Source organism: Triticum urartu, chromosome 3A (genome assembly GCF_056163025.1).
Source record: "Triticum urartu cultivar PI428250 chromosome 3A, HENAU_Tu73, whole genome shotgun sequence".
Lineage (NCBI taxonomy): Eukaryota > Viridiplantae > Streptophyta > Magnoliopsida > Poales > Poaceae > Triticum > Triticum urartu.
Window position 1 is genome coordinate 738,621,006 of NC_141875.1, and position 59,618 is coordinate 738,680,623.

A 59,618-nucleotide genomic window follows, 5' to 3' on the forward strand; every position below is an offset into this window, starting at 1 on the left:
ATGATGAGCTAAGCATGCAGTTGATGGTAGCAAATTTCAACAACTACCAGGAGTTGGTAGATCGTGCCATCATGATTGAAGGGAAGCAACAGCAGATTGAGAACCGCAAGAGGAAGTATGGACAGGGGAAGTATAACTCTGGAGCCCAGCAGAAGCCCCGCTTTACCCCTAAACCGGGATTTGAGTTTCAGCACACCCATGGAGGAGGTAGCTCGCACAACCATAATGGCCACAAGAATGGTAATGGGAATGGAGGAAGCAACGGCCAGAACAGTACCATCCCATCAACCCCAGCCAAGAGAGACCTGAGTCAAGTCACCTGTTTCAAGTGTTCCAAGACCGGACATTATGCCAATGAATGTCCCGAAGGCCAATGGAAATGGCAATGGAAGCCCTGGGAAGAAGCCGAACCCTTTCAATAGGGGACAGGTGAACCACGTTAATGTGGAGGAGGTTGAAGATCAACCCGATGCAGTAATCGGTAAGTTTTTGGTTAAGTCATTTACCGCACTTGTTCTTTTTGACACTGGTGCATCGCATTCATACATATCAAGGGGATTTGTGGATAAGTATAACCTGCCAACCCAAGCCCTTAGGTCACCCATGTTAGTAAGCTCACCAGGAGCGGAGTTTATGGCTAGACGATGGTGTGATCGGTTACCATTAAGGATTGGTAACTATGTGTTTCCCTCAGACCTAATAGTATTGGAATCTCAAGGATTGGATGTGATATTAGGCATGGATTGGTTATCAAAGTATGAAGGGAATAATGAGTGTGCTAGTAAGTCAATTTTGCTTACCACACCCGAAGGGAGAAGGATCAAGTATGTATCCCGGCATGTACCAAACTGGACACAAGTAAACTGCCTAACAGGAGTTGTGCAAGAAGAAGTACCAGTGGTAAAGGATTTTCCTGATGTATTTCCTGAGGAATTACCAGGCATGCCACCGGATAGAGACATTGAGTTTTTGATTGAGTTATTACCAGGTACAGGCCCAATATCGAAGCGACCGTACCGGATGCCAGCAAAGGATTTGGTGGAAATTAAGAATCAGATTAAGGAATTATTGGATAAAGGTTACATTCGCCCAAGTTCTTCGCCTTGGGGATCACCCGTACTTCTAGTGGAAAAGAAGGATGGATCATTAAGGATGGTTGTAGATTATCGGGGATTGAATGAAGTAACCATCAAGAATAAGTACCCACTGCCAATGATCAATGATCTGTTTGATCGTTTGCAAGGAGCTAAAGTGTTTTCCAAGATCGATTTGCGATCAGGGTACCACCAATTGAAGATTCGGGAGCAGGACATACCTAAGACAGCATTCACCACAAGATATGGACTGTATGAGTATACCGTTATTTCATTTGGATTGACTAACGCACCTGCCTATTTTATGAACCTGATGAACAAAGTGTTTATGGAGTTTTTGGATAAGTTCGTCGTAGTGTTCATTGATGACATTCTGGTTTATTCAAAGAATGAAGAGGAGCCTAAGGAACATTTGCGTTTGGTTTTGGAGAAACTAAGGGAACATCAGTTATACGCCAAATTCAGCAAATGTGAGTTTTGGTTGAAGGAAGTTGGATTCCTCGGACACGTTATATCCGGAGAAGGTATAGCAGTTGACCCCACAAAGGTTGAGACCGTAACCGAATGGGAAGCACCAACAACAGTTGGAGAGATCCGGAGTTTTCTTGGACTCGCAGGATACTACCGGAGATTCATTGAGAACTTTTCAAAGATTGCAAAGCCTATGAAGGAGTTGTTGAAGAAGGATACTAAGTTCAAATGGACTGAGGAGTGTGAGGCTAGTTTCCAGGAGTTGAAGAAACGTTTGGTTACCTCACCAGTATTGATTTTGCCAGATCAGACCAAGGATTATGAGGTGTATTGCGACGCTTCACGTCGAGGACCTAGAGCAGTGCTTATGCAGGAAGGAAGAGTTGTTTCGTATGCTTCACGGCAACTGAAGCCTCATGAGTTGAATTATGGCACGCATGATTTGGAGTTAGCAGCCGTAGTGCACGCATTGAAGACGTGGAGACATTTCCTCATTGGAAATCATTGTGAGGTGTACACGGATCACAAGAGTTTGAAGTACATTTTCACGCAGAAGGAGTTGAACCTCAGACAAAGGAGATGGTTGGAGCTCATCAAGGATTATGACATGAGATTGCATTACCATCCCGGAAAAGTTAATGTAGTAGCTGACGCATTGAGCCGTAAGAGCCTTGTCAATACCCTAATGACGGGGAAAATACCCAAGGAGTTAGCAGAAAACCTTCGTGAGCTATGTTTGGAAATAGTTCCGAGAGGCTATGTAGCAGCATTGGAGATTCAGTCAACATTGATGGATAAGATCAGAAATCTGACAAAGAGATTGCTGCTATAAAGGAGAAACTTAGCAAAGGAAAAGCTAAGGGATTTCGTGAGGATGAGCACGATACCCTATGGTTTGAGGACCGTGTTTATGTGCCCAATGACCCGGGGATCAGGAAGTTGATTTTGCAAGAGGCACATGATTCACCGTATTCGATTCACCCAGGGAATACCAAGATGTATTTGGAATTGAAGGAAACATTCTGGTGGACCGGAATGAAGAAGGATATTGCAGCATATGTAGCAGTTTGTGACGTATGTCAGAGAGTAAAGGCAGAGCATCAGAAGCCAGCAGGATTGTTACAACCATTGCCGATACCCGAATGGAAGTGGGATAAGATAGGCATGGATTTTATCACAGGACTACCCAGGACAAAATCAGGCTATGACTCGATATGGGTAGTAGTTGATCGTTTGACAAAGGTAGCAAATTTTATTCCAGTTAAGACCACTTACACCAGTGCTAAGTTGGCAAAGATATACATGACTAGGATCATTTGTTTGCATGGAGTTCCGAAGAGTATCGTATCAGATAGAGGAACCCAATTTACCTCAAAGTTTTGGAATCAGTTGCATGAAACTTTAGGAACTAGACTAGAGTTCAGCATAGCTTTTCATCCGCAGACAGATGGACAGACCGAGAGAGTCAATCAAATTTTGGAAGATATGCTGAGAGCTTGTGCACTAGATTATGGATCTAGTTGGGACGATAACTTGCCGTATGCGGAGTTTTCTTATAACAACAGTTACCAAACCAGTTTAAAGATGGCACCTTTCGAAGCTTTATACGGAAGGAGGTGCAGGACACCGTTGTCATGGGACGAAGTTGGACACCGTCAATTCTTTGGACCAGATTTGATTAAGGAGTCTGAACGGAAAGTTAAGTTGATTCGCGACAGGCTCAAGGTAGCCCAATCCAGGCAGAAGAGCTACGCAGATTCTAAACGCAAGGAGACAGTTTACGAAACCAGAGGCAGAGTTTATCTCCGAGTATCCCCACTTCGAGGAGTTAAGCGCTTTGGAGTTAAGGGAAAGTTAGCACCGCGTTTCGTTGGACCGTACAAGATTTTGCAACGTATGGGAGAAGTCGCTTATAAGTTGGAATTACCAGAGGGACTGTCAGGAGTTCATGATGTATTCCATGTTTCTCAGCTGAAGAAATGTCATGCCGAAATGGCGGAGGTACCGCTAAGAGATACCGTGCCACTCGAAGCGATTCAGTTGAAGGACGACTTAACATATGAGGAGGAACCAGTCAAGATTCTCGATTATGCCAGTAGAGTTACTCGCAGCAAGGTTATCAAGTTTTGCAAAGTTCAGTGGAACCACCACTCAGAGGATGAAGCCACCTGGGAGAGAGAAGAAGATTTGCTCAAGGACCACCCTCACCTATTTTCTAGCCAACCCGAATCTCGAGGGCGAGATTCATCTTAAGAGGGGTAGGTTTGTGACATCCCAAATTTTGCAATTTGGAATGTTATACACTAGATCATCATGCATATCATATTTTCTTGCATTTTGGTCGATCCTAGAAATTTCACACAACTCAAGGACCTTCGGAGAGAGTTGGAGATTTCGTTATTTTCATATTTGAGAGTTTTCTCGAATTAGAAAAAAGAGGATCATTTGATTTATTTATTTCAGCTTCAATAATTTTTCCGATATCAAAAATATAAGAGAGGGAATAATATGACTTTCCCAAAATTGAGGGAAAATGAAGATTTAATAAATAGATCAAATTTTTGTTTGCCGGAGTTCTATTTGCATTTTATTTGGATAGGGAAAAATGCGCGTTTTTGAAAATTGCATTTTAGGTCCGTAGAAAAGTTCATTTTGTTCGGCTCATTTTTAGGAGTCGGGGAAAATTTACTTTAGTTTTTTTGGAGTTCGTTTAGTTTCTTTTTCTTTTGTTTTCTGCGCGCGTAACCGTTTAAAAAAAAGGAACTCCCGCAGGCCAGCCGGGCCAAAGGCCCAGCAAGCCGCCGCCCCCAACAGCGCTGCGCGCCAGGCGCCGCCTGGCTTCGTCCTAGCCGAGTCCGGTTGGACTCTAGGCTAGTCCCTTTTCTTTGTTTCGTTTCCCTTTTTCCTTTCTTTTTCTTGTCCCCTACCCCAAGTCTCCTCTCCCCTCCCCAATATAAATACCCCAACACCCCCCCCTCTAAACCCATCAAATCAAACCCCAAGCCCCAAGCCGCGCCCCAGCCCGCGCCCCAGCCCGCGCCCTACGCCGCCGCCGTACCTTGCCCACGCCGCCGCCGCACTTTGCCTAGGCCGCCGGAGCCTCTCGCCGGAGCCACTTTTCCTCGGATCGTTTTCTTCTAATCGTTCCGATTCTTTTCTTCTCCTCTGATTCATTTTCTAGATCGGTTTTTCGTTTCGGTTTTCTTCTCCGAAACCCTAGATCGGATTCGTTTTCTTTTCCGATTTAGTTGCCTTTGGACCATTCGCCGGACCGTTCGTCCTAACGAACGTGATCACCGGATTCTTCTAGGTTAACGAACGTCCGTTCGTATAACCGTTCTTCTTTTTCTTCTCGTCGGATTTATTCCGCGATCGTGATCTCAGATTCGATCTTCGTTCTAGTTTATCTTCTCGCTCGTTTATCGGAATCTGGTGATTCAAGCGCCTGGAGTTTTGTTTCGAAACCGCCGTTCCGTCTAATCAACTTAAACAAGTTTTTGCCCCGGTAAAATTTAACCTAGTTTCAACTTGCTAGAACCGAGTTGTTTTCTTCCACCGTTTGTTTTCCGTTTCTTTGTTCGGTTCGTTCTTTCTTTGCAACCGGAGTTCTTAAGTTGAACTTTCTGGTTCGATCTCTTGTTCGAGTTTTACCTGTGCATTAGATGAGTACTTATTGTGTGCTTGTTGTTTGTCTGCGATAGATCACCCGGATTGCGCCGCCTGTTACTTCGAAACCCTAGGCCTCGCGGATCATCAGCAAGGCAAGTAACACTTTGATCATACCTTTTCTACAACCCATGTTCTATTGCATTAGATCAATCCTCTCACATTGCATGATTAGGATCTAATTAAATTGTGGGATGGGAAGTAGATGAGGTAGTACCTATCACCTGTATTATTATTATGAAACCTTTGGGAGTTACTTCTACGTTTGCTTATTATGCCATGCTATGCTAGTAGACGTGGATTGGGTGAGTGATATCCATGACAGATGTGAGTTGATAATTTTAATGGTTTATCTAAGGTGGCAACTTAAACACACATCTGGGTGGATTGAGGCACCTGATGTCTATCAGGACTTGCCTGTTTTTTTGGACCGCCACCCAGGCTCAAAGGGATCATAAGATCTTTCATGCTAGAAACTTCCGTGTGCAGCCACAAGCCATTATGAGCTCTGGCATAGTTTACTAAGTTGTGCGAACTCTTACGGGGTGGACTAGCAGATGTAGGGGATGTAGGTGGTACGGTCTACCCCACATGTAAGGTGCTAGCGCTTCTGAAAGACTGTGTCTCGGTCATCCGTCTTCTCAAACACCATGTAGTGCGAGAAACCAAACGAAGGCGATCGAGTCTTGTGGGGAAAAGTGCGCAAACCTCTGCAGAGTGTATAAACTAATCATGATTAGCCGTGTCCCCGGTTATGGACAACTTGAGTATCTAGTACTTGAATATCATGTGAATCTCAACATGTTACTTCTAATTAATATTGTTGGGTTTTAATTGTTCACTTAATTGGGATCGGAATGCTGTCAACCATTCTCGATGTTTCACAACCACCATGATAGTTAAATAAATTTATTCCTTTGCAGTAGGGAAAAACTGGCTTTACGCAAAACTGTAACCATAGAGCTTTCCACCAGCCATATATGCATATAGTATAGCTGTTTCATTCCATTACTCTCTATGTGTTACTTTGCCAGCATATTCCATGTGCTGACCCGTTTTCGGGCTGCAACTTCTCATGTTGCAGACTTTTCAGACGACGAGTAAGGTGTTTTTAGGTCGTGGTTCTATACTCAGTGATGCCGTTGGAGTTGATGGACCCATTTATCTTCCACGTCTTCCGCTGTTATCGACACTAGATGGCCTTAAGCCATGTTTATTGTAATAAGTTCTCTTTTGAGACAACGATGTAATAAGTGTGTGATTGCCACTCTGCTATAAATCCTTCGATGTACAGTGTGGTGTCAGCATTACTGATCCAGGGATGACACCTGAGCACAGAGCGCTTGATCCATTCGGGTCGGGTCGCGACAAAGAGACTCTCTATCATGAGGATTATGGTGCTACTTTGAAGCACACGTGTGGCAAAGGATAGTAGCATTGTCCCTTCTCTCTTTTTCTCTCATTTTTTTGGGCCTTCTCTTTTTTTATGGCCTTTATCTTATTTTTTTGGGGCCTTCTCTTTTTTATGGCCTTTCTCTTTTTTTTATTCCTCACTTGGGACAATTCTCTAGAAAATGATGATCATCACACTTCTATTTATTTACAACTCAATGATTACAACTCGATACTAGAACAAAGTATGACTCTATATGAATGCCTCCAGCGGTGTGCCGGGATATGCAATGAACCAAGAGTGAGATGTATGAAATAATTATGAACGGTGGCTTTTCCACAAATACTATGTCAACTACATGATCATGGTAAGCAATATGACAATGATAAACGTGTCATACTAAACAGAACGGTGGAAAGTTGCACGACAATATATCTCGGAATGACTATGGAAATGCCATAATAGGTAGGTATGGTGGCTGTTTTGGGGAAGATATAAGGAGGTTTATGTGTGACAGAGCGTATCATATCACGGGATTTGGATGCACCGGCGAAGTATGCACCAACTCTCAAGGTGAGAAAGGGCAATGCATGGTACCAAAGAGGCTAGCAATGATGGAAGGGTGAGAGTGCGTATAATCCATAGACTCAACATTAGTCATAAAGAACTCACATAATTATTGCAAAAATCTACAAGTCATCGAAAACCAAGCACTACGTGCATGCTCCTAGGGGGATAGATTTGTAGGAAAAGACCATCGCTCGTCCCCGACCGCCACTCATAAGCAAGACAATCAAATAACACCTCATGTTTCAAATTTGTTACACAACGTTTACCATACGTGCATGCTACGAGACTTGCAAACTTCAACACAAGTATTCCTCAAATTTCACAATTACCCAACTAGCACAACTTTGATATCACTATCTCCATATCTCAAAACAATCATCAAGTATCAAACTTCTCTTAGTATTCAATGCACTTATATGACAGTTTTTATTATATCCCTCTTGGATGCCCATCATATTAGGACTAGTTTCGTAACCAAAGAAAACTACCATGTTGTTCTAAAGACTCTCAAAATAATATAAGTGAAGCATGAGAGTTCAACTATTTCTTAAAAATAAAACCACCACCGTGCTCTAAAAAGGTATAAGTGAAGTACTAGAGCAAATGACAAACTACTCCCAAAGATATAAGTGAAGATCAATGAGTAGTCGAATAATTATGCAACTATGTGAAGACTCTCTAACAATTAATAATTTCAGATCTTGGTATTTTATTCAAACAGCAAGCAAATCAAAATGAAATAAAATGACGCTCCAAGCAAAACACATATCATGTGGTGAATAAAAATATAGCTCCAAGTAAAGTTACCGATGAACGAAGACAAAAGAGGGGATGCCTTCCGCGGCATCCCCAAGCTTAGGCTCTTGGTTGTCCTTGAATATTACCTTGGGGTGCCTTGGGAATCCCCAAGCTTAGGCTCTTGCCACTCCTTATTCCATAGTCCATCCAATCTTTACCCAAAACTTGAAAACTTCACAACACAAAACTTAACAGAAAACTCATATGCTCCGTTAGTATAAGAAAATAAATCACCACTTAGGTACTGTTTTGAACTCATTATCAATTAATATTGGTGTAATATATATTGTATTCTAACTTATCTATGATTCATACCCTCCGATACTACTCATAGATTCATCAAAATAAGCAAACAACACATCGAAAACAGAATCTGTCAAAAACAGAACAATCTGTAGTAATCTGGATCAAACGTATACTTCTGGAACTCATAAAATTCTCAAATAAATTGCTGGACGTGAGGAATTTATCTATTAATCATCTTAAAAAATAATTAACTAAATATCACTCTCCAATAAAAATGGCAGCAATTCTCGTGAGCGCTAAAGTTTCTGTTTTTTACAGCATGATCAACAAGACTTTCCCCAAGTCTTCCCAAAGGTTCAACTTGGCACAAACACTAATTAAAAGCATAAAACCACATCTAAACAGAGGCTAGATGAATTATTTATTACTAAACAGTAGCAAAAAGCAAGGAACAAAAGTAAAGTTGGGTTGCCTCCCAACAAGCGCTATCGTTTAACGCCCCTAGCTAGGCATGATGATTTCAACGATGCTCACATAAAAGATAAGAATTGTAACATAAAGAGAGCATCTTGAAGAATATGACTAGAACAATTAAGTCTAACCCTCTTCCTATGCATAGGTTTTTTTTGAGCAAACATCTTATGGTAACAATAATCAACTTGCATAGGAAGCTAAAACAAGCATAAGTTCAAAATTTTAAGCACATAGAGAGGAAACTTGGTATTATTGCAATTCCTACAAGCATATATTCCTCCCTCATAATAATTTTCAGTAGCATCATGAATGAATTAAACAATATAACCAGCACCTAAAGTATTCTTTTCATGATCTACCAGCATAGAAATTTTATTACTCTCCACATAAGCAAAATTCTTCTCATTCGAAATAGTGGGAGTATCATAAGAGACTCGGATACTATAAATTGTTTCCACATTAAAAGAGTAATGTTCATAAAAGGGGTAATCATAATCATGATAAGTTTTATAAATATAATCCTCACTACTTTTTATAGCATATGTATCATCACAATAATTATCATAAGTAGGAGGCATGCTATCGTCATTATAAATTTGCATATCAAAACTTGGGAGACTAAAAATATCATCTTCATTAAACGTAGCATCCCCAAGCTTGGGATAAACATTAATTGCATCAAATATATTCCCAAAAACATCATCTTCATCAAACATAGCATCCCCAAGCTTGGGCCTTTTCATATCATAAGCATAATCACTCTCATCATTAATAGTATAGATAGCACCAATAGTATAGCAGTTATCATATTCTTCCAAGCAAGTGCCAAAAAGATTTTCAAGATCATAAATAAGTATCATTATCTTCCCAATCATAATCATCACAACAATCAATAGGCATAATGAGATCATCATCAAGTGCATCATCTTCCACAATTATATTTGATTCATTTTCATGAGGCACAACAATAATAGGAGCAACATTATTCGGGGGAGATATCTTTTTACCTCTCTTTTTTTTGTTCTTCTTCACCACATCATGTGTGGGTTCAATCCTCTTTTTGGAGCTCTTATTGATGAGATTGCTTGAATAGAAGGCTCCTCCTCGTTACCTGATTCATCATAAGAAATAATAGGAGGGTATTGGGAAGTCTCTTCCCTTTCATTTGTATTCTCTTCATCTTCTATTTCTTTTATTTTCTTTATGTAGTTGGCAATATAAGGATTTTCAATACAATTCACCGCACAATACATATAAATTTCCTCTAGATCAAAGCCAAGAAGTTTATCACGGGCAAATACTGGAAGATAGTTAGTTATATGTTTCATTTCTTTGTAACCCATAAGCAAACTGAGTTCATTATAATGTGCAAGTGAAATCAAGTCATCACAATTTGTGGACACGATTGGATCATGAAACAATTTGCACCGGATAGCTAAATGACCCTATTCATTGCAAAGTCCACAAGTACGTCCAAGAAAATTTAAATTTTCAGCACAATCATCTAGCCTTTCTTGCAAAAATTTAGTTTCTAACTTATGCCTCTTGTAATATCTATCTTCCCTGTTTGGTGTGTACTTACAAACCCAATGCACTCCACAAAAATTGACATGTTTATAGGAGACATTTTCATCATAACTAGTGCAATCATCATTAGTACTATGGATACTCAAGGAGTTCATACTAACAACATTGCAATCATGCTCATCATTCAAAGATTTAGTGTCAAACATTTTAATGCATTCTTCTTCTAACACTTTGGCACAATTATCGAAATCCTTATTTTCATGATAGATATTAAAAAGATGAAGCATATGAGGAATCCTTAATTCCATTTTTTAGTTTTCTTTTATAAACTAAACTAGTGATAAAACAAGAAACAAAAAGATTCGATTGCAAGATCTAAAGATATACCTTCAAGCGCTAACCTGCCCGGCAACGGCGCCAGAAAAGAGCTTGATGTCTACTACACAACCTTCTTCTTGTAGACGTTGTTGGGCCTCCAAGTCCAGAGGTTTGTATGACAGTATCAAATTTCCCTCAAGTGGATGACCTAAGGTTTATCAATCCGTAGGAGGCGAAGGATGAAGATGGTCTCTCTCAAGCAACCCTGCAACCAAATAACAAAGAGTCTCTTGTGTCCCCAACACACCCAATACAATGGTAAATTGTATAGGTGCACTACTTCGGCGAAGAGATGGTGATACAAGTAGTATATGGATAGTAGATAATAGTTTTTGTAATCTGAAATTATAAAAACAGCAAGGTAACTAATGATAAAAGTGAGCGTAAACGGTATTGCAATGCGTTGAAACAAGGCCTAGGGTTCATACTTTCACTAGTGCAAGTTCTCTCAACAATAATAACATAATTGGATCACATAACTATCCCTCAACATGCAACAAAGAGTTACTCCAAAGTCACTAATAGCGGAGAACAAACGAAGAGATTATGGTAGGGTACGAAACCACCTCAAAGTTATTCTTTCCAATCAATCTGTTGCGCTATTCCTATATGTGTCACAAACAGCCCTAGAGTTCGTACTAGAATAACACCTTAAGACACAAATCAACCAAAACCCTAATGTCACCTAGATACTCCAATGTCACCTCTAGTATCCGTGGGTATGATCATACTATATGGATCACACAATCTCAGATTCATCTATTCAACCAACACATATGACCTCAAAGAGTGCCCCAAAGTTTCTACCGGAGAATCATGATGAAAACGTGTGCCAACCCCTATGCATAAGTTCATGGGAGGAACCCGCAAGTTGGTCACCAAAACATACATCAAGTGAATCACGTGATATCCCATTGTCACCACAGATACGCACGGCAAGACATACATCAAGTGTTCTCAAATCTTTAAAGACTCAATCCGATAAGATAACTTCAAAGGGGAAACTCAATCCATTACAAGAGAGTACAGGGGGAGGAGAAACATAAGATCCAACTATAATAGCAAAGCTCGCGATACATCAAGATCGTGCCAAATCAAGAACACGAGAGAGAGAGAGAGAGAGATCAAACACATAGCTACTGGTACATACCCTCAGCCCCGAGGGAGAACTACTGCCTCCTCGTCATGGAGAGCACCGGGATGATGAAGATGGCCACCGGAGAGGGATTGCCCCCTCCGGCAGGGTGCCAGAACGGGTCTAGATTGGCTTTCGGTGGCTACGGAGGCTTCTGGCGGCGGATCTCCCGATCTATTGTGCTCCCCGATCGTTTTAGGGTATATGGATATATATAGGCGGAAGAGATATGTCAGGGGAGCCACGAGGGGCCCACGAGGGTGGACGGCACGCCCCCTGCCTCGTGGCTCCCTTGTTGCTTTCCTGATGTGCACTCCAAGTCTCCCGGGTTTCTTTCCTTCCAAAAATAAGTTCCGTGAAGTTTCAGGTCAATTGGACGCCATTTGATTTTCCTTTTCTGCGATACTCTAAAACAAGGAAAAAACAGAAACTAGCACTTGGCTCTAGGTTAATAGGTTAGTCCCAAAAATCATATAAAATAGCATATAAATGCATATAAAACATCCAAGGTTGATAATATAATAGCATGGAACAATCAAAAATTATAGATACGTTGGAGACGTACCATCTGGTCCAGCAAATTCGTTTCCGCCCGGATATCTAGCGTCTGAATTAACTGGAGAAGCCTCTCCTTCTCTTTTTTATAGATCCCACTCTCATTCCTGGCCTAACCCCTCAAGAATTGTCGCAGGTGTCTGATTTTGTTCTGCCAGCGTTCCATACTAGATGTGCCTATCACTAGTTTCACCCACTCTCTAGCCACCATCTCAATGAAATTTTCTTTTTCAAACCAACTGAGTTCGAACAAGGAAATATTTTTATTACCAATATGCGTGGCATCACCCGAATCAACTAACAGCGGTGTGTGGTCCGAGATCGCCCTTTGCATCAAGTGCACCGATACTAAGGGGTATTTCTGTTCCCATTCCACACTCGCAAGTACCCTATCAAGCTTCTCATACGTAGGAGTAGGAAGAGAATTTGCCCAGCTAAATTGTCTTCCTGAAAGCTCTATATCCCTAAGATCAAGACTCTCAATGATCATACTGAACATAAAAGACCACCGTCCATCAAAACAATCATTGTTCTTTTCTTCCTTCCTCCTAATGATATTAAAATCGCCTCCTACCAAAATTGGCATCTTTCATCTCCACAAATCCGTACCAGATCTTCTAAGAACTCCGGCTTAAATTCTGGTTGGGAAACACCATACACTGCCACTAAGGCCCAATGGAACCCATCCAATTTGGACCTAACCCTGAACTTCACCGTATAATCTCCTCTTACTACATTTATAACCTCAAGAGTCTCACACTTCACTCCCAAGAGAATCCCACCGGATCTCCCTCTTGGCGGAAGGCAGTGCCAATCAAAGGCTACTCCCGCTGTAAGTGAGCCTAGAAATTGTGGCGTAAAGTTATCTATACCAGTCTCAAGTAGAGCTATAAACTCTAATTTATCCTCTATAGTTGTTTTAGCAAGGAACCGTTGCTTAGCCAAGTCTGCCAGACCTCTGCTATTCCAAAAGATCCCTTTCATATTTCATCATGGAATTTTTTCTTGAGTTTCACTCTCGCACTCCTACGGACCGCCGACACTGGATAGATCTTCCTCTTCCAGGGTCGTTTAGGTTTGGTCAACACCAGCATGCCCGCTTCAGGAACAATATTTTCCGGTGAATGCTCCAAACTAGATATATCCTCACATGACAGCATATTCTCTACCCCTCCTACCTCCTCATCGACCTCCGATGAGGGCATCATATCGTCGCAAAAAGTCTCAAATGAGGGGACACTCAAATTATGAATATCGGCATCTAACATAGGTTTAACCGCCGCTAACTGTCAGATCAACTCAGAGGCTCTCTCAGCCTCTAGGTCCAAAATGTCATTAACTGATTTAACAATTTCTACCCCATTTGTCCCCAGTGAGACTCCTATGTCATTGACTCTACTCATAATCTCATGTTCAGAAAAAATGTATAATAGAACATTGCTTATTAACCGACATACCTGTCTGGGCCTCGACGTCCCTAAGCTTGGCGCCTCTCATCGCGCACCCAAGCTGAAAGTTATCGGCATCTGGCTGGTCCTGAACTCGATTACTGACGCACCTGCCAGAGAGTACCGGGTCCGGGTAGCCGCCAAACGCAATCACCTCCTCAGTAGACCGCGGGATCTGCACCACCTCCGGTGGGCCGTTCGTCGTGACGTGACGAAGCAAAGGAGGGGTCGGCGGCCTGGCGCCTCCAGGTCCACCCCCACAGGCCCCATGGCCGGCCGGCGCCCTCTTGACGAGGCCGGTGAAGATCGCGCCTGAGGTGATCTCGCGGCCGAGTCCAAAGCCGCCTGCCCTGGAACCGCCAGCTGCGAAGACCCCTCTGGCACACCCCTGTGGTTTGTGGGCGCTGACTGGGGCTCAGGACACGCCGAGGCTACAAGCCCAGTTGCGCGTGGCGACCCCACGGCAGCCCGCGTCGGACTCGTGCAGCAAGCATGGTCTGCCGGCCTGCAGCGACCCCCGGCTGATCTGGCACCGGTAGTGGCGCCGCCATGGTCTCTTGCTCAGCTGCTGTCGTACGCGTCGGAGTTGTGGCGCGCGCCACTCCTGACGAGGCCGACCTATGCTTCGGCGACGGGACATGTGGCGCCTCATTAATAGGACACATCGGATTGGGTGGCAAATCATGCTCTGCAGCATCCTCACTGTCGACACGGTCACTCCATAGTCGAGGAGGTGCGGAAGTCGGCGTTCCAAAGGACCCAAACCTCAGAGTGTGAACAGGTGGGGGCGAAGTCGGCTCTGAACCCCTTGCCAGCGTCTGTGGATTGGGTCGACTTGCAGCCACATCAGGACCCTCACGTGCTCCATCACCACTATTGTTCTCCCTATTGCCCATATCATCATCTTTGTCTGACATGTCCACATCACCTCCACCCAGTACCGCTTCCTGAAACATCTCAGTGTCCTCTAATTCAATCTCTAGTTTGAAAACCATTCCGTCGTGCGTCCACCTAACCACATCCGGAATATGCTCAATAGATAAAACACTGACAAGTAACCTGGCCACCCCATGAGCCCGAGTAAACTGCATATCTACTCGCTCGGTCTTTCCGATCAAAGAACCAAGACTGCAAACCACCCTAGCATCATTGAGAGGCTTGGAGGGTGCCCCTGATTAACGAACCCAGACTTGAGACAAAGGTGTGCCTTTGGGCTCTGTTTGCTTCCAAGTATCAAACTGAAGAATACATTTGGTACCCGGCACTCGAGGTATACCAAACTTAAGGAGTTTCCTCAGCTCTTCCACTGACGGAAAATCAACCTTGTATAAATTATCATCCAGTCGGATAAGCTCCCAATGAGAGTTCCCTGGAGCGAGCTCATTCAGACGTTGCATAACTCGTGCCTCAGATAAGTAGCCCTTCGTGACCTTGACCAATCCTGTAGTCAAGTTGTGTGGTGAATCGTGAATTACAGACGACGCGGGCGACTCAAAGAACATCAAGTCCTCACAGCACACCCCATACATGGTCACCGTCGGTAATGGGTGCATCATCACTGGGCACACACCCGATTCATGAACGGGCTTTAGACACGTGTCACACAACTCCGTATTACATTCTGCAATAAAATGTCCTTGCTCACCGCAACCGTAACAAATTATCTTCTCTTTTTTGCGTGCCCACTTAGCAGCTCGCTCACCATCCGGCTTGTCCGAAAGTCTGTCTTAACTAACATATGTCATTCAAAAGATATGAATATATAGCATCTTTTATTTTTATTTTTATTTTTCCTTCAATATGGACGGAAGGCCACGATTCATTTTGTAGATTGCAAGTCAAAGCTTTGATCCAGAAGTCACCATGGCGGGCCGTGCCGGTTCGGTCCCCCTTTTCTCAGAAGAGATGGGCCTGAGCCCATGCGCCCTCTCCCGCAGCACGAGCTTTTGCACCTTCCCGATGGCGTTCTTGGGCAGCTCATCGACGAACACCACCTTCCTTGGCACCATGAAGTGCGCCATCTTGCTCCGGCAGAAGGACACAATCTCCTCATCGCTGACCTCGCCGGCGCCAAAGTCGGACTCTTTCTTCAGGACGACGAAAGCGCACGGCGTCTCGCCCCAGTACGGGTGCGGCATGGCGACCACCGCCGCCTCCCGCACAGCAGGGTGGCGGTACAGCGCCGCCTCAACGTCCACGCTGCTGATGTTCTCGCCGCCGGATATGATCACGTCCTTCGACCGGTCCTTGATCTCCACGTTCCTGTCCGAGTGCACCACGCCCACGTCGCCCGTGAGAAACCACTCGCCGTGGAACGCTGCTGCCGTGGCCTCCGGGTTCTTGTAGTATCCCTTCATCAGGCTGCTACCGCGCAGCACGATCTCGCCGAGAGTGCCGCCGTCGCGGGGCACGCTCTCCATGGTCTTGAGGTCCTTTACCTCGGCGCCGGCGAGGGAGAGTGCGCCCACGCCCTGCCGCGCCTTGAGCAGCGCGCGCTCTGTCGGTGGTAGCGCGTCCCACCGCTTCCGCCACTCGCACACCATGGCCGGGCCTGTGGCTTCCGTCATGCCGTAGGCGTGTGTGACGTGGAACCCCAGCCGCTCCACGCGCTCCAGCAGCGCTGCGGGCGGCGGCGCGCCACCCGTGAGCACCTCGACAGTGCGGCGAAGCGGTCCGCGGTCAGCTTCCAGGAGGACGTTGAAGAGCACGGGACATGTGGGTGACGCCGTGGTTGGCGATAGCTGAGTACATGGCGTCGGCTGTCGGCGCGCGGACGCAGACGTTGACGCCGCCGCGCGCCGCCACGCCCCACGTGAAGGTCCAGCCATTGCAGTGGAACATGGGGAGCGACCAGAGGTACACCGGCTCGTGGCCCACGCCCCACTGGAGGAGGAGCCCCATGGTGCTGAGGTAGGGGCCGCGGTGGCTGTACACGACGCCTTTCGGTACTGACGTCGTGCCAGAGGTGTAGTTGAGCGCGACGGCGTCCCACTCATCCTCGACCTTCCTCGGCGGGTACCTCGCCGGGTCGCCGCGTGCCACAAGCTGTTCGTACTCCAGCTCGCCGACGCACGCGCCCGTCGGTGTGTCGATGTCATCTATGACGACGAGCAGCGGCAGGTTCGTGTCCGCGATGGCGTTAAGGGCCTCCGTGACGATGCCTGTGTACTGGTAGTCGACGAAGAGGAGCTTTGGTCCAGCATGCCTCAAGATGGCGGCCACGGCGGCCGCATCCAGGCGGAACGAGATCCTCTAACGTACTTCAAAGTACTGCCGAGGGACGTCCTTCCCCTATCACCGTTCGCTGGTCATCCGACGGCAGCAGTCAGAAACCACGAAAACACAGAGCACAGTCGGCCCACAAACACGATCCAGCCCAGCCCAATGGAACGGGAGAGGGGCGGATGAAAAAGGGCGCGAGATCAGGGAAAACGTCGCCAGACTGACAGAAAAAGGGCGTGCTCCAGTGAAGGGATCAATCACGGAGGGACGAGGTGCTCTGCTCGCCATTCTTCTGAGTACGTCATTATCCTGTCTCTATCTTGAAATTGATTAATCTTCCATATCAAATTGCTTTGAAATTGATCAAACTTCCATCATCAGATTGCTCTGAAGCTGATTCATCTTAACTTCCATCATCAGATTGCTTTGAAACGGATCCATCTTCCATTACCAGATTGCTTTGAATTTGATCAAGCTTTCCCTATTGTTAGGAAAGAATTATCTAGTTGAAATTCTATTCTATACCACAGATATGGAAGAAGAGGCAAGCACAGCACGCTCTGATTCGAATACGTAACTGACACAACACCCAATTTGTTAACTCTCATGAGAGATCAACTAGATCTAAGTTCTCCAAGTACTATTGCCTCCTTGCTTATTCTCTTTGGCACGAGTCTCACAATCTTTAGGGAAGGATACCATGAATTATTTCATGTCCCAGAGAAACATATTAATTGTTTGTTCCCTTTCACATTGGTTTTAATATTTGCTCTGCACTTTACATGTCCATTGCTCTTTTTTTTTGCATTGTTGGGGAAGAGGCATGTGGTGATGGTGCACATGCTCAAGCATCACATACTTCAGTGGTATGTTGCTAAATAACAATCCCAGCTATAAATAAATCCATTATTTCTGAGAACTCACCAGATTTTTTTACCCCAAGATGCAAGTGGTTGGTGAAGGGGTGTGTAGTGGTGGTGCACAAGCACAAGCACATATCATAGATGATATTGTTCCTAGGGGAAAAGGGATGTTGTCTGAAGATTATAATTTCAGAACACTGCTCTTTCTGTTAGTAGAAAAGAGAGATAAAAAATAAGTTCAGAACAGGGCCAGCCACTAGCACCTCGGTACGCAACCCAGATCATAAATAAGTATTGTGCTCACAATTTGACAAGAATCATTGATAAGCTCTTAAATTGATAACATTCATATACAATCTCAGTTCAATCCGAGTTCTAGATTCCTAACAAAATAGAAATACAGTTTCTACATCTGAAACTTCAGTTCAGGCTCTTGTTGGCTCCTGCTGCTCAACTACTGCCTGCCTCCTCCAGCATCGCAAATTCGCAATGCAGGCCGCGTGACATTATAGGCTATGTGTTTGTCGCCCTTCATCCACGGCTGCTTGCACTCAGTAACGCGGCACTCACTTGGCACCTCCCGCAGCGCGGCCGCGAGCTCGACGGCGTGCTGCAGTAATGCGGTGGTGGCGGCCATGGCGTTGCTAGCCACTCTCCCTCTTGCTGTGACACGGGCGGCAGCAGCGGTCACACTCCCGCGCTGGTGCGGCGATGGCAGCGGTGCTCGCCCTATCAATCGCGGCGGCGCTAGGGTTAAGCTAGGTTATGGCGATGGCGAGCGAACGGCGATGGGGAGTAAATGGATCGGTGTTTTTTTTTCCTTCCTCTGAACTTGGCCGCATCTCTTCTGGGCTCATGGCTGCACGCTGCTTCGCAGCTGTGTTTTCATGGTTTTTGGCTGCTGCCGTGAGATGACCAGCGAACGGTGATACGGGAAGGACGTCCCTCGGCAGTACTTTGAAGTACGTCAGAGGATCTCGTTCCCATCCAGGCAGGTCTTGATGGCGTTGATGACCGCGCCAGCCATCGGGACAGCGAAGTGCATCTCGTACAGCGCCGGTGTGTTGGGAGCAAGAACAGACACCTGGATGGACACGTCAGAACATGTTGGATAGTACTCCAAAGTCCAAACACAGGGGCTTTGTGAAGCTATAGCGATCTAGGTACGTACGACATAATTCTTGGAGACGGAGAGGGCCCGGAGCGCAGCGACGAGGCGCACTACCAGAAAAACTGGGGTTGCCGACGGCCAAATCTATGCCGATGGCCCCCGTCGGCATCGCCGGACATATGCCGACAGCCAAGGATAGGCCGTAGGCGTAGAAAAGCCGTCGGCATACATCCATCTATGCCGATGGGGCCGTCGGCATAGACGAGGCCGTCGGGACCGCCCGAGATACGCCTACGGGGCCCGTCGGCATAGGTCAGGCAGTCGGCATAGCACGGGCCCACCTGCCCGGTCAGCGCTGACCATTTGACGGCGTTGAACCTACGCCGACGGGTGGTAACGGCGGCCGCCGGCATATCTGTGGCAGAGGTATGCCTACGGCATAGCCGTCGGCATAGGCCCCTCTGCCACGTCAACGATCCGTGTGCCATGCCACGTCATCGATCCGTGTGTGCGCAGGTATGCCGACGGCCTTGCCGTCGGCATATGTTTACTTTACTTAATTTTTAAATTTATCTATGGCAGAGGTATGCCTACGGCACAGCCGTCGGCATAGGCCCCTTCGCCACGTCATCGATCCTTGTGCCACGCCACGTCACCTCCGTGTGTGCACATATATGCCGACGGCCTTGCCGTCGGCATACGTGGGCATTACTTTATTTTTTTTATTTTTACTTTGTTTTGTTCTTTTTACTTTATTTTAGTTTTTGCTTTTGCATAAGATAATTATGCCTTATCTAAAAAAACATACCCGATGGTATATCGATTGCCCCCCGTTACGAACGTCGCTATCGCCGTGTCACGGAGGGGGGAAACGGTCGACACGGAAGGAATTCTGGTTGGGGGGGGGGGGGGTTCGGGGTGTAGCTATGTCACCGAAACATCGCACGGGTCCCGATGCATATGTGAAAGTGTTCATGCATGCGTAGACGCCCGTTTTGGGGCTCCGGGGTGTGCCCCCCCTCACGGACGGCGCCGCCGCCGACACCTGGAGGGGGGAAACAGACGCGTGGGGTCTACACGGAGGGGATCTTGCTGTGGGTCTGGCCCGGATGTTGCTCCAAAGTGTTCCTATTGGCTGACCTAACACAACCGGGTGGGGAGGTCCACTGGTCAAAGCCCGTCCGTGTAAAGTCAAAGGGCTAGATCACGTGGTCAAACGCTACAGGGTTAGGCGGGACGGGGGCACTGGGGGGTAGCAATGCCACCGGAGCATCGCACCGGGCCCTCATACATGCGGGGTGCTGTGGTGGCATGTCCGAAGAGGCGGGACTCGTCTCCGGGGCGTGGCCCCCCCTCACGGACGGCGATGACACGGTAGTAGACGTTCTGTGGTAACGATGCGGCGTCAATATTACTAAATACTCGGAGCGCGATAAAATCATGAGTTTTTTTGCACGACGCAGGCACATGTGCTATAGGAACGATTGTATTTTTTCATAATTTTTGGTGATGGAGAAGTATCCGAAAAATTCCCTCTACGCGGATTGCCCTTCGCGCGTCTACGGCTGTGGCCGCCGGCCTCCGGGGGCTAGCATGCCGCCAAATCTTGCGTAGGCGGCCTCTCACAAGTCTGGAAGTGTTGTGGCGGTTGCAAACGCCCGGCACGCGTGTCCGGGGTGTGCCCCCCCTCACGGACGGCGTCGCCGCCGGCACCTAGAGGGGGGAAACGGACGCGTGGGGTCTACACGGAGGGGATCTTGCTATGGGTCTGGCCCGGATGTTGCTCCAAAGTGTTCCTATGGGCTGACCTAACACAACCGGGTGGGGAGGTCCACTGGTCAAAGCCCGTCCGTGCAAAGTCAAAGGGCTAGATCCCGTGGTCAAACGCTACAGGGTTAGGCGGGACGGGGGCACTGGGGGTAACAATGCCACCGGAGCGTCGCACCGGGCCCTCATACATGCGGGGTGGTGTGGTGGCATGTCCGAAGAGGCGGGACGCGTCTCCGGTGCGTGGGCCACCCTCACGGACGGCGATGACACGGTAGTAGACGTTCTGCGGTAACGATGCGGCGTCAATATTACTAAATACTCGGAGTGCGATAAAATCATGAGTTTTTTTGCATGACGCGGGCACATGTGCTATAGGAACGATGGTATTTTATCATAATTTTTGGTGATGGAGAAGTATCCGAAAAATTGCCTCTAAGCGGATTGCCCTTCGCGCGTCTACGGCTGTGGCCGGCGGCCTCCGGAGGCTAGCATGCCGCCAAATCTTGCGTAGGCGGCCTCTCACAAGTCTGGAAGTGTTGTGGCGGTTGCAAACGCCCGGCACACGTGTCCGGGGTGTGCCCCCCCTCACGGACGGCGCCGCCGCCGACACCTGGAGGGGGGAAACGGACGCGTGGGGTCTACACGGAGGGGATCTTGCTGTGGGTCTGGCCCGGATGTTGCTCCAAAGTGTTCCTATGGGCTGACCTAACACAACCGGGTGGGGAGGTCCACTGGTCAAAGCCCGTCCGTGCAAAGTCAAAGGGCTAGATCCCGTGGTCAAACGCTACAGGGTTAGGCGGGACGGGGGCACTGGGGGTACCAATGCCACCGGAGCGTCGCATCGGGCCCTCATACATGCGGGGTGGTGTGGTGGCATGTCCGAAGAGGCGGGACGCGTCTCCGGTGCGTGGGCCCCCCTCACGGACGGCGATGACACGGTAGTAGACGTTCTGCGGTAACGATGCGGCGTCAATATTACTAAATACTCGGAGCGCGATAAAATCATGAGTTTTTTTGCACGACGCGGGCCCATGTGCTATAGGAACGATGGTATTTTTTCATAATTTTTGGTGATGGAGAAGTATCCGAAAAATTCCCTCTACGCGCATTGCCCTTCGCGCGTCTACGGCTGTGGTCGGCGGCCTCCGGAGGCTAGCATGCCGCCAAATCTTGCGTAGGCGGCCGCTCACAAGTCTGGAAGTGTTGTGGCGGTTGCAAACGCCCGGCACACGTGTGCGGGGTGTGCCCCCCCTTACGGACGGCGCCGCCGCCGGCACCTGGAGGGGGGAAACGGACGCGTGGGGTCTACACGGAGGGGATCTTGCTGTGGGTCTGGCCCGGATGTTGCTCCAAAGTGTTCCTATGGGCTGACCTAACACAACCGGGTGGGGAGGTCCACTGGTCAAAGCAGGTCCGTGCAAAGTCAAAGGGTTAGATCCTGTGGTCAAACGCTACAGGGTTAGGCGGGACGGGGGCACTGGGGGGTAGCAATGCCACCGGAGCGTCGCACCGGGCCCTCATACATGCGGGGTGGTGTGGTGGCATGTCCGAAGAGGCGGGACGCGTCTCCGGGGCGTGGGCCCCCCTCACGGACGGCGATGACACGGTAGTAGACGTTCTGCGGTAACGATGTGGCGTCAATATTACTAAATACTCGGAGCGCGATAAAATCATGAGTTTTTTTGCACGACGCGGGCACATGTGCTATAGGAACGATGGTATTTTTTCATAATTTTTGGTGATGGAGAAGTATCCGAAAAATTCCCTCTACGCGGATTGCCCTTCGCGCGTCTACGGCTATGGCCGGCGGCCTCCGGAGGCTAGCATGCCGCCAAATCTTGCGTAGGTGGCCTCTCACAAGTCTGAAAGTGTTGTGGCGGTTGCAAACGCCCGGCACACGTGTCCGGGGTGTGCCCCCCCTCACGGAAGGAGCTGCCGCCGGCACCTGGAGGGGGGAAACGGACGCGTGGGGTCTACACGGAGGGGATCTTGCTATGGGTCTGGCCCGGATGTTGCTCCAAAGTGTTCCTATGGGCTGACCTAACACAACCGGGTGGGGAGGTCCACTGGTCAAAGCACGTCCGTGCAAAGTCAAATGGTTAGATCCTGTGGTCAAACGCTACAGGGTTAGGCGGGACGGGGGCACTGGGGGGTAGCAATGCCACCGGAGCGTCGCACCGGGCCCTCATACATGCGGGGTGGTGTGGTGGCATGTCCGAAGAGGCGGGACGCATCTCCGGGGCGTGGGCCCCCCTCACGGACGGCGATGACACGGTAGTAGACGTTCTGCGGTAACGATGCGGCGTCAATATTACTAAATACTCGGAGCGCGATAAAATCATGAGTTTTTTTGCACGACGCGGGCACATGTGCTATAGGAACGATGGTATTTTTTCATAATTTTTGGTGATGGAGAAGTATCCGAAAAATTCCCTCTACGCGGATTGCCCTTCGCGCGTCTACGGCTATGGCCGGCGGCCTCCGGAGGCTAGCATGCCGCCAAATCTTGCGTAGGCGGCCTCTCACAAGTCTGGAAGTGTTGTGGCGGTTGCAAACGCCCGGCACACGTGTCCGGGGTGTGCCCCCCCTCACGGAAGGCGCTGCCGCCGGCACCTGGAGGGGGGAAACGGACGCGTGGGGTCTACACGGAGGGGATCTTGCGGTGGGTCTGGCCTGGATGTTGCTCCAAAGTGTTCCTATGGGCTGACCTAACACAACCGGGTGGGGAGGTCCACTGGTCAAAGCACGTCCGTCCAAAGTCAAAGGGCTAGATCCCGTGGTCAAACGCTACAGGGTTAGGCGGGACTGGGGCACTGGGGGTAGCAATGCCACCGGAGCGTCGCACTGGGCCCTCATACATGCGGGGTGGTGTGGTGGCATGTCCGAAGAGGCGGGACGCGTCTCCGGGGCGTGGGCCCCCCTCACGAACCGCGATGACACGGTAGTAGACGTTCTGCGGTAACGATGCGGCGTCAATATTACTAAATACTCGGAGCGCGACAAAATCATGAGTTTTTTTTGCACGACGCGGGCACATGTGCTATAGGAACGATGGTATTTTTTTATAATTTTTGGTGATGGAGAAGTATCCGAAAAATTCCCTCTACGCGGATTGCCCTTCGAGTGTCTACGGTTGTGGCCTGCGGCCTCCGGAGGCTAGCATGCCGCCAAATCTTGCGTAGGCGGCCTCTCACAAGTCTGGAAGTGTTGTGGCGGTTGCAAACGCCCGGCACACGTGTCCGGGGTGTGCCCCCCCTCACGGACGGCGCCGCCGCCGGCACCTGGAGGGGGGAAACGGACGCGTGGGGTCTACACGGAGGGGATCTTGCGGTGGGTCTGGCCCGGATGTTGCTCCAAAGTGTTCCTATGGGCTGACCTAACACAACCGGGTGGGGAGGTCCACTGGTCAAAGCACGTCCGTCCAAAGTCAAAGGGCTAGATCCCGTGGTCAAACGCTACAGGGTTAGGCGGGACTGGGGCACTGGGGGTAGCAATGCCACCGGAGCGTCGCACTGGGCCCTCATACATGCGGGGTGGTGTGGTGGCATGTCCGAAGAGGCGGGACGCGTCTCCGGGGCGTGGGCCCCCCTCACGAACCGCGATGACACGGTAGTAGACGTTCTGCGGTAACGATGCGGCGTCAATATTACTAAATACTCGGAGCGCGACAAAATCATGAGTTTTTTTTGCACGACGCGGGCACATGTGCTATAGGAACGATGGTATTTTTTTATAATTTTTGGTGATGGAGAAGTATCCGAAAAATTCCCTCTACGCGGATTGCCCTTCGAGTGTCTACGGCTGTGGCCTGCGGCCTCCGGAGGCTAGCATGCCGCCAAATCTTGCGTAGGCGGCCTCTCACAAGTCTGGAAGTGTTGTGGCGGTTGCAAACGCCCGGCACACGTATCCGAGGTGTGCCCCCCCTCACGGACGGCGCCGCCGCCGGCACTTGGAGCGGGGAAACGGATGCGTGGGGTCTACACGGAGGGGATCTTGCTGTGGGTCTGGCCCGGATGTTGCTCCAAAGTGTTCCTATGGGCTGACCTAACACAACCGGGTGGGGAGGTCCACTGGTCAAAGCACGTCCATGCAAAGTCAAAGGGCTAGATCACGTGGTCAAACGCTACAGGGTTAGGCGGGACAAGGGCACTGGGGGGTACCAATGCCACCGGAGCGTCGCACCGGGCCCTCATACATGCGGGGTGGTGTGGTGGCATGTCCGAAGAGGCGGGACGCGTCTCCGGTGCGTGGGCCCCCCTCATGGACGGCGATGACACGGTAGTAGACGTTCTGCGGTAACGATGCGGCGTCAATATTACTAAATACTCGGAGCGCGATAAAATCATGAGTTTTTTTGCACGACGCGGGCCCATGTGCTATAGGAACGATGGTCTTTTTTCATAATTTTTGGTGATGGAGAAGTATCCGAAAAATTCCCTCTATGCGGATTGCCCTTCGCGCATCTACGGCTGTGGCCGGCGGCCTCCGGGGGCTAGCATGCCGCCAAATCTTGCGTAGGCGGCCTCGCACAAGTCTGGAAGTGTTGTGGCGGTTGCAAACGCCTGGCACGCGTGTCCGGGGTGTGCCCCCCTCATGGACGGCGCCGCCGCCGGCACCTGGAGGGGGGAAACGGACGCGTGGGGTCTACACGGAGGGGATCTTGCTGTGGGTCTGGCCCGGATGTTGCTCCAAAGTGTTCCTATGGGCTAACCTAACACAACCGGGTGGGGAGGTCCACTTGTCAAAGCCCGTCCGTGCAAAGTCAAAGGGCTAGATCCCGTGGTCAAACACTACAGGGTTAGGCGGGACGGGGGCACTGGGGGTACCAATGCCACCGGAGCGTCGCACCGGGCCCTCATACATGCGAGATGGTGTGGTGGCATGTCCGAAGAGGCGGGACGCGTCTCCGGGGCGTGGGCCCCCCTCATGGACGGCGATCACACGGTAGTAGACGTTCTGAGGTAACGATGCGGCGTCAATATTACTAAATACTCGAAGCGCGATAAAATCATGAGTTTTTTTGCACGACGCGGGCACATGTGCTGTAGGAACGATGGTATTTTTTTCATAATTTTTGGTGATGGAGAAGTATCCGAAAAATTCCCTCTACGCGGATTGCACTTCGCGCGTCTACGGCTGTGGCCGGCGGCCTCCGGGGGCTAGCATGCCACCAAATCCTGCGTAGGCGGCCTCTCACAAGTCTGGAAGTGTTGTGGCAGTTGCAAATGCCCGGCACGCGTGTCCGGGGTGTGCCCCCCCTCACGGACGGCGCCGCCGCCGGCACCTGGAGGGGGGAAACGGACGCGTGGGGTCTACACGGAGGGGATCTTGCTGTGGGTCTGGCCCGGATGTTGCTCCAAAGTGTTCCTATGGGCTGACCTAACACAACCGGGTGGGGAGGTCCACTGGTCAAAGCACGTCCGTGCAAAGTCAAAGGGCTAGATCCTGTGGTCAAACGCTACAGGGTTAGGCGGGACGGGGGCACTGGGGGGGGTACCAATGCCACCGGAGCGTCGCACCGGGCCCTAATACATGCGGGGTGGTGTGGTGGCATGGCCGAAGAGGCGGGACGCGTCTCCGGTGCGTGGGCCCCCCTCACGGACGGCGATGACACGGTAGTAGACGTTCTGCGGTAACGATGCGGCGTCAATATTACTAAATACTCAGAGCGCGATAAAATCATGAGTTTTTTTGCATGACGCGGGCACATGTGCTATAGGAATGATGGTATTTTTTCATAATTTTTGGTGATGGAGAAGTATCCGAAAAATTCCCTCTATGCGGATTGCCCTTCGCGCGTCTACGGCTGTGGCCGGCGGCCTCCGGGGGCTAGCATGCCGCCAAATCTTGCGTAGGCGGCCTCTCACAAGTCTGGAAGTGTTGTGGCGGTTGCAAACGCCCGGCACACGTGTCCGGGGTGTGCCCCCCTCATGGACGGCGGCGCCGCCGGCACCTGGAGGGGGGAAACGGACGCGTGGGGTCTACACAGAGGGGATCTTCTATGGGTCTGGCCCGGATGTTGCTCCAAAGTGTTCCTATGGGCTAACCTAACACAACCGGGTGGGGAGGTCCACTGGTCAAAGCCCGTCCGTGCAAAGTCAAAGGGCTAGATCCCGTGGTCAAACGCTACAGGGTTAGGCGGGACGGGGGCACTGGGGGGTACCAATGCCACCGGAGCGTCGCACCGGGCCCTCATACATGCGGGATGGTGTGATGGCATGTCCGAAGAGGCGGGACGCGTCTCCGGGGCGTGGGCCCCCCTCATGGACGGCGATGACACGGTAGTAGACGTTCTGCGGTAACGATGCGGCGTCAATATTACTAAATACTCGAAGCGCGATAAAATCATGAGTTTTTTTTGCACGACGCGGGCACATGTGCTATAGGAACGATGGTATTTTTTCATAATTTTTGGTGATGGAGAAGTATCCGAAAAATTCCCTCTACGCGGATTGCCCTTCGCGCGTCTACGGCTGTGGCCGGCGGCCTCCGGAGGCTAGCATGCCGCCAAATCTTGCGTAGGCAGCCTCTCACAAGTCTGGAAGTGTTGTGGCGGTTGCAAACGCACGGCACACGTGTCCGGGGTGTGCCCCCCCTCACGGACGGCGCCGCCGCCGGCACCTGGAGGGGGGAAACGGACGCGTGGGGTTTACACGGAGGGGATCTTGCTGTGGGTCTGGCCCGGATATTGCTCCAAAGTGTTCCTATGGGCTGACCTAACACAACCGGGTGGGGAGGTCCACTGGTCAAAGCCCGTCCGTGCAAAGTCAAAGGGCTAGATCCCGTGGTCAAACGCTACAGGGTTAGGCGGGACGGGGGCACTGGGGGTACCAATGCCACCGGAGCGTCGCACCGGGCCCTCATACATGCGGGGTGGTGTGGTGGCATGTCCGAAGAGGCGGGACGCGTCTCCGGGGCGTGGGCCCCGCTCACGGACGGCGATGACACGGTAGTAGACGTTCTGCGGTAACGATGCGGCGTCAATATTACTAAATACTCGGAGCGCGATAAAATCATGAGTTTTTTTGCACGACGCGAGCACATGTGCTATAGGAACGATGGTATTTTTTCATAATTTTTGGTGATGGAGAAGTATCCGAAAAATTCCCTCTACGCGGATTGCCCTTCGCGCGTCTACGGCTGTGGCCGGCGGCCTCCGGAGGCTAGCCTGCCGCCAAATCTTGCGTAGGCGGCCTCTCACAAGTCTGGAAGTGTTGTGGCGGTTGCAAACACCCGGCACACGTGTCCGGGGTGTGCCCCCCCTCACGGAAGGCGCTACCGCCGGCACCTGGAGGGGGGAAACGGACGCGTGGGGTCTACACGGAGGGGATCTTGCTGTGGGTCTGGCCCGGATGTTGCTCCAAAGTATTCCTATGGGCTGACCTAACACAACCGGGTGGGGAGGTCCACTGGTCAAAGCACGTCCATGCAAAGTTAAAGGGCTAGATCCTGTGGTCAAACGCTACAGGGTTAGGCGGGACGGGGGCACTGGGGGGGGTACCAATGCCACCGGAGCGTCGCACCGGGCCCTAATACATGCGGGGTGGTGTGGTGGCATGGCCGAAGAGGCGGGACGCGTCTCCGGTGCGTGGGCCCCCCTCACGGACGGCGATGACACGGTAGTAGACGTTCTGCGATAACGATGCGGCGTCAATATTACTAAATACTCGGAGCGCGATAAAATCATGAGTTTTTTTGCATGACGCGGGCACATGTGCTATAGGAACGATGGTATTTTTTCATAATTTTTGGTGATGGAGAAGTATCCGAAAAATTCCCTCTAGGCGGATTGCCCTTCACGCGTCTACGGCTGTGGCCGGCGGCCTCCGGGGGCTAGCATGCCGCCAAATCTTGCGTAGGCGGCCTCTCACAAGTCTGGAAGTGTTGTGGCGGTTGCAAACGCCCGGCACACGTGTCCGGGGTGTGCCCCCCTCACGGACGGCGCCGCCGCCGGCACCTGGAGGGGGGAAACGGACGCGTGGGGTCTACACGGAGGGGATCTTGCTGTGGGTCTAGCCCGGATGTTGCTCCAAAGTGTTCCTATGGGCTCACCTAACACAACCGGGTGGGGAGGTCCACTGGTCAAAGCACGTCCGTGCAAAGTCAAAGGGCTAGATCCTGTGGTCAAACGCTACAGGGTTAGGCGGGACGGGGGCACTGGGGGGGGGGGTACCAATGCCACCGGAGCGTCGCACCGGGCCCTAATACATGCGGGGTGGTGTGGTGGCATGGCCGAAGAGGCGGGACGCGTCTCCGGTGCGTGGGCCCCCCTCACGGACGGCGATGACACGGTAGTAGACGTTCTGCGGTAACGATGCGGCGTCAATATTACTAAATAATCGGAGCGCGATAAAATCATGAGTTTTTTTGCATGACGCGGGCACATGTGCCATAGGAACGATGGTATTTTTTCATAATTTTTGGTGATGGAGAAGTATCCGAAAAATTCCCTCTATGCGGATTGCCCTTCGCGCGTCTACGGCTGTGGCCGGCGGCCTCCGGGGCTAGCATGCCGCCAAATCTTGCGTAGGCGGCCTCTCACAAGTCTGGAAGTGTTGTGGCGGTTGCAAACGCCCGGCACACGTGTCCGGGGTGTGCCCCCCTCATGGACGGCGCCGCCGCCGGCACCTGGAGGTGGGAAACGGACGCGTGGGGTCTACACAGAGGGGATCTTGCTATGGGTCTGGCCCGGATGTTGCTCCAAAGTGTTCCTATGGGCTAACCTAACACAACCGGGTGGGGAGGTCCACTGGTCAAAGCCCGTCCGTGCATAGTCAAAGGTCTAGATCCCGTGGTCAAACGCTACAGGGTTAGGCGGGACGGAGGCACTGGGGGGTACCAATGCCACCGGAGCGTCGCACCGGGCCCTCATACATGCGGGATGGTGTGATGGCATGTCCGAAGAGGCGGGACGCGTCTTCGGTGCGTGGGCCCCCCTCACGGACGGCGATGACACGGTAGTAGACGTTCTGCGGTAACGATGCGGCGTCAATATTACTAAATACTCGGAGCGCGATAAAATCATGAGTTTTTTTGCATGACTCGAGCACATGTGCTATAGGAACGATGGTATTTTTTCATAATTTTTGGTGATGGAGAAGTATCCGAAAAATTCCCTCTACGCGGATTGCCCTTCGCGCGTCTACGGCTGTGGCCGGCGGCCTCCGGAGGCTAGCATGCCGCCAAATCTTGCGTAGGCGGCCTCTCACAAGTCTGGAAGTGTTGTGGCGGTTGCAAACGCCCGGCACACGTGTCCGGGGTGTGCCCCCCCTCACGGAAGGCGCTACCGCCGGCACCTGGAGGGGGGAAACGGACGCGTGGGGTCTACACGGAGGGGATCTTGCTGTGGGTCTGGCCCGGATGTTGCTCCAAAGTGTTCCTATGGGCTGACCTAACACAACCGGGTGGGGAGGTCCACTGGTCAAAGCACGTCCGTGCAAAGTCAAAGGGCTAGATCCCGTGGTCAAACGCTACAGGGTTAGGCGGGACGGGGGCACTGGGGGTAGCAATGCCACCGGAGCGTCACACTGGGACCTCATACGTGCGGGGTGGTGTGGTGGCATGTCCGAAGAGGCGGGACGCGTCTCCGGGGCGTGGGCCCCCCTCACGAACGGCGATGACACGGTAGTAGACGTTCTGCGGTAACGATGCAGCGTCAATATTACTAAATACTAGGAGCGCGATAAAATCATGAGTTTTTTTGCATGACGCGGGCACATGTGCTATAGGAACAATGGTATTTTTTCATAATTTTTGGTGATGGAGAAGTATCCGAAAAATTCCCTCTACGCGGATTGCCCTTCGCGCGTCTACGGCTGTGGCCGGCGGCCTCCGGGAGCTAGCATGCCGCCAAATCTTGCGTAGGCGGCCTCTCACAAGTCTGGAAGTGTTGTGGCGGTTGCAAACTCCCGGCACACGTGGCCGGGGTGTGCCCCCCCTCACGGACGGCGCCGCCGCCGGCACTTGGAGGGGGGAAACGGACGCGTGGGGTCTACACGCAGGGGATCTTGCTGTGGGTCTGGCCCGGATGTTGCTCCAAAGTGTTCCTATGGGCTGACCTAACACAACCGGGTGGGGAGGTCCACTGGTCAAAGCACGTCCGTCCAAAGTCAAAGGGCTAGATCCCGTGGTCAAACGCTACAGGGTTAGGCGGGACAGGGGCACTAGGGGGGGTACCAATGCCACCGGAGCGTCGCACCGGGCCCTCATACATGCGGGGTGGTGTGGTGGCATGTCCGAGGGAGGCGGGACGCATCTCTGGTGCGTGGGCCCCCCTCACGGACGGCGATGACACGGTAGTAGACGTTCTGCGGTAACGATGCGGCGTTAATATTACTAAATACTCGCAGCGCGATAAAATCATCAGTTTTTTTGCACGACGCGGGCACATGTGCTATAGGAACGATGGTCTTTTTTCATAATTTTTGGTGATGGAGAAGTATCCGAAAAATTCCCTCTATGCGGATTGCCCTTCGCGCGTCTACGGCTGTGCCCGGCGGCCTCCGGGGGCTAGCATGCCGCCAAATCTTGCGTAGGCAGCCTCTCACAAGTCTGGAAGTGTTGTGGCGGTTGCAAACGCCTGGCACGCGTGTCCGGGGTGTGCCCTCCTCATGGACGGCGCCGCCGCCGGCACCTGGAGGGGGGAAACGGACGCGTGGGTTCTACACGGAGGGGATCTTGCTGTGGGTCTGGCCCGGATGTTGCTCCAAAGTGTTCCTATGGGCTAACCTAACACAACCGGGTGGGGAGGGCCACTTGTCAAAGCCCGTCCGTGCAAAGTCAAAGGGCTAGATCCCGTGGTCAAACGCTACAGGGTTAGGCGGGACGGGGGCACTGGGGTACCAATGCCACCGGAGCGTCGCACCGGGCCCTCATACATGCGAGATGGTGTGGTGGCATGTCCGAAGAGGCGGGACGCCTCTCCGGGGCGTGTGCCCCCCTCATGGACGACGATGACACGGTAGTAGACGTTCTGCGGTAACGATGCGGCGTCAATATTACTAAATACTCGAAGCGCGATAAAATCATGAGTTTTTTTGCACGACGCGGGCACATGTGCTGTAGGAACGATGGTATTTTTTCATAATTTTTGTTGATGGAGAAGTATCCGAAAAATTCCCTCTACGCGGATTGCACTTCGCGCGTCTACGGCTGTGGCCGGCGGCCTCCGGGGGCTAGCATGCCGCCAAATCTTGCGTAGGCGGCCTCTCACAAGTCTGGAAGTGTTGTGGCGGTTGCAAACGCCCGGCACGCGTGTCCGGGGTATGCCCCCCCTGACGGACGGCGCCGCCGCCGGCACCTGGAGGGGGGAAACGGACGCGTGGGGTCTACACGGAGGGGATCTTGCTGTGGGTCTGGCCCGGATGTTGCTCCAAAGAGTTCCTATGGGCTGACCTAACACAACCGGGTGGGGAGGTCCACTGGTCAAAGCACGTCCGTGCAAAGTCAAAGGGCTAGATCCTGTGGTCAAACGCTACAGGGTTAGGCGGGACGGGGGCACTGGGGGGGGGGGTACCAATGCCACCGGAGCGTCGCACCGGGCCCTAATACATGCGGGGTGGTGTGGTGGCATGGCCGAAGAGGCGGGACGCGTCTCCGGTGCGTGGGCCCCCCTCACGGACGGCGATGACACGGTAGTAGACGTTCTGCGGTAACGATGCGGCGTCAATATTACTAAATAATCGGAGCGCGATAAAATCATGAGTTTTTTTGCATGACGCGGGCACATGTGCTATAGGAATGATGGTATTTTTTCATAATTTTTGGTGATGGAGAAGTATCCGAAAAATTCCCTCTATGCGGATTGCCCTTCGCGCGTCTACGGCTGTGGCCGGCGGCCTCCGGGGGCTAGCATGCCGCCAAATCTTGCGTAGGCGGCCTCTCACAAGTCTGGAAGTGTTGTGGCGGTTGCAAACGCCCGGCACACGTGTCCGGGGTGTGCCCCCATCATGGACGGCGCCGCCGCCGGCGCCTGGAGGGGGGAAACGGACGCGTGGGGTCTACACGGAGGGGATCTTGCTGTGGGTCTGGCCCGGATGTTGCTCCAAAGTGTTCCTATGGGCTGACCTAACACAACCGGGTGGGGAGGGCCACTGGTCAAAGCACGTCCGTGCAAAGTCAAAGGGCTAGATCCCGTGGTCAAACGCTACAGGGTTAGGCGGGACAGGGGCACTAGGGGGGGTACCAATGCCACCGGAGCGTCGCACCGGGCCCTCATACATGCGGGGTGGTGTGGTGGCATGTCCGAGGGAGGCGGGACGCATCTCTGGTGCGTGGGCCCCCCTCACGGACGGCGATGACACGGTAGTAGACGTTCTGCGGTAACGATGCGGCGTTAATATTACTAAATACTCGCAGCGCGATAAAATCATCAGTTTTTTTGCACGACGCGGGCACATGTGCTATAGGAACGATGGTCTTTTTTCATAATTTTTGGTGATGGAGAAGTATCCGAAAAATTCCCTCTATGCGGATTGCCCTTCGCGCGTCTACGGCTGTGCCCGGCGGCCTCCGGGGGCTAGCATGCCGCCAAATCTTGCGTAGGCAGCCTCTCACAAGTCTGGAAGTGTTGTGGCGGTTGCAAACGCCTGGCACGCGTGTCCGGGGTGTGCCCTCCTCATGGACGGCGCCGCCGCCGGCACCTGGAAGGGGGAAACGGACGCGTGGGTTCTACACGGAGGGGATCTTGCTGTGGGTCTGGCCCGGATGTTGCTCCAAAGTGTTCCTATGGGCTAACCTAACACAACCGGGTGGGGAGGGCCACTTGTCAAAGCCCGTCCGTGCAAAGTCAAAGGGCTAGATCCCGTGGTCAAACGCTACAGGGTTAGGCGGGACGGGGGCACTGGGGTACCAATGCCACCGGAGCGTCGCACCGGGCCCTCATACATGCGAGATGGTGTGGTGGCATGTCCGAAGAGGCGGGACGCCTCTCCGGGGCGTGTGCCCCCCTCATGGACGACGATGACACGGTAGTAGACGTTCTGCGGTAACGATGCGGCGTCAATATTACTAAATACTCGAAGCGCGATAAAATCATGAGTTTTTTTGCACGACGCGGGCACATGTGCTGTAGGAACGATGGTATTTTTTCATAATTTTTGTTGATGGAGAAGTATCCGAAAAATTCCCTCTACGCGGATTGCACTTCGCGCGTCTACGGCTGTGGCCGGCGGCCTCCGGGGGCTAGCATGCCGCCAAATCTTGCGTAGGCGGCCTCTCACAAGTCTGGAAGTGTTGTGGCGGTTGCAAACGCCCGGCACGCGTGTCCGGGGTATGCCCCCCCTGACGGACGGCGCCGCCGCCGGCACCTGGAGGGGGGAAACGGACGCGTGGGGTCTACACGGAGGGGATCTTGCTGTGGGTCTGGCCCGGATGTTGCTCCAAAGAGTTCCTATGGGCTGACCTAACACAACCGGGTGGGGAGGTCCACTGGTCAAAGCACGTCCGTGCAAAGTCAAAGGGCTAGATCCTGTGGTCAAACGCTACAGGGTTAGGCGGGACGGGGGCACTGGGGGGGGGGGGGTACCAATGCCACCGGAGCGTCGCACCGGGCCCTAATACATGCGGGGTGGTGTGGTGGCATGGCCGAAGAGGCGGGACGCGTCTCCGGTGCGTGGGCCCCCCTCACGGACGGCGATGACACGGTAGTAGACGTTCTGCGGTAACGATGCGGCGTCAATATTACTAAATAATCGGAGCGCGATAAAATCATGAGTTTTTTTGCATGACGCGGGCACATGTGCTATAGGAATGATGGTATTTTTTCATAATTTTTGGTGATGGAGAAGTATCCGAAAAATTCCCTCTATGCGGATTGCCCTTCGCGCGTCTACGGCTGTGGCCGGCGGCCTCCGGGGGCTAGCATGCCGCCAAATCTTGCGTAGGCGGCCTCTCACAAGTCTGGAAGTGTTGTGGCGGTTGCAAACGCCCGGCACACGTGTCCGGGGTGTGCCCCCATCATGGACGGCGCCGCCGCCGGCGCCTGGAGGGGGGAAACGGACGCGTGGGGTCTACACGGAGGGGATCTTGCTGTGGGTCTGGCCCGGATGTTGCTCCAAAGTGTTCCTATGGGCTGACCTAACACAACCGGGTGGGGAGGGCCACTGGTCAAAGCACGTCCGTGCAAAGTCAAAGGGCTAGATCCCGTGGTCAAACGCTACAGGGTTAGGCGGGACAGGGGCACTAGGGGGGGTACCAATGCCACCGGAGCGTCGCACCGGGCCCTCATACATGCGGGGTGGTGTGGTGGCATGTCCGAGGGAGGCGGGACGCATCTCTGGTGCGTGGGCCCCCCTCACGGACGGCGATGACACGGTAGTAGACGTTCTGCGGTAACGATGCGGCGTTAATATTACTAAATACTCGCAGCGCGATAAAATCATCAGTTTTTTTGCACGACGCGGGCACATGTGCTATAGGAACGATGGTCTTTTTTCATAATTTTTGGTGATGGAGAAGTATCCGAAAAATTCCCTCTATGCGGATTGCCCTTCGCGCGTCTACGGCTGTGCCCGGCGGCCTCCGGGGGCTAGCATGCCGCCAAATCTTGCGTAGGCAGCCTCTCACAAGTCTGGAAGTGTTGTGGCGGTTGCAAACGCCTGGCACGCGTGTCCGGGGTGTGCCCTCCTCATGGACGGCGCCGCCGCCGGCACCTGGAGGGGGGAAACGGACGCGTGGGTTCTACACGGAGGGGATCTTGCTGTGGGTCTGGCCCGGATGTTGCTCCAAAGTGTTCCTATGGGCTAACCTAACACAACCGGGTGGGGAGGGCCACTTGTCAAAGCCCGTCCGTGCAAAGTCAAAGGGCTAGATCCCGTGGTCAAACGCTACAGGGTTAGGCGGGACGGGGGCACTGGGGTACCAATGCCACCGGAGCGTCGCACCGGGCCCTCATACATGCGAGATGGTGTGGTGGCATGTCCGAAGAGGCGGGACGCCTCTCCGGGGCGTGTGCCCCCCTCATGGACGACGATGACACGGTAGTAGACGTTCTGCGGTAACGATGCGGCGTCAATATTACTAAATACTCGAAGCGCGATAAAATCATGAGTTTTTTTGCACGACGCGGGCACATGTGCTGTAGGAACGATGGTATTTTTTCATAATTTTTGTTGATGGAGAAGTATCCGAAAAATTCCCTCTACGCGGATTGCACTTCGCGCGTCTACGGCTGTGGCCGGCGGCCTCCGGGGGCTAGCATGCCGCCAAATCTTGCGTAGGCGGCCTCTCACAAGTCTGGAAGTGTTGTGGCGGTTGCAAACGCCCGGCACGCGTGTCCGGGGTATGCCCCCCCTGACGGACGGCGCCGCCGCCGGCACCTGGAGGGGGGAAACGGACGCGTGGGGTCTACACGGAGGGGATCTTGCTGTGGGTCTGGCCCGGATGTTGCTCCAAAGAGTTCCTATGGGCTGACCTAACACAACCGGGTGGGGAGGTCCACTGGTCAAAGCACGTCCGTGCAAAGTCAAAGGGCTAGATCCTGTGGTCAAACGCTACAGGGTTAGGCGGGACGGGGGCACTGGGGGGGGGGGGGGGTACCAATGCCACCGGAGCGTCGCACCGGGCCCTCATACATGCGGGGTGGTGTGGTGGCATGTCCGAAGAGGCGGGACGCGTCTCCGGTGCGTGGGCCCCCCCTCACGGACGGCGATGACACGGTAGTAGACGTTCTGTGGTAACGATGCGGCGTTAATATTACTAAATACTCGGAGCGCGATAAAATCATGAGTTTTTTTGCACGACGCGGGCATATGTGCTATAGGAACGATGGTCTTTTTTCATAATTTTTGGTGATGGAGAAGTATCCGAAAAATTCCCTCTATGCGGATTGCCCTTCGCGCATCTACGGCTGTGGCCGGCGGCCTCCGGGGGCTAGCATGCCACCAAATCTTGCGTAGGCGGCCTCTCACAAGTCTGGAAGTGTTGTGACGGTTGCAAACGCCTGGCACGCGTGTCCGGGGTGTGCCCCCCTCATGGAAGGCGCCGCCGCCGGCACCTGGAGGGGGGAAACGGACGCGTGCGGTCTACACGGAGGGGATCTTGCTGTGGGTCTGGCCCGGATGTTGCTCCAAAGTGTTCCTGTGGGCTAACCTAACACAACCGGGTGGGGAGGGCCACTTGTCAAAGCCCGTCCGTGCAAAGTCAAAGGGCTAGATCCCGTGGTCAAACGCTACAGGGTTAGGCGGGACGGGGGCACTAGGGGGTACCAATGCCACCGGAGCGTCGCACCGGGCCCTCATACATGCGGGATGGTGTGGTGGCATGTCCGAAGAGGCGGGACGCGTCTCCGGGGCGTGGGCCCCCCTCATGGACGGCGATGACACGGTAGTAGACGTTCTGCGGTAACGATGCGGCGTCAATATTACTAAATACTCGAAGCGCGATAAAATCATGAGTTTTTTTGCACGACGCGGGCACATGTGCTGTAGGAGCGATGGTATTTTTTCATAATTTTTGGTGATGGAGAAGTATCCGAAAAATTCCCTCTACGCGGATTGCACTTCGCGCGTCTACGGCTGTGGCCGGCGGCCTCCGGGGGCTAGCATGCCGCCAAATCTTGCGTAGGCGGCCTCTCACAAGTCTGGAAGTGTTGTGACGGTTGCAAACGCCCGGCACGCGTGTCCGGGGTGTGCCCCCCTCACGGACGGCGCCGCCGCCGGCACCTGGAGGGGGGAAACGGACGCGTGGGGTCTACACGGAGGGGATCTTGCTGTGGGTCTGGCCCGGATGTTGCTCCAAAGTGTTCCTATGGGCTGACCTAACACAACCGGGTGGGGAGGTCCACTGGTCAAAGCACGTCCGTGCAAAGTCAAAGGGCTAGATCCTGTGGTCAAACGCTACAGGGTTAGGCGGGACGGGGGCACTGGGGGGGGGGGGTACCAATGCCACCGGAGCGTCGCACCGGGCCCTCATACATGCGGGGTGGTGTGGTGGCATGTCCGAAGAGGCGGGACGCGTCTCCGGTGCGTGGGCCCCCCTCACGGACGGCGATGACACGGTAGTAGACGTTCTGCGGTAACGATGCGGTGTCAATATTACTAAATACTCGGAGCGCGATAAAATCATGAGTTTTTTTGCATGACGCGGGCATATGTGCTATAGGAACGATGGTATTTTTTCATAATTTTTGGTGATGGAGAAGTATCCGAAAAATTCCCTCTATGCGGATTGCCCTTCGCGCGTCTACGGCTGTGGCCGGCGGCCTCCGGGGGCTAGCATGCCGCCAAATCTTGCGTAGGCGGCCTCTCACAAGTCTGGAAGTGTTGTGGCGGTTGCAAACGCCCGGCACACGTGTCCGGGGTGTGCCCCCATCATGGACGGCGCCGCCGCCGGCGCCTGGAGGGGGGAAACGGACGCGTGGGGTCTACACGGAGGGGATCTTGCTGTGGGTCTGGCCCGGATGTTGCTCCAAAGTGTTCCTATGGGCTGACCTAACACAACCGGGTGGGGAGGGCCACTTGTCAAAGCCCGTCCGTGCAAAGTCAAAGGGCTAGATCCTGTGGTCAAACGCTACAGGGTTAGGCGGGACGGGGGCACTGGGGGGGTACCAATGCCACCGGAGCATCGCACCGGGCCCTCATACATGCGGGATGGTGTGGTGGCATGTCCGAAGAGGCGGGACGCGTCTCCGGAGCGTGCGCCCCCCTCACGGACGGCGATGACACGTTCCACCTCTGCCGCATCGTTACCGCAGAAGTACCGTGTCATCGCCGTCCGTGAGGGGGGGCCACGCCCCGGAGAAGCGTCCCGCCTCTTCGGACATGCCACCACACCATCCCGCATGTATGAGGGCCCGGTGCGACGCTCCGGTGGCATTGCTACCCTCCAGTGCCCCCGTTCCGCCTAACCCTATAGCGTTTGACCACGGGATCTAGCCCTTGGACTTTGCACGGACGGGCTTTGACCAGTGGACCTCCCCACCCGGTTGTGTTAGGTCAGCCCATAGGAACACTTTGGAGCAACATCCGGGCCAGACCCATAGCAAGATCCCCTCCGTGTAGACCCCACGCGTCTGTTTCCCCCCTCCAGGTGCCGGGTACCGGGTCCCATACAGACGGTACACTAAGAATCTAAAAATGTAATAATTGAATTGATTAAAAACTCCGGTATTCATCATTGAAAATGTACAATTGCTGTGAACCTTTTAGTGCTCGGGCACCGGGCCGGCTGCCCGGGCACACCCGGTGCCCGAGCACTGAAAAGTTCACAGCAACTGTCCACTTTCTTCATATAAGTCTAATGAATACCGGAGCTTATAACGTATGGATTAGTGAACTATTTAAACAGGTCTAATTGCTTTTCCCTCGGCGAGGTGGGACTATTTTAAAAAAAAAGGTAGTTGCCATCTATGCCTATGGCATAGCCGTCGGCATAGGCCTCCTCCCTATGCCGACGGCCTGGCCGTCGGCATAGAGCCACCCTTATCCACTCGATGGCCCTCTCGCTGTCAGGTGGGACCACTCCTATGCCGACGGCCTGGCCGTCGGCATAGGGCCACCTTATCCTCGTCACCTCGGCCCTCCTCCTCCACTCGTTTCTCTCCTCGCACCTCGATCCAACTCCCTCTCCTCGACACCCAACCGCCGACGCCACCCTCTCCGCGCCGTCGACGCCCCCTAGTCGCTCGCCCCGCCACCGGCCGCTGCCATCTCCACCCACCCGCACCGCGCCGCCGCTCCGCCCTACCCACCCCGTCCCCACCCACCCACCCGCGCCGCGCCGCCACTCCACCCACCCGCCCCGACCTCGTCCCCGCCCCGGCCGACGCCCCGCCCCGCCCCGACCTCGTCTCTGCCCCGGCCGACGCCCCGCCCCGCCCTTGTCTTCGCCCTGGCCGACGCCCCGCACCGCGCCGCCGCTCTGCCCTACCCACCCCGTCCCCACCCACCCACCCGCGCCGCGCCGCCGCTCCACCCACCCGCCCCGACCTCGTCCCCGCCCTGGCCGACGCCCCGCCCCGCCCCGACCTCGTCTCTGCCCCGGCCGACGCCCCGCCCCGCCCTTGTCTCCGCCCTGGCCGACGCCCCTCCCCGCCCTGAGCTCGTCCCCGCCCCGATCTCGTCTTTGCCCCGGCCGACGCCCCCGCCCCGGCTCGACCTCGTCCCCGCCCTGACCGCCACCCTGCCCCGACCTTGTCCCCGCCCAACGCAGCCACCCCGCCGCCGCCTCGACCTCCTCTCCGTTAGGTCCGGCTCCCTCCCCAGAATTTTTTTTGTTTTTTCATGATTTTGCAGAGGATAAGAGGGCTAAATGTGATAGTTAGACACATAGATGGTTTTTCGATAGATAACTTGTTCATACGGATTTGTTTTGAGATGATGATGATTATTGTTAGATGAGAAGTGATAATGATGATTTTTATGCTTCGATGATTTTGAGATGATGATGATGATGATAGATGATTGGTAGATGATGATGATGATAGATGATAGATGATTGGTAGATGATGATGTTGATGATAGATGATGGTGTTTTTTTATGATTCAATGATTGTTAGACGATGATGATGATATTGTGATGTTCTATGAGTTGTGATGTTCTAATTTTTTGTCGCGATGGAATTTGCAGGCTTTGTGGTGTCGCATTTCATCGGAGTGACCGTTGTACGACGCGTTGGTCCCCCTGAGCATCCCTCTGCTGTTCGACTACTTCCTCTACAGCCGAGGGTGAGCTACAAGTCCATCTCTTCCATTTTTTCATATCACTAGATTTCATTCTCAAGTCAACTGACGTAACCTAGGCGTCTCCCGTCCGAAAGGGTTGCATGGATAAATATGCATTCAATTGCATATTTATCACCGCAGCTCTTTCCGATTGTCCAGCGTTTTCCATGGACAGCCCGAGGATGTGTAGATTGGGTATGATCTCCACGTTCTACCCCGTTCCGAGACAGGATTTCGGCGGCACCTCCCCATTGTTCTCCGGAGCACATTCTCTTGGCTATTTGCCGAGACGTGTATCTGGAGAACAGCGGGGAGGTGCTGCCGAAATTTTGTCTCGGAACGGGGTAGAATGGAGAACGTACTCAATCTACACATCCTCGGGTGGGATTAGGACCCATCTTTACCTATTAGAGATGTAGGTGGATTAAACGCGGTAGAAACTGAAAATTTGATGCCATTAATTTAAGTGAATCCTTAATTATGTTGTGTGGGTTTCAAAAAAGCAAAGGATGGCAGATAATCAGTGGATGTACAGTGGTTTTATCCGTCGGAATCAAGTAACATCAGAGTGGATCGCGAAAACCGATGTGTATTTGAAGGAGATATTCCGTCGTCCAATGAGAATTATACCACCATGCCCCTGTGCGAGATGTGCCAGACGTCACCATAGAAATCAGACGGACATGAGTGAGCACCTTCGCACGCACGGATATATGCCAAACTTTGACATGCCGCTGATAAACATAGCCGAGCAGGACCGTGGTAGAGAGGAGGTGATGCGACAACGCATCGATGGATATGAGGACGACGGTGTCAGGGACATGCTAGATGATGTCATTGTTACAGAAACGGCAAATGCGACACCTTCAGAGAATGAACCGGAGGAGCCGGAGGCAACCGCAAAGGCCTTCTTGGAGGTCTTGGCCTCGTCGAAGAAACCTCTTTATGCGGGTGCGAAAATATCTCAGCTGGATGCCATCTCGCAACTGATTGCAGTCAAGGCTGAGTACAGCTATAGCCAGAAATGCTTCGAAGCATTCCTGGGAGTATGGGCTAACAGCCTCCCTGAGGGTTATGAACTGTCGAAAAGCATGTATGATACAAAGAAAATCATGAAGGCACTCTCTATGGATTATGAGAAAATAGATGTTTGCCCGAAGAATTGCCTTTTGTTTAGGCACGAGTATGCGGATGACAAGTACTGTAGGAAGTGCGGTTCGTCTCGGTACATTGAGGTGGTCGGTGAGGATGGTGAGAAAAAGCAGCTAACCATCCCCGTTAAGGTTCTTCGGTATCTTGATTTTATAAAAAGACTGCAGCGCCTTTTCATCACGAAGGAGTCTGCCAAAATGATGAAGTGGCACAAGGAAGGTATAAGGTACAATCCAAAAAAAATCATACATCCATCGGGAGGGGAAGCATGGAAGTCATTCAATGAAGAATACCCCGAGGAAGCAGCCGAGGCTGGGAATGTCAGAATAGCCATAGCAGGTGATGGGTTGAATCCATATGGTATGTCGTCCAATCCATACAGCTCCTGGCCTGTGTTTGTAATTCCGCTCAATCTTCCTCTCGGTGCCCTAATGCAACGGAAGACCATGTTCTTGTCGCTCATCATTCCGGGGCCTGACTACCCGGGGAAGCAATTGGGTGTGTTTATGCAGCCGCTTGTGGATGCTTTGCACCATTCTTGGTACTTTCCCAGGATGACATACGACCGGGATCTGCAGAGAAATTTCTTGATGAAAGTTTGGTTGCACTATTGCATGCATGACTTTCCCGGCTATGCTCTATTCTGCGGATGGTGTACAAGTGGTAAGATGCCATGCCCAGTGTGCATGCAGGCTCTGCGAATGATTTGGCTGAGTAAGGGTGGCAAGTATGTAGCCTTTGACCTGCATCGACAGTTCCTCCCTCCAGACCATCCAGACAGGGTAGACAAGAAGAACTTCACGAAAGGCCGGGTTGTTCATGAAGTAACCGAGATTCCAACATTTTCGGGGGCAGATTTTCTTGCTCAGCTAAAAGCTCTCAAGCCTAAAGTCAAAGGCAAAGGCAAAGCCAAAGCCAAAGGCTTCGAGGGATATGGTGAGACGCACAACTGGACGCACATTACCCCCTTCTCGCAGCTTCCCTATTTCAAGGACCTCAAACTTCCTTACAATATTGATGTGATGCACACTGAAAAGAATGTGGCAGAGTCCCTTTTCCACACGATCCTCAACATTCCTGATAAGACGAAGGATAACATAAAAGCTAGAGCCGATCAACAGAGAATTTGTGATAGACCACGCCTGAACAAGAAGCCTCCCACAGGCGGTCGAAAAAACTGGTTCAAGCCAGATGCTGACTTTGTCCTTAAACCGCCAGAAAAAAAAGAAGTACTTATCTGGCTGAAACAAATTTTGAAGTTCACCGATGGTTATGCATCGAATATAAGTAAGGGAGTCAATCTTTCAACGGGCAAAGTGACCGGCCTGAAGAGTCATGACTACCATGTATGGATTGAGCGGATAATGCCGGTGATGGTTCGAGGCTATGTCCCCGAGCATGTCTGGCGAGTGCTTGCCGAGCTTAGCCATTTCTTCCGCACGCTCTGTGCTAAAGAAGTAAGTAAAGAGGTGATTGAAAAATTGCATAAGAAGGCACCGGAGTTGATAGTCAAGCTAGAGAAGATCTTTCCGCCAGGCTTCTTTACTCCGATGACACATCTCATTCTGCACCTCGCGAACGAGGTATTGTTGGGGGGCACTGTGCAAAATCGCTGGCAGTACGGCCCTGAGAGGCAGAACAAGCATCTCCGACGGAAATGTGGAAACAAAGCTAAGATTGAAGCTTCCATAGCTGAGGCAGTTATCCTAGAGGAGGTGTCAGACCTCAGGACATCATACGATCCAGACCACGTTCCCCATCTGCATAACAAGGTGCCTCAATACAATATAGAAGAGCCCAAGTATCAACCCAGGCTCGATCTATTCAACGCGCAAGGTGGGAGGGCTGGGGCCTCGAAATCTTATAGCATGCCACGAGAAGAGTGGGAGGACCTCATGTTCTATATCTTGCACAACATCAAGGAAGTTGAGGTAGTGTGGATGAGGTAATACCACTACACCATTCCTTTATGTCTTCCACATCATCATGTTTCATGTTCACTTAGTCCCAGTCTAACACCGCTTATCTTTTTTTAGTGATTTCGTTCAAGAGGAATGGACGGGAGTGAATCCTCCTACTGAGGCGGAGGCACTTACTCTTCTCCGTCATGGAAACCCTGGACGTAAAAATTTTGTTGCTTGGTTCATGGAGAAAGTAATTTTCCACACTCCCCTATTAAATACCTACTTCAACATTTATTAGTTAACCGAACTAATGCACGCAACAATTTCCATTATACTTGTAGGGAAAAGATCCGAACATATCTATGGATGATGAATTGAGATGGGTTTCCATGGGTTTTGACCCTGCCGTCACGACATGTAAAAAGTATGATGTGAATGGGTATCGCTTCCATACAGAGGAGCACCAAAACAGCTGCCCCGATCCCAAAACTATAAATACTGGAGTGTACACCCCCGGTCAAAATTCAGTAGACTACTACGGAAGGGTACAAAATATATACGAGGTTAAATTCCGCCATGGGCGTGAGACCCTAAGTCTGCCTGTGTTCAAATGCCGATGGTTCGATCCGTGGGAGGGGGTAAAACATACGCCTTCCATTGGTTTGGTCGAAGTTAAACCATCAACCGTCTATGCCGGAGCCGATCTCTTCATTGCGGCTACCCAAGCTACACAAGTATATTATCTGCCTTACCCATGCCAGAAAGTGTATCTAAAGGGTTGGGAAGTTGTGTTCAAGGTGTCGCCACATGGTAAGCTACCAGACCCGAATGAAGACGATTACTACAACATTAACCCCATGACATACGAGGGAGTGTTCTATCAAGAGCAACCTGATGATGATGATGATGATGATGATGATGATGTGGTTAGAAACGATGACGCTAGACCATTGGGTGATGATGATGTGGACCCAAACGTCGACGATGCAAGGAATGATGGTGAGACCATTGTCAATGAAAATGACATACTTATGCTAGAAAAGTTAAACGAAGACGCTGACGACGAGGAAGAGCCTCCACCTCCGTCGGACAACGAAGATGATATGATTGATAGTTATGATGAGACGGACCGAGAAAGAGGTTACAACAGTGATGATTCATATGGGTTCTAGCAGATGTATGTTTCAAGTATTTTTTTCTATAGTTTAGGAATATGCCCTTTTATGCATTTTTATTAATGTGTTTATTATCATGCCTTTTCCTTCATTTCATTAATTTACTAATTGCTTTTTCTCTTTTCAATGCAGGTTCGTGGAACATGGGCAAGGGGAAGGCCGACGGCGTGGGTTTCCTACGCAAGGTCGTCGGCCTGCCTAGTCGGAGTGGTCGAGCACGTAATCCTCCCCCTCGGCTACTTGACGATGACTCCTCACAGGGAGGTCGAGGGAGAGGTGCCCCTAGAGGAGGAGGGGGCGGGGGGAGAGCCTCTAGAGGACGAGGTGCTGGAGGGAGAGCCACTACAGGGGGTCGCGGCCAGAAAGAGCGCACCCTCACCGACTTAGGGGTGTTGTCTTCGAGGCCCTCCTCTAGTGAGGTACACTCTAGGGAGGAGGAGGAGGAGGAGGTGGTGGTGGTGGAGGAGGAGGAGGTGGAGGAGGAGGTTGGGGAGGAGGTTGGGGAGGGGGAGGCAGGCGAGGAGGAGGGTGGTGGCGGGGATGATGGTGGTGACGGGAAGGGGGTTGACAAGAAGGGGTGGCTGCGTGGCAACGCAAAGCTACCAAAGCAGGTTCCTGCTACTGAGGAGCAGAAGTGGCTCATTGAGCCCACGGGAAAAGAGTAAGTGGTTCATTATTTTGCTTGTCACATGCTAATAGTTCATTCTTTTGCAGCAACTGGATATATTCTAAAGGGGTCCGTATTCCCAACGGCCTCATCACCATCTTGCTGAAGTTATATTGGCAGGGGTTGTACTGTCCTGATCCAGTCAGGCAGCCGGACCGTCGGGTTTTGGCCACGAGCTGGGACCACTGGGAAGCGGCCCGCCACGCGGAGCATGAGACCCATGCCAAGGCCGTGATCACTACTTTCTGGGTGAGTTCTCTTCAGAAGCACAAGTCCATTCTAGTTTCATGAATGATTTAACTCATGGCTTCTTCCATTCTTGTTTCATGCATGATTGTAGAAATTCTATCGAGTTTTTCCGGAGCACAGGGCTAGAGCGGACCAGATCGTGCTGCGCCAATGCAAGAAGAAGGCCCGCCAGATGCAGTACGAGGTGCGCTATGTGGCCATCTCCACATACTACCACGACTATCTTGGTGTGAAGATGACCAAGGAAGAAGCGCGGAGGATGGGCATTACCTTGGAGAGGCCCGAGTTCTTGGCGGTAAGTATAAAAGATTTTTCATTATGCTTTCATATATTATGCTTTCATTACCTTGTGGTACATTATGCTTTATGCTTTATGCTTCCATAACACCAATTTGGACACACCTACATGCCATTATGCTTTTATTATGTAGGTGTGTCCAAATTGGTGTTATGGAAAAGACGAGTCCTGGGCGGCATTGGTGGATCTTTGGTGTGATGAGGCTGGAGCCTGGGCGGCTATGAGAACCAAAAATAAGGCTAACCGAGGGACAGAGGGAGTACATGCTCAGGGAAACCGAAACCACTATCTCCACAAGGCAGTTAATGTATGACTAACCCCATTAAACATTCTTCTTCTTCTATTTACCATCACTTTCTTATGTATGACTAACCTCTGTTTGGTGGTGCAGGAGGAGAAACTGAAGCGGCCGCTCTCACACATGCAGGCATGGGAGATCGCCCATACGCGGAAGGACCCCAAGCCTGGCGAGCCCAAGTACTACGGCAAGAAGACCGCAGGGAGGAAGAAGGCCTACTCCGAAGCGTATCTGAAGTTACATCCTGACACACCTGACCCCATTGCGGCGCCTCTGGACGACATGGCGGTGGTGAGGATGGGGCCCAAGGAGCACGGTCGGGAGGCGGTTCTCGATGCTGTGGTCACTCCTAGTATCTCCTACACACAGCTTCGTCGGATCGACCCGAGCCTAAGCCAGCGCACGAGCCAGCCAGTGACTAGTACACAGTCCCTCTTTCAGGAGCAACAATCTGTAAGTATTTTCCCTCTTATCTTCATTGCTCACTTCATTTTCCGCATTTAGTAGTTTTATGAGTTCCATCATGTCATACCGTAGGCCTACATGGAGTACACACGCCAGGAGACCATGGCGTGGCATCAGAGGCTTTATGAACACCAAGTGCAGAGGGATAGCCAGATGCAGCAGGCTTTTCAGGATATGGCGGCCGGCAGGTGTCCTCAGTTCCCTCCAGCACAATGCCCTCCAGCACAACCAGTGCTGATGAGCTTTGAGGAGTTTGTGGCACAGAACGCTGGCCCCTCGCCGGTTAGTTCATCCCCAATCTATTCACCCAAAGCATGTCATGCCTTTCAACACAGTCATATATCCCGTGCATATGTCTTTTCAACATCCAGGGAACAGGTGGATCTACCGTTGGCGGTGGTCTTCGCAGCACTCCGGAGACATGGAGCCCGACCACTCCGATCCACGGAGGCGGAGGCGGAGATGGAGGCGGAGGCGGTCTGGCGGTAGCGCTGCGCTAGTAGTGACGACCTGGGCTTTGGCCGTCTTGGCGGTGACGACCTCCACGGTGCTCGATGATCCTTGTGTGGTGATGATGCTTGAGATGACTTCTGTGTGGTGATGGTCATTTAGATGACTTGTGTGCTTCTCTATATGCTTATGTTGGTTGTGATGATGTTCATTTAGAGACTTGTGTGTGATGATGCTTATGCATATATTGTTGTGATGGTGCCGGATGATATCCCGTTGTGTTTTATATGTCTATCCCATCATATATATCTGATGATATGTGCTGCTATTTGAATTGAATTGATCTAAAAACAAACAGAAAAAAGAAAAAAAAAGCAAAAGCAAACTATGCCGACGGCTAGGCCGTCGGCATAGGGCTAGCGTGAGCTCCCAGTAGCTGACACGTGGGCGCCTATGCCGACGGCTAGGCCATCGGCATAGGCGCCCACGTGTCAGCTACTGGGAGCTCTGTATGAAGGACTATGCCGACGGCTTGGCCGTCGGCTTAGTTTCAAATTATGCCGACGGCCAGGCCGTCGGCATAGCCCTGGTCCTAGAGCAGCGGCTGGTCGCCACGTGGCACACCTATGTGACCGTCGGCATAGTTTTTGACTAAGCCGACGGCTAGGCCGTCGGCATAGTGGTGCCACGTGGCGACCGCTCGTTGGGCAGACTTGACGGCGGCCGCCGTTAGGCGTGATAGTTGCCGACGGCCAGGGCCGTCGGCATAGATGTACGGCCCCCGTCGGCGTATCATATATGCCGACGGCTTTTCTATGCCGACGGCCTCCCTGGTTGTGTCGACGCATATGTTGCCGATGGCCCTGTGCCGACGGGGCCGTCGGCATAGGCCTATCCCGACGGGACTCAGGCCTATGCTGACGGCCAGGGCCGTCGGCATAGGGGGCAATTCCGGTAGTGGCGGCAGCAGCGGTCGTACGTCTGGCGCCAGCTGAAGGTGGTGCCGCCGTAGATGAGAGAGGTGCGGTCGGCGTACACAGCAGCGGCGCGAGGCAGGAACATGATGGGGCTTAGGGGGGCGTAGTTGCCGTCGTGCTTTGGCAAGTTCTCCATACGGTCAATGAGAACGAACGCCCAATATGACCAACTGGTTTGTACTACTACTCGGGGTCCATTCTGTGATGATGTGAGTACTAAATGTCATTTTGGATAACGACCCACACTTCAATTTGCAAATTTAACAACATTTTTCTTTCTAGATGTCTTTGACGTTCTATGATTACTACTCTCTTCATTTCGTAATTTAGTGCATAATATTTTTAATTAAACTCAAACCTCACAAACTCTGACCAATTTTTTTGTAGAAAAACATTCACATCTAGATTTTTTTTTTGTGTCGGTGAACAACTACATCTAGATTTCCAGACATATATCATTAGACTCATCATAAGATGTAATTTCATATTTCATATATTGGGTATTATACACATAAATAATTTTCTCTATAAACTTGAACATGTTTGCAAAGTTTACCCTTTCAAAAAATATATATGCACTACATTATGGAATGGAGAGAGTACTATATTTCAAGTGTATATTTCCCGGATGGAGAAGCACACGATGACTTCGTTAATTTTGAAACCCTTCAGTCGAGTTTTTATATGCTCTACATCTGGGTGAGATAGTTTGTTAAAGATATGGTGTTTCTTGAATAGTAAAAAAACATCATCAAGATTTTTTGTTTGACATGAAAATAGTTGCATTCCATATTGATTAACTACGCAAAAATTGGCGTAAGAAAACAAAAATATATGTCATAAGACCACAAAAATTGCATTCCCTTTTTATTTTATTGTATATTTTTACGTTCGTGATGTTATGTGATGTAAAATATTTTTTATGACCGATATATATTTTGTAATGTTCTTGCTTGACTTGCAATGTAATAAAATTATTGGAGTGGCGTAAAAATAGAGGCAACAAGATATCCAGTGGCTAGCTTAATGACTTGACGGCGAGTTACATTTAGCAGGGGATATTTAGAAGTCTGGACTTGGTAAAATTAAGGGAGATTTTCAATAGAATGGCAAGCCACTGCTATTGCCAGGGTCTTATTCCTTATCATTATCTTTTAGGTTGTTATTCTATTTCAATATGTTCACATTTTCACTGTATTTGGTTATTTGTTTAGGATTGTATAAAAATATAAATGTGCATTGTTAGTGTGTATTTCTACTATGGTTTTTATTTAAAGAATGTATGCTTAAGAGTTCGCCCAACCCCAAAAAAGTTTTGTCCTCCACCACTGAGCTTAGTTATGTTTACATAGGAAAAACCAAATTTTAGAAATCAATGACTTTCCTCGAAGACATATCTTAGTATTGTATCTCCAACTAATTTATGGATGATCCACACATTCATTTACCCATTCGTCGTTTTTCTTCTACCTACATGTCTACCATATGCGTAATGTCCCAAAAATGGTTTTCTCCATTGCATTGCTAAATGCTACTAATCCTCAGTTAACCATTTTCTAGTTCAAATGCAATCACCGATAAAAAATCTATAGAGACATGTAAACACAAATTGCTAGAGATAATCATCTATGACATGCTGACATCATTATCTTTAGATGGCATAGAGAGCAAGGAGAAGTTTCTTCCAACTGTTGTCCACATGGTCTTATCTGTTTTTCCTGTAAAATAAATACAATATTCAACTTTTAAATTAGTATGGATGACTATTAACCATAGCAAATTGTTAGTTGCAATATAATAAGAATGACCAGATAGAGTATTTTTACTAGTTGTTAGTAATTAGTTGGTAAAACCCTTAACTAAACTGGTGCTTCTTGCAAAATGAATGAGATTGGAATGGGATAGAAATGAGAGATCCGAAAGTTAGTGCATTGTCCAATAGGGCGTACTCCATAACATGAGAATTTGTCTCCTTATTCACCCGCCTATCTCAAGCTAAGCATTCATGTATGGATGTGTGTCAATATTAATCAAGAACATTAAGTGTTCACGATAGGGGTGAAGTGACCTCTACCTGCCAAATTTAAATCATCCACGACAACGATCAAATCAGCCACGAAAACTATCAAAATAGATACGACAACTATGAAGTAATAATTTGCTATGGACAAATTGTTGGTTGCGAGAGAGGTCTCGCAGAGCTAATTAATATAGAAGCCACATAGAGGAAAATATTACCACCCAGAATTTGAAAAGTCATCTACTTGCTCATCCTGATCTATCTAAAGCTATGTCTACTTATATGGGTGGGTATCCATCATAATCAAGGACATGTGTCCATGAGAGGAGCGAAGTGACTCCTAGGTGCCAAATTCAAACAAGTAACGATAATTACAATGTAATAATTAGCTGTGGATAGTTGTTTGTTGTGAGAGAGGTCTCACGGGGCTAAGTAATCTAGGGGCAAGAGGGAGGAAAGATACTACTCAACTTTTGAAAATGTGTCTCCTTCACTCTCGTCCATCTCGCGCTATGTCTACATGTATAGATGTGTATCCATCTTAATAGAGATGGGTACATGTTCGTGAGAGGAGTGAATTGGCTCCTAAGTGCCAAACATAAATCAGTAACACCAACTGCACCATATGTAATAATTAGCTATAGACAAATTGTTGGTTGCGAGAGAGGTTTCTTGGAGTTAATTAATGTTGAAGTCGTATCGAGTAATTACTAGCAATAACCTTATATTATTGGTGGTAGTTAATGTTAAACATTTGGGGGGAGTTAATATTAGTCTTAGTACCATTACCTGCAAAATGGAAGGAGATGAGATGAAGGTCAGATATTGAAGACCTCCTGCATGTGATCCAATGGCCCATATCAATTACTATCTTACGTTTGAGAAATAGTGCCTTTGTTGATTTTTCAGGATGTCCACCCTAGACTCCATGCCTTGTCATGGCCCTTAGGCCTCTCGTATGACCCGATCATCCTCCACTCCTCCGCGAGAGGAGGCAGGAGGGCCTCCTCAATGGGTGCCTCATGAAAGGGTCATAGCGCGGGCAGTAAGAATTATGGACACGATAGATAAATGGTGGGAGTTGAAGAAGATGCACTACTAGGAAATAGCTTATAGATAGACGCTTACTAGTAGCTCGCTATTTTGACCCATGCTATTGCTAATTACTAGTAGCGCGCTACATCAACCCCTCACTAAAAAACACGCTATTAGTAAATATCTCCCGCCAATAGGGCATAGTAGTAGCATGGGTGGCAAAACATGTGCCACTAGTAAGAGAACCACCGCACCACACCCCACCAAACTCTTTTTCACGAATCCCTCGAAAAAAAACTATCTCTATCTCTCTCTCTCTCTCACGAACCTCACACCACCCCTCGGTCGATCTCCTCTCCCCCACGATCTCCTCGCCGCCGCAACCACCCACGCCGGCCGGTTCCAGCGAGCTCCGGCCGCGCGCCACACGGCCCCAAGATCATCAAGCTCCGCCCCTTCGTTCCCTCTGTCCAGATCCGTGCCTAAGGCCTGCACCTTTGCTCGCGGCTAGGGTTTCGGGCGCCTCCCGTGTTCTTGCCGGAATCCACCACAATCGGCGATGGCGAGGCCGAAGCTTGCGGGATCCATCACCAGTGGCGGCGGGGAGCCCTCGGGCGCTATGTCCTCCACCCCGGCGTCTGGCGGCAGGAGGATCCTGCGCACGCAGACCGCGGGCAACCTGGGCGAGTTCATCTGCGACAGCGAGGTGGTCCCCTCCTCGCTCGTCAAGATCGCCCCCATCCTCCGCGTCGCCAACGAGGTCGAGGCGAGCAACCTGCTCCTGCTCCTCTTCTCTTTTCTCCCCTCTCCTTTCCTCTTCTCTTTTCTCTCATGGAGACCCCGCAGCGCGCGCCCGCCGCCGGCGAAACCCCACCACCATCGGCCGTGGAGAGCAGGGGCAGCAGGAAGTCGCGGTGGCTCGCGGCCCTCTCCGAGCCCGATCTCGTCCGTGACGCCCCTCTCGCTCTGCTTTCTTTTGCCTTGCTTTGCTTTCCTGATCAGATGTTCTATGGTGCAGGATTTGCTCACCAGCTTGAAAATGCTGGCCGTGAAGCGGGTGGAGACCGCCGGACGTCCCCACCTCGCCGACCTGTTCGATTTGCGCACGCTGCGTGCTATCGGTATTGCTTGCTGCATCCTCCGTTTCCTCCATCGATGAACACTGGCACGGAGTATGTAGTAGAATGCTTAAAGTTAGTCGATTGCTGACCTGCTGCTGGTTACTTGCTCAATGCAATGTGCTCATCTCTTTGTTGTTTGGTAGTAAAACAATCGTCGGTACTCTGAATTTGTGTGTGTCGAACTTGGAGCAAACTTCTGAATTCATAGTGTAGGCCTTTTGAATTCAACTTTGTTGTTTCTTGCTCAGAGCAAATCATTGTTGTTGGGTAGTAAATCTACGCGTACTTTCTTGTCAATTCAGGTGCCATTGTAGACGTGTTATAGGAGGTTCAGCTGTCCTTGCTTTTGTCAGTACTATGAATTTCTACGGTCGATACTCTGAAGTCATGCGAAAAATGGACAGATTTGAAGCAAACTTTTGAATCCATAGCGTAATCCTTTATTTATTTTTGCTGAATTAGAACTGTAAACTCAGCATGCATATAGAAATGCTACAGCATGCTCAACCAAATGTGTTAGTTATTGAGTCATTGGGCTGACTTTATACAAAACGGAAAAGCTAAAATCCTGCCGGCAGGATTTTTGCAACATATCCGAACGATTCGGTTGCCGTTAAATTCGGATCTAACGCATCACCCGCACGTCCCGATTTTAACGTGATTCCCGCTCGGGACTTGTTTTTCCCTCGTTGGTAAAAAATTTGCAGACTATGGCATTGAACCCAGCACGTCTTGGTTTCTGGCAGTGCTCCGTAACCACACGGACTACGTTGAGGTTGTGACCTCATTTAGGTTACGTTCTTTTTGTACTCGTAAAACCCATGACGTGAATAATAAACTTTTTTTTCCTTTTTACACCGATTTTTCCTACTATTTTTTCTTCGTTTTAATAGTCAAATGGCTCAGCTACTCTGTTAGTATTTTTTTTACTACATTGTGATAGCTTTGACTAACAAAATAAATGTTGAAATACACCATCAATATTTTGGGTGTAAATAGTATGAGAATTTTACGCATCATAGACCTGATTACTAATGCGCAACACCTTGATAACTTTGGCACGTGGAGCGGGAGGGGGTGTAGAAACATACACACGGTAACTTCATTCTAAATACTAATAGCAAGGTAATTTTTACATCGCAAGCCTGATAACTTACATAAAACATTTGTGGTAACTTTTTGACCCGGAAAAAATAGTTGTTGAAACATACGACGTTTTTGTAAAAAAAACATGGTGAGAGCATCTATAGTCTGGTGCCTCAAACCGCCCTCAAGCGCCCGGGTTTTCATTATTCCATTTTCTCTCTGTGAAATGCTGCTTCGATAAATTAAGAATTAAATTCAGTTTTAAGAGATAAATCGGAGGGATATTAGATGCACAGTTTGTGTCAAGTAGATGTCCTATTATATTTATGAAAACACTAAAAACTGAACCACCCCGATAACTTCTATGTAATTGCATGATAATTTAGGCTCCACAGAGCCGATTACTTGCATATAAATACCCAGGGGTAACTTTAACCCGGGGAATAAGTTGTTGAAAAACACCCTGATAACTTATTTGTACATGACATGGTAATATACACATTGCAGACCAGATAACTTAGGTACAAAGACGACGATAACGTTGACCCTTGAAAAACAAATATTGAAAATATACTCCGGTAACATATGTGTAAAATAACATGGTAATATAGGCTCCCGCACCTGATAACTTAGATACAAACACCTGATAACTTTGACCTGTGGAAAAAAATTATTAAAAATATACTACCGATAATTTCTTTGTAAATAGCATGATAATATACACTCCCGGACTTGATAACTAAGGTACAAATACCACGATAACTTGACCCGTGAAAAAAAGTTGTTGAAACCATACTTCAGTAACATCTGTGTAAATAACATGATAATATACGATCTCAAACCTGATAACTTAGGTACAAATACAATGATAACTTTGACCCGGGGGAAAAAGATGTTAAAAACATATCACCGATAATTTTTTGTGTAAAAAGCATGATAATATAGACTCCCGGTCCTGATAACTTAGGTACAAACAACACGATAAATTTGACCCGTGAATTTTTTTTTTATTGAAAACATACCACTAATAACTTCTCGTGTAAATAACATGATAATATACGCTCCCGGACCTGATAACTTAGGTACAAACACCACAATAACTTTGATCCATGTAAAAGAGTTGTTTGAAAACATACTTCGATAATATCTGTATAAATAACATGGTAATATAGGCTCCCGGACCTGATAACTTAGGTACAAACACCTCGATAACTTTGGACCCGTGAGAAGAAGTTGTCGAAAACACACTCGGTAGGATCTATGTAAATAACATGGTAATATATGCACATCAGAGCTGATACCTTATTTACCCTAGACATGATAACTTTTGGCACACAAAAAAATATTCGAAAAATGTCAAATGGTATCTAGTTTGGAAGGTCTTGCTGCGGTGGATTTTTTTTTGTGAAAACAGATTGTGGATGAAATAGGCGATTCGAGTGACAAAACATTTTGAAATTTCAAAACAAAAAGAATCCATGGTGACATTAGCTTTTCTGCACTTTTAGCGCATTTGCATGTGGGGAGAAAGTTGGAAGAAATCATTTTTATGCCTGAAATTTGCCTATGTAAACATCATGGTAACCGATGTATCATATACATGATAACTGGCATACCTTATGCGTGGTAACTTTTACCCGGAAAAAAAAGTCGTCGAAACATATCAATATGGGATCTAGTTTCGAAGTTTTCACCGCGGCGGTTCTTTTATGTGAAAACAATTTTTCGATCAGAGTGATGGTTTGGCCCATGAAACATTTAGTATTTCTTGAATCATGAGGGGATCTATAGTGATGTCATCAATTTCGTCTCACATGCATGCATCTAATTGAGCTTTCTAAATGCCATGCATACGATGGAGAAAAAAAGCACTAAGTACCACATGCATGTGGAGAAAAACACCCGCAATCGCGAGCTAGAAACGGGCTGGATGTGTATCGTCCGGATCTATCGCTAAAATCAGGACGTCTGGAAGTTAGCACTGTCCTATAGAAAAACCTGTTGCAAGTGCATGGAAAAGAGTTAATTGCATAGAGCTACCACACTTTGGCACCATGTTACGAGTCAGTACCACTAGTCGTGTTGGTCGCAATTCAGTACCATTTTAGGACCTAAGTGTTGCAAAAAGGTCTAAACCCTGTATAATAACGTATTGACGGTGTATCTGACCATTGAGGCCCGCCTGTAAGGGCCTGACGTGGCATGTTTTCTTTTGCAAAAAAAACCCCATTTACCTTTTATTTAATAATCACGCATAAATCCCTTAGGTGCCAAATAAAGGACATGACTGGAAATATCAATATGGGATCTAATTTCGAAGTTTTCACCGTGGCGGTTCTTTTATGTGAAAACAATTTTTCGATCAGAGTGATGGTTTGGCCCATGAAACATTTAGTATTTCTTGAATCATGAGGGGATCTATAGTGATGTCATCAATTTCGTCTCACATGCATGCATCTAATTGAGCTTTCTAAATGCCATGCATACGATGGAGAAAAAAAGCACTAAGTACCACATGCATGTGGAGAAAAACACCCGCAATCGCGAGCTAGAAACGGGCTGGATGTGTATCGTCCGGATCTATCGCTAAAATCAGGACGTCTGGAAGTTAGCACTGTCCTATAAAAAAACCTGTTGCAAGTGCATGGAAAAGAGTTAATGGTATAGAGCTACCACACTTTGGCACCATGTTACGAGTCAGTACCACTAGCCGTGTTGGTCGCAATTCAGTACCATTTTGCACTGTCCTATAAAAAAACCTGTTGCAAGTGCATGGAAAAGAGTTAATTGCATAGAGCTACCACACTTTGGCACCATGTTACGAGTCAGTACCACTAGTCGTGTTGGTCGCAATTCAGTATCATTTTAGGACCTAAGTGTTGCAAAAAGGTCTAAACCCTGTATAATAACGTATTGACGGTGTATCTGACCATTGAGGCCCGCCTGTAAGGGCCTGACATGGCATGTTTTCTTTTGCAAAAAAAACCCATTTACCTTTTATTTAATAATCATGCATAAATCCCTTAGGTGCCAAATAAAGGACATGACTGGAAAAAAAAAGTACATCAACAATAAGGCGCGTGCGACGACGCTCCCGTGGAGATTAGAACACGCGCGCAAGGTTGCTCATCACGCTGCAAGACCCGTGCCACTGCGCCACCGCCTGAAATAACAATGATAACAGTTAGTTATACTTTTATATGTTCTGCGGATCAATTTTTTTTAATATTTTACTTTTAAATTACTTATATTTTTAATATGTTCCGCCATTCGGGAGTACTACCCGTTTTCTCTGTAATTGAAGTGCCTCTGTTGAATACTTCTAAACTTAATAGTTCCATTCAGAATTCTGACACTTCTTAGTGTAGCATTGTAGCTTTATTTTTACATGATCAAACTACCGTCTGTATGCAGTATGCAGCCACACTATGTTGTGTATCTTCAGTAGTAAATGTATCATCTTAATAGTGTACTAAAGCTAGATTATTTTGTAGCTCATTTTTTAGGCTTTCTCCATGGTTAATATAAATTATGCAAATCAATGTTTACTTTGAGTGTAACTCTAGTGCCATTCTTATTATTCAATGTACATCGATGGTGCTGCTGGACTTGTGCTAGTGAGAGGGGAGAAAGCTAAGAACCTTGGCCTTTAAGTTCTAGCAAGGATCAGAGGGTATGATGATGCTGCTCAGGTAAATCTTACTTGCCTCGTCATTAATCATTGTTGGTGAAACAAATGTCATTTGAGAATTCTCGGTCCATTTTTCTTGTTAATGAAGACTTTTACCAATATTATCCTTTCCCGTGCCTCGAAACTATCAACCTGGCCCAAAGAATGATCTCCTTTTTAGGATTCATGGTTATTTTTTCTTGTTATTATGCATTACTATTGATTCATGTGCATGTGCTAAAAAGTAAAAAAAATACGCTACTAGATTTGGATGCGAACGCCAACTAACAAATTTTCACTTTCCGACATGGGTGCAGGGGTGATTGACGTGGACTACTGCGGCCTGGTGGGCGTCGTGCTCTTTAACCACTCGGAGGCGGACTTCATCATGAAGCCCGGCAATCGCGCTGCACAGATGATCATCTAGGTCATTGCGACGCCGGAGGTTGCCGAGGTGGAGGACCTCGACACCACCGTCCGGCGGGAGGGAGTGTTCGGATCCACTGACGTTTGAACTCCGAGCCTTTGTAGATACATCTAGAGAAGAGGTCTAGTTGTTTGCATCTGATGTTAAATGGGATCTTGTGATCTCGAGTTGAGATGTTCAATGTTGTACCCATGAATGCTGCAAGTGCTAAGATGGTTATGTGAACTTAGTTTATTTACACTGGACGTGTCTTGATTTCCATCCATGAATACTACATCTGACTCTTTTTTTAATTTCTAGTTAGTTGTAGCGTGGGGGAAAAATGGGGGGCTATTGGTACTTGGATAGTAGTAGCGTAGGTGTAAGTGGGGCGCTACTAGTACTTAGATAGTAGTAGCCTAGGTGTGGAATAGTGGTAGCATGGGTGCATCGCGCTACTACTAACTTTTTTAGCTGTAGCGCGGGGTAAAAAACGCGCTACTGCTAAAAGTTAGTTGTAGCGTCTTAGTAGTAGCACGGGTACCCATACTATTGGTATGCAAAAAACCTATGCTACTGGTAGTGTTTTTCCTAGTAGTGATGGAGGCTCTCGCACTTGAGAGAACGGACATCGCCGACTTGCAAGTTTGCAAAATCACATGATTAATGAATTGAGAAATGCAACACATATTCTTAGATTGGAGGTCAACAACGAAGAGCATGCACGGATGCCGGTTTAGAGCAGAACAAAATTGGTCCTCAGATGGGCAAAAAACGCGATAAAATCTCCGATTCGGGTTCAAAGAGCCCGATGGGGATGTATGTTGGGACTAATGCCACTAAGAACACCCACCCACCATCATGGAGGATGTATAGAATGCCCCAACCAGCACCAGTCATCCAACGAGTAGATGGTTCGAGAGTGCAGCTTTGAGAACATTGCTATTTAGTATGCATGTTAGTTAAGTGTGTTGAACTTAAGCTAGATAATGTTCCATTATATTTTGCCTGCCCGAAAAGGTGTCGTGGAAGCATAATTAACCTTTTGGATTATAAAAGCTTCCATAGCACCATGTACGGATACCAAAGGAGGTCTTTGTTTGCTCGAGGATGCCATGGAAGAAAAGTTCTCCTATGGAATGACTACTATGAGTGGTTGTTATCTGAATCCATTTTACATTTGCACTATGTGGCAGAACTTGAATGAAAGCTACTAATTGCAGCAACTGGGTTACGTTATTTTGTTTGGCACCAAAGTAGGGTCAAAATCATGCCACAAAAAATAAATGATTTTATTATTTTATTTGGGAAATTTAAAATGAATAACGCCAGCCATGTATGGTGGCGTAAACTTCATTCCGTGAGTAATCCATCAACGATCCATGTTGATTCATGTCTAAACCGACAATCCCAATTTGCTTTCTTAGGAGGGAACCAGACGATCCCAATTCCAAGTTCCCGCTATTTTGAAAAGAGACCCCGCTAAATTAGTCAGCTGAAAAACAATTACTTCTTATTTTTCTATTAACGTTTACAAAAAAGCACCCACTAACATCTACTATGACACGGAGACTCATTGCTGAAAATGGACATGCCTAATGACTGTCGAATACGTCACAAAAATCTACCCGGAACGTCGCCAAAGTGGACGAGGGCGCTGCCCCCGGTGGGGGGGGGGGGGGGGGGGGCTCTTGAAGGTGAACTGTCATAGCATGACCTTTGTCGACATTTCATGTTTCATCAGAAGGGTTTTTGTCACTGAATAGAGAAGATTTTATAGGTCACTGACACACGTTCTTTGCTTTGAGAAATTGTTATGTGGGTGGACCAGTGCTAAGGTGTTGTTCTTACTTGAACAAACAACCTACTTATGATTACCCTTCTAGGACGCATCCGCAAATACAAGAGAAGAATTATAACAAATGTAACCATAACATGAAACAAAAGGATCCAAATTGGTTTAAACTAGGGTAGATTAGTGTAAAAATATCACTCGTCAGCGGCCTAGATTGGATCTCTCCTTCGTAAACCCTATTCTTCGCCATGCATATAAGGAGAGGGCTACGATGTCCTCATTCCCATCTATTCCCATAAACTAGAATCTCGGTAGCAACTCATAAACTCTATTCTATTCCCTCACACCAGGTATGACCACCATGAATAAGAGCGCAAAGCAGAACATAGGGTATTACTCCTAATCAAAGGCTCGAACCAGGGTAAAACCACCATGTGACCTCCGATCTAGTACTTCCGGCCACGTTAG

The 59,618-nt window shown here is 50.0% G+C and overlaps 1 pseudogene; it reads right to left on the reverse strand.

The window, feature by feature from the left end:
- Window positions 1-15,593: 15,593 nt before the first annotated feature.
- Window positions 15,594-48,153, reverse strand: LOC147982503 (trans-cinnamate:CoA ligase, peroxisomal-like; annotated as a pseudogene).
- Between the last annotated feature and the right edge of the window lie 11,465 nt (window positions 48,154-59,618).